This window comes from Hoplias malabaricus, chromosome 17 (assembly GCF_029633855.1).
Source record: "Hoplias malabaricus isolate fHopMal1 chromosome 17, fHopMal1.hap1, whole genome shotgun sequence".
NCBI lineage: Eukaryota > Metazoa > Chordata > Actinopteri > Characiformes > Erythrinidae > Hoplias > Hoplias malabaricus.
The window spans coordinates 33,218,591-33,288,764 of NC_089816.1; the positions used below are offsets into that span (position 1 = coordinate 33,218,591).

A 70,174-nucleotide genomic window follows, 5' to 3' on the forward strand; every position below is an offset into this window, starting at 1 on the left:
GCACTATTTAATATGTGGAAGTCCACAGTTATTTTAATAAAAGATGCCATCAAAACAAGATACTGCTGTTGCTTTGTTTATGTGTTTCAGGAAACGTCGAGTGAGTGTTGGAGGATTTTCTGAAGCTATGGTGGATAAAGAGATGCCACCTGATAAGACCTTACTCTACTCAGCAACCGGAAACCAACTGGAATATAGATGATGACAGAAGGTGCAGCACTTAAAGAATTCATCTCTCCTACCGTCTCAAATGAAATTAACAAATGAACTCAAATGAAAACAATAAGATCTTTCAGAAAGGGAGAGATTTTAGGATTCTATTATTTTTTTTTAGATTTCTTTTATATACTTTCATTTTCACATTTCCAATTTACAACCCTTTGTGAACTGATCTTCAAAGCTGAGGCTGGGGTCTAATGTATAATGTTGTGGTGTGTGTGTGGTTAGTGTTCACGTTACAACTTCCTCAAACACTTCATTTTGGCAGTTCCACTGAATGTGATGGTTGTTGAATGAGACTCCAAGAAACCTTGTTAATGTTTGGTTGTTTACTTGTTATTCTCTCATTCTCTTCTTCCTTGTAGAGGAGCTGTTATGATAGTTTACTATTAGAGCGAGTGGGTACCAGTGTGTTTTGAGGCACTTCTCCAATGACGGGTAAGACTTCTCAAGCCAGTGAGGGGCAACCTAAGGCAGGAGGGTATCGACCACTGGGTACCACTCAGAAAATGTATGTACAGTAAGTAGTTGATGAGATGCTTCAAAAGCATCAAAGGGGGGAACTGTAAGAAATTACAGCATGGACCCAAATGAGACTGGCTTAACTTGCTGCAATCAACAATATTAATATCATAATAAATGTTCCAAACCAGTGTGTGGTTCTAGAGATAGGTTGATCATTTGACATATTTAGCACATGAACAGGCAAAGCAGGAAGAGCCACAACAGCTCTCACTGTGGGACCAGAAGACCTAATCAATATAGAATAGAATAGAATAGAATAGCTTTTATTGTCGCTGAGAAACCAATGTTCAGTTTGGGTAAAGTTTTTACAGTGTTAGAAAATATGTTTTATACATATAATTGTATTTGATTCACCATGTTTTGAAACATCCAAGTAAATAACAACAGTACGATATGATTTTACAATGATTTTAAAATCTTTACCCTCAGGCAGGGGTCTCCTCCTGCTTATACTTCTCTTAGGAGCATATTCTGTTGTGGTGATTTAAGCTTTATAGGCTTTATGGTAGTACATTACAACAAAGTAACAATCACAGCCCGCTGATACATGGACTAACAGCAACGTGGCAGACCGACCAATTTATCCAATCTTCTTTTGTGTTAGAGGAGAATAATGACTGTATCTTGTTGGGGTCTGAAGTGTAAATTGTCTGTAAGTGTTTATTCACTGTTTGAATTCCCACAGAAACTCATGTGTAACTCGAGCTGTTTAGTTTTGTAGCACTTTCGCTTTGTGTTTACTTTCATGCAGTTAGCGCTCTCCTGAATTTAGAGTCAGTTCCACCTTAAGTAATGTAACTGTAACAGCAAAAATAAGTCAGTGTTACCCCCCTATGGAACAGGAACAGAGCAACATCCTCATCTCGGTTGGTGCTTTTCAGCGTTTGGAGTCTCTTCGTTGTCTAAAAACCTCCAGATGGCATTTCTCTGCCGTGAGCAGAGAGAGAGAAAGCCTAGCACCGGACCCAGACACTTTGTTTTTTTACCCATTTACAGACACTGGGGCCTCATAAACACTTTAAATTATAGCCCGCTAATTACTGGGTAAGTACAGAGAAAGTAAGCCGATAAGTAAGATTAAAAAAGTACTGAGTAAGTAAAGGGTATGATAATAGATTAAAGTTGTTGTTGTTGTTATAAATAAAACAACATCGTATATAATCAGTGTTCATCCTCAAATGAAACATTCCTGATGATTCTCGTGGCTGAGTTTCATTCCAAAAATGCTGTTCCCTTTGAAATAATTCTGGAAACAAGAAGTGTTTTTTAAAAGAAGGAAACATTTTTATTTCTCTAACAAATACATTTTAATTATAATAGAGCATGAATGTTTCTGTATGTTAATGTGTTTTGGATCAAAGAAACTTTGTTGTTAAATAAAAAATAAATAAATAAAAAAAATGTCCATAAAAGAACAGTCAGAGACGTTAATTCTGTGTTCAGACGGAGTGTAAACTGTAGAGAGAGAGCGGGAGCTGACGGAGCAACGTGAAGGAGCTGAAGGTGAATGAAGGAGGTTCAGGCCGTTTCTGCTCTGAACCAGTCTGTGATTTCTCTCTGGTTTTCTGAGACCCATTTCATGTTGGCTTTAGTTTTCTCGATGCTCTGATCCAGAGCGGAGCTCGCTGATCCAAACCCCACCGCCGCGTTCTCCTCCTTAAACCGCAGCAGCTTTACAACACAGAGCACACACACACACACACACACACTTTAGTCTCATTGTAAAACCCCACAGCAGTGTTCTCCCCCTCGTTTTCTCATTTTTTACTCAGTGCTCTTATTTCTCTGCGCTCGTTGTGTCTGTTTTGCTGCATTTAACCTCGTCTTTGCGCTCTCACATAAAGGTGGGTTCAGCGCTGTGATTGGACAGACTCAGACGAGGAGGCGGGACCATTCTAAAGTCTCCGTACTTGACGTCAGAAGCGGAGCAGGATCAGGACGCCTCGTTTTATCCCGTGTTTTCAGACTTAGGCTGCGCACAGGGAACTGACTGCGTGGGTCTTGTTTCACAGTGTGTTGGTTGGTGGGCTCCAGATTCACACAGTAATGGGAACATGTAGTGAACAGGGGACAATGGTGGTGCAGCCCAGGCTCTGACAGGACTTGGAGGCACCGATCTGACCTGATCCTTCATCATAAACAGCTGATCAACCAAATACTGTATTTGAAACTGCAGATGTTAATCCAGCTGTGCTCTGGGTGGTGTCACCTGTCTCAGCTGCACTGGTCACTGGAACAGGGGAGAAACAGTGTACATTTTTACAGGATCAAATCACACGCCTGATCGAGCTGCTGCTGAGTGGAGAATGTCTGTGTGACACCGCTTATCAGCTCAGAGAAAGAAAACGACCCGACACCGTACCTAGGAAACACACACACACACACACACACACACTGAGACATTGCGCTTGAAGCATTTCATAATTCTGACTCTCAGCGTCCTTTCCCAGATCAGGTTTAGTAAGTTAAACAAGTCCTAGCTCAGACATTTGATGAGCAGTGTGTGCAGAGGGTCAGTCACAGCGTAACACTGAACACGCAGCACACATCAGTCAGGAACTTACTCAGTGAAAAGGTATTTCCACTCGACTGTGTCCCACGCCAAATCCCGTCCCTCTCTGTTTCCAGCGATCTGAACGATGACAGAGGTGGCGTCTTGTTTCCGGATCTTCGTCGGGTCCAGGGTGTAAAACATCCAGACGAGTGTGTGTGTGTGTGTGTTGTCCATCAATTTCTAACCTCTAGAGCAGGGGTGGGCAATCTTATCTTATCCGCAAAGGGCCGGTGTGGCTGCTGGTTTTTGTTCCAACCAACCAGGAGGTCACATGATCATTTGTTTTACTCAAGCCAACTAATTAAAGGAGTGAAATCAGGTGTGCTTGAGCCTGAATGGACTTAAATCCAGCAGCCACACCGGCCCTTTGCGGATAAGATTGCCCACCCCTGCTCTAGAGGTTTGTCTAACATCTGGCGTATTAAAATTACTTTAACCTTGCATAACCAAGCTGGAGGCCTAGACATCAGGGGAGCTGTACCAAACCCAGCCAAACAGGCCATTCCCATATGGGGAGCCCCCTCCATGGACAATAAACTGGTTCATTTAGATGTCAGAACAGAATTCCACATGTTTCCTCTGCGCTCACCTGCTTAAATGTCCTTTATCTTTGGTGCAGGCCAGAGCTGACATCAGTTAATCTGCCTCACTAGCGATGCTGGCAGTCTGGAGCATCTCCCAGGCGAAGTCCCACTCTTTAGCGCCCCCTGCAGAAACAGCGCTGCAGTACACTGTGGATCTCAGGTTTGGGTGAATTCTAAAAGCCAGAGACAGTTCAGACAGTGGGCCTCTCTCCTGTTGCTACAAACAAATTCAGGACATGTTTGATATCTAAACACACTATTTCAGCCACTTCTAGTAAAAATGACTGCACTGATCATGACAAACTGGACCAGAAGTGGCTCAAACTGTGACCTATGGATCTGTAGTGCATGCAGTTCCTAATGAGCTGTCTGCTGCCCTGCCACTTTTCCACTGCAGGGTTCCTACTCTACTGACCTTTCTGCTCCTCCACCAGGTGAATCAGGTCCTGGTTCTGGAAGCGGGTTCTTGTTTAGTGGCTGTTCTCTCGTGGTTCAGAGCGAGTCAAGTAGGGAATAAACCGTGGCGTGTAAACCTTGCAGAGCACTGATTGTCCAGAGAGAGTCGTCACTCTACGCCACGCAACGCAGACGACCAGCACCAACTCTCCATCTGTAAAATCTCCAGCTGCAGCAGAGATCACGTTAGAATCCAGCAAGAGCTGGACGCTGCAACAAGGAAGAAACAAACTCTACTGATCTGTCTGAACTGATGACGGAGCTGTGTTCAGTCCCAAACAACAACAACACGCCAATACACCATGAGTAGGCTTGGTGGACTATTCTCAGTCCAGCAGTGACACTGAGGGATTTAAAAACTCCAGCAGCACTGCTGTGTCTGATCCACTCCCACCAGCACAACACACACTAACACACCACCACCACGTCGACAGTGTCACTGCAGCGCTGAGAATGATCCACCACCACATCACACCTGCTCTGTGGGGGTCCTGAGTGCTGAGAAACAGGTGGGAAGGGGGGGTAACAAAGTATGCAGAGCAGAACTAGAGTGCTCCTGTGTGGTCAGTGCACTCTTTAGGTGGTACGTACTGATCCATGTGTCCGTCTGGGACTTTGGTCCAGTTCATGGTGATGTTCTCGTAGTGTTCGAAAAGTGGTGCGACTTGCTTCCTCAGATACATCTGCAAACAAGAGTCACTGATTAATAAACACAAACAAGACTTGAGTTCTGGAGTCTGACCACAACCTTATGACCATCACTGTGTGGCCCACAGCTCTTTACCCTGACCATTACCCCAACACGCTCAACAGGGGGTGCTGTAATCAGATATAAATGCACACTCAGATACAATCCTGATATTTAAGTGTGCTCCCTGTAGCTCTCTGTTTTGACAAATCTAAAATAACGTTGACCAGATTTTCTTCTGTTCCCGTTCTTCACCTGAATGCTGTTGTAGAGCGCCGTTTGGTCAAACATCAGGTAGAAATAGTCCAGATTGTCCAGAGCAGCCTTCCAGGGCACGTAGTCTCTCTCCTTCCAGAGGAACCTGGTTGTGTTTAGAGCCAAACTGATGGGAATCATCTTGGCCCTGTAAAGATCCAGAGATTAAACAGGTGAAGCTACATCTATCCACTAAGCTATCTGTAAAAACAACAGAGATGAACAGAACAAGCTGTTTTTATTTTGATAGGTAAATTAGCTTCTCCTTTTTTATGAGTCATGCTTTTTGTTGTTTTGACTCGTGAAGCTCGTACTCTCTAACTTTTATAATAAAAATAAATGGAGAACTAATGCATTAACCGTGGATGGTGAGTTATTATTGGTCTGAATGTTGAGTGAAGCTATAACTGTATTAACTGTATTAGCAGTGCACATTTTCTTCTGCCACAACAACCTGAAATGAGTAACTCTTCATGAACGTTAGTATTTATTCACAATAACTGCTCATTTATCAGGACAGAACCATCACTCTGTCCAAGACTGGACCAAAGTCTCCAGTTTAGTGATGATTTTGTAGGTCACAAATCCTTCATAAATCCTTGATTGGCTCAGTTTGTTTCTGCTCATGATTGAGATGCACTCACTGACTGATTGTGAACTTAGAGTTCATTGTGAGGACAGTTTGCGATGCATTACAAATGTGGCCATAACCAGTGAGGACTATTTTAAATAACAATAACCAACGTTTTAAAAGTGTACTATCCTTTGAACACTGCAGCTGTCCTTCACATGATGATGAATGGACCAATAGAAATGCTTCAAAATTATACATTACATTGAAAGTTAAAGGGTTATTTTCATTCTCTTTGGAAGTTTTTCTCATGAAATGTTTTTAATTGGATAGTAACGATATTCACATTATTTTTAAGGTGTTCACCTGGCCAGATTAAAGGTGTCGTCCAGGATCAGAGCTCTGTTAATGATGGGAACAACCTGAAAAACATTTATCTCCTCTTTTAAAACATTCAGAAACATCTGTGCGTGATATCAACATTAGGGCTTTAAAACACATGTACACTGACAACAGGTTATTTACAGGAATGAAGACACTCCACGGGTGAGTGAGTGAGTGAGAGTGACTGGGTTAAGCACTTACAGGACATGAGTGAATGAGTGAATAATGATGTATATGACTATGTAGACCCTAGTGTTTTTGTCTCTTTATCTGATGGTTGTCCAGGGTTAAGTGTTATATCTCTGACCTGGTGGTGATTGTTGAGCTGTTTAATGATGTTCTCCCAGTTCTCAGAGTCATAGTTAACCCTGTAATACCCAGCTCCTTTAAGTTTCAGCAGCACCCAGTTTCAGAGGTGTCCTCTGTGCGCGTTTTGATTGACTGACCTGAGGATGTTGGTCTGATCCGACTTCTCTAACACGCGCACCACTAACAGATTCACAGAACGGATCAGCTGCTGACCGTCTTCAATGTCCTCCACCCGTGAGTCCAGCATCAGTGTGATGAGGCCGTGCATCAGGTCCTTCAGCACGCCCATCGACGCCTCCCACGCCAGACTCTCCATGGAGAATAACTGAGGAGAGAGAGAGTAGCGTGTGCTTTTTTAACAACCAGATTTGATCGTTCGCCCTTGGAAAAGCCACTAAAACCATTCATTTTAAAATGAGAAAAATCAGTTTACAGCAACGTATCAGTCAAATGTGAAACTAGAACTTGAGATGGATGATCATTGGCCTTGAACAGCTTTACAAAGGCACTCACTGCCCTCGTACTGATTAACAATCAAATCTATAAGCAGTGAAGTAGTCTAGAAACTGGCAAGCAAGACTTTTCACCTTGTAATGAGGTCAGAAACCACCTTCTCTGACAAGAAATGCTTTGACTGCCTTGAGAAAGGGAGGGGTGGCAGCTACCAAAACAATGGCTATCATGCTAATCAGTCACTAAATGTTTACATCAGTCTCCTGAGCAACTTATGAAAGGGGCAAGGCCTTCACCATGTGCACACGGACAGCTGATATAACTCACTACAGAGACACGAGGCTGAGAGACACATACTGAGAGCATGTTGCCGATGATGCAGCTGTACAGCTTGAAGATGTCCTTTTTGTCCAGCCGGTCATCGGCCATGTGTGTGTTGTAGATCAGTCTGAGCTGCATGAAGGTGGCGATAAGGAACTGGTCGATGTGACCCGACATGGCTTCGGCTTTGTCCTCCTGTCGCAACACCTCATCGATCTGCGGAGACGATACAACATCGTGGGAAATTTAAGTCTATGGGATCGCACTGTATAGAACTAAGGAGAGAACTGTGTGGTCTACAATAGAATAATTGAAGTCTGTTTTATAAAGCGAGGAAAAAGCAGTGCCAAATCATCAGATTCAGGAAGTTGACCTGTGCTAAAGCCTGGATACTGGTGTTGATGTCACCGCTGGCCACTTGCGAGATGACAAAGTTGATAGTGGACGCTGTGCTGTTGTGGAGGTCCTCGAAATGAGGGGAGACCGAGCGAATCCTAGAGAAGAGAAAAAGAAACAAGATTAAGACGTGATAATGCTTGGTCCATCTAAAATGTACGATCTCATAATTGTATAATCAATCAGTCCACAGCATTTGCCAAATGTTTGTTTGATTTAACACTAAACTTCAAAACTCCTATCCAGACTAATCCCCAGTTTGTCAAACCGTGGAAGTCTGTGAACTTTCTCACTTGGGTTCAGGGATGGAGACGGGCTCCAACAGCTCGTCCAGTTTGTGCTGCACGAGGTCAGGGAACTCGCTGACCCACGTGTGGTCGTTCTCGATCATGTCCAGGTCCAGTTGAAACTCCTTGGGGATGGAGGGGGCCATGTGCTCGGAGTGAGCGTTCTGAGACCGGGCTTGACTGGAGGGGAAAGGACAGAAAGCTTCACTTTTACGCAGGTCACGTCTGCACCACAAACAGCTTTGAACCATCAAAACACACAGGGAACAGGTGGATGTGCGGGAGGACAAACACCCAAAGGCCCTTGTACACTTGTCCAACAGTGTCCACTGACTCCAAAAATGGGTTTTCCCCACACCTCTGTAGGTTACGACACAGTCAGCTCATCTACACGTCTGGATTTAATCAGACTTTTAAAAAAATTAATATAAAGGAAAAAATAAGAAGAATTTGAGGAAAAAGTTATTTGTTACTGGTCTTCGATAATGTGCTTTTTTTACTGACAGTTCTCTCTGGTTGTTTCTCACCAATCTGTCGGCTGCGGTTACGCTGCCAGCTCTCTCATTTGCGCTGCCTGGTTTTTTCTTTGCAGTTCTGACACAAACTTCTCTCGTGAGTGGGTTTCCTCAAGGATGCATCGCCATTGGTTAATGAGTTTGAGTGACAGCTCAGTGGCACTCCAGGTACTCCATAGAATCTAGTATCCTATCTGATATGGACCGTTGGATTGAAGTGTAAAGGACTCCTGGTGCAGCGCTAGTGATAAATGCTAATACAAACAGGAGGACCGTGACAACTTCTGCAATGGTGCCAGCAGCTGAAATGGATGGGGGGATTTTTTAATTAATTATTTTTCCTTTTACTAATTCAGACTCTTCTATTTGACTACGTCTCTCCGGGTTGGTGCGTGCTTCATGAACAGAAGCTACAGCGATTCGGCAGTACTTACATCCTATACGTGCGATACATTATTCTGTCCAGGAAGAGCAGCGAGAAAGAAAAGGAATCATAAAGGAGAAGAGAGAGAGACAGGCTCAGGTTCAAGAGACATGACATGCAATGAAACAAGAGGACAGAACGAGACCTGGAGGGTTCAATACACAGTTTATAACGTAGTCCATCAGCAGAGACAGAACTGTTTGGTGTCAGAACTGATGCATTTGGAGGAGGAGTATAAATGTGTAAATGTGGTTTTTCATCCAAATGTTCATTTAAGGTAGACCTGAGCTGATGAGCAAGTAAAGGTTCATATCACACATGAGGCTACCTTAACTAGAGCCCCCAGAAATAAACAAACTAAACAAATCTGGCCCCAAAGATTGGAGAATCTAGGAGAAAGACTACCTATAGACATCAGTTAAACAAAAGTAGGGCTTTAATATTATGAAGCTCATTTGCCCTTCCAACTTTCCATTTGATCGCTTCCATAAACTTTATTAGCTTCATTCTCTACCTACTCTCATTTTTTGTGTCTATTCCTGCCACTTCCAGAGCGTTCAAACACAGAACGTACTTCAGTTTGTTGGGCATCTCCTCCTGTGCTGGCTTGCGGAGGAAAGTACTATTGGGGTTGGTCGGGTGCTCTCTCGGTGCCCTCTCCTGTTTGGTTGAGACGTCAGGCGTCTTTTTAGCTGAGCGCTTGATCCGCTCCTCCAACATGCTCATCTCCTTCTCTGACAGCTGGGGAAAACATTCAATGAGTTTGAAGACCTGGTCTCCACAGACATTGTACGCTGCCACTACTGTGTTGGGTGCGGCGTTGCGCACCGTTGTGTCTCGATCACCGATGTGTATAGCGATGTCTTTCAGAGCTTTGGCTGGCGTTGGCTGACAGACATTCGTACCATAATTCTCAATCAGGCACCCCAACTCTTCAAGACATTCTGCAATGAAAGAGACAATAAGACTGAGTGCAACATTAAACACACACAGACAGTTCTTTGTTGTTCTTAATCGGATGGTTATGTGGCGTGTGATCGGATGTGTTTGAATATATATGTTAACACAGAGCTGTCACACGATTAAATTCTTTAAAATAATAAATAAGTACATTCTCTACTCAATAAAGAAAGATTTACTTTTAATATTAGAATTCCTAAACGCCCCAGAACAATTTACAGGTATTAAAACTTTGCCACGGTCTAATACCTCAATCATGGCATTGACGGCCTTGACTTGGTGCTGGAAGTCGTAGTGAAAAAGCTCGTCTAGCAGCCACTTTGCCAGGCAGGTAGCCATCTGTGTCTTAAGCTGTTCCACATACTCATCCCGTGGGGTGATGAAGTTCCACTTTAGGATCTATAAAAACACCACAAACCCATTGCAAATACATCCTGTTTCTCCAGGCTCCTTGAAGCAGAAACGCTGACAGTTGTCCACATGTGTAATGATACAGACTGATACAAATCCAGCGTGGCTACAAATGGACTGTAGCTAAAAAAAAAATCTACGCTAAGCTAAGAAGGGAAACCAAATATTACTCCAGTTTCTTTTGAGATCCGGACCATTCTAGTTCACCCTGCCAATAACTTTCTGTATCATGTCTCAGCAGAACACAGTACCGTTGTTGTTGATCATACTTTAATTTCATGATCACCGGGGGATTGTGGGAAAATGGTTAATTTCATAATTTTATACTTGCTCTGTATGAGGTCCTTGAGCCTCATCGCTGTTTAACACTGGTACATAACCTTAAGGCTTGGAGGGGAAGATTGTTTGGTTTGCTCCCACATACGGTGGGAGAGAGAGACAAAATGGTGACCCTTCTATAGGAACTTCTTCCAATTCACCCAAATCTCTCATGTGACCAGTTCATCTTTTCTCCAGTGAAGATCATTGTACACACAGCAGAAACAAGGCTCGAGAATGTATTTCCCAAAGGGCAACCTACCTTCAGCGACTTCTCCTCCTTCATCCTCTGCTCCTTGCTGTTGGGCACGAGGATAAAGATGAGGCCCGATTTGTCTTCATCATCTTTAGTGGACGCTTTAGTGGAAACTGGAGCTTTCTTACCCACCACTCCCTGAAGGAAGCACAGTATTTACAAGAATTAGAACCACTTTACTGACCACTGCGCTTGCACACACGGGAATTTGTTCTCCGCATTTAACCCAATCCGTGCAGTGAAACAAACACTCACTCGCACTCACACACCCACAAGTGAACACTAGGGGGCAGTGAGCATGTCATGTCAAGTTCTAATGAAAATGATACTAAAATTACAAACCCCTTAGCTATAACGACATATTGGCTATTCTTAAGTAGGCAAATATAAATCTGCACATCTGCAAAATGTATTTCCGGTGTTGTGTGGAACTGTGGGTGATTTCAGAAAGACAGACACAAACGGGGACATGTACCGGAGGCTGATTTTGCCGGGGGAGCGCTCTGGGCAGGTTTAGAAGGAGCAGCTATGGCAGGTGCAGCAGGTTTGGCTGGCATTACTGCCCTGGCCTTCTCAAGCATCCCCACCACCTGGTCCTTTGAGGCCGGCTACAGAGAGATGAAAACATGATGTCAACACGTGTACTTTTTAAAAATATAAACAATCCATATCAATCTCACAGTGTCACACATTCACTTACACACTCACACCTGTGAACAATTTCACACACTCATACCTGTGGACAGTTTCACACACTCACCCAGTCACTCAAACACTCACAACTGTGGACAATTTCACACATTCACCAGACACTCGCACACTCACCCAGTCACTCACACACTCACACCTGTGGACGATTTCACACACTCACCCAATCACTCGCAAACTCCCACCTGTGGACAATTTCACACACTCACCATTATCTCACACACTCACAACTGTGGACAGTTTCACACACTCACCCAGTCACTCAAACACTGACAACTGTGGACAATTTCACACACTCACCAGACACTCCATACTCACACCTGTGGATATTTTCACACACTTATCCATTCACTCACACACTCACACCTGTGGACAGTTTTACACACTCACACCTGTCGACAGTTTTACACAATCACCCAGTCACTCACACACTTACAACTGTGGACAGTTTCACACACTCACCCAGTCACTCACACACTCACCCAGTCACTCACACACTCACACCTGTGGACAATTTCACACACTCACCCAGTCACTCGCAAACTCACACCTGTGGACAATTTCACACACTCACCCAGTCACTCACACACTCACAACTGTGGACAGTTTCACACACTCACCCAGTCACTCAAACACTCACAACTGTGGACAATTTCACACATTCACCAGACACTCGCACACTCACCCAGTCACTCACACACTCACACCTGTGGACGATTTCACACACTCACCCAATCACTCGCAAACTCCCACCTGTGGACAATTTCACACACTCACCATTATCTCACACACTCACAACTGTGGACAGTTTCACACACTCACCCAGTCACTCACACACTCACACCTGTGGACAGTTTCACACACTCACCCAGTCACTCTCACACCATTGTGTTCCTCTGCATGTAGTTATTGTACTGTGACACTGTTTTGTTGTAGATGCACAATCCCATAATCTCGTCTGGATCCATGTTGGAGACAGTGAGGTGAAGCCCACTCTGCCCAAATTTCAACTTTACTAAACATATCAGGTTTAAACATATATTTAAATAATAATAAACTTCTGTGACCTGCATAAAAAATATTGGTGTCTTCTACAGATGTGTATTAAACCTGCAGTTTACATTTTGACCACACGATGCCATATACCAACTATAAGATTACAGCAATTACAGCGTTTCTTTTACTCAACATGGATGGATTCGCTTTATAAGACATGCTGAGGTTTAATAGAAAATAAATCCTTTTAAGTGTTTCAGCACAACACACAGAAGGTTTTATGATCTGGGAAAATTGAGCACTAAATTGGGTTTTGTTCCTACAGCAGTTATAAGTTATTTCCTGTTTTTTTTTTTTAAGGAAACACTTACCTCTGTTCTGAAGCGGGCCTGACTTATGGGGGGGAGCAGTTCTCTTTATTTGGACCGCTGCAACAACCTCCTCAACAGGAGCTGTTGCATTAGTTCCTCCTCTTTCCTCTTCCGTTCTTTAGCCAGTCTTTTGCATTCCCATCGGTGCTGCTGGAACGGGTCGTTCGGATCGTTCTGCCTGCAGAAGTCAGATAGTCTCCTGTAGGTCATCATTACAAATTTTGCCAGTCGACCTTTCACCGTCTCGGGCTGCTCTGCGTCCTCCTTTTGCCTCTTTAGCAGCACCTTGTTCACCAGGGCCTCCTTTGCCTTTCTCTCCTTTTCCTCCTGCTCCTCCTTCATCTTCTTCTTTTCCATTTCTTTTCCATTCCGTGGACCACACACTCTCTGTTCCATTTGTTTTCCCTTCTCCATTATTCTCTTTTCCATCTGTCTACTCTCCTCCTCTTTCTTTCTCTTCTGTAAGGCCCTCTGCTCTTTCTCTCTCTCTTCCCTCAAACGCTCCTCCGCCCTCATCCTTTCATCTCGCTCTTCCTTCAAAGCATCTCTCAGCTTTTCTAACTCCTCTTTTAACTCACTCTCCTCCTCCTCTCTCAGCTCTCGCGCCTTGTCCTGCTCCTCCTGCCGTATCTTTTCCTCTTCCAGTTTATTCCTTCTCTCCTCCTCCTCCTCCTCTTTCTTTCTCTTCTGAAAGGCCCTCTGCGCTCTCTCCTCCCTCAAACTCTCCTCTGCTCTCAGCCTTCTACTTCTCTCTTCTCTCAGAGCTTCTCTCAGATTCTCATTTTTGAGTTTCATCTGGTCTGCCTCTTTCAGAAACTTCTCAGTCGCTGTGATCTGTTTCCTCAGTCTCCTTCTCTCCAGCTGCTCGTCTCCATCTGACCTCCATCGTTCTTCACAGCGGAAGCGCGTGAGAACCTCAGCAGTGAACTCCTTCCTCTCGCTGTCCATCTGCAGCAGGTCATGGAACATGTCTTTCTGGGCTTGTTCCTGCCCGGCCAACTTCTGCTTCAACTCCCTAGCCTTCTGATCTCTATCCTGGCGGATGGTGGTGGTCTCATCCTGCAGTCTCCTACACAGGGCCCTCCTTTGCTCCTCGAACCTGCTGCTCATGATGGAGCTGAGATGCTGCTGGCAGTAACTCGGGTTCATATTCATCAATGACAAAATACAGTTATTCTGCAACAGAAAGCAGTCTATTGTTCTTAGGAGTTCTCCCGTTCAATCACAAAAGATGAATAATAAAACTCCTCATTTTGTATTACTTTTAAAAGAGTGTGTGGTAAGAAACTGTAACATCCGTCCACTCACCTGAAGAGTCTGGTTACAATTACTAGCGTTCCGCAGGAGCACCGTTTACACACACGCCTCGTGCTCTGTGACGTCATAGTCATGTCCTTACGTGGTCGAGGGTCTGGGACCTTGGAATCTTCGCTTTTTTTCTTTTTCTTAAGAGGGTGAATCTAGCGAATATTTGATTTAATTAAATGTACTTTGGATTGAATTTTAATGTTAATATCTAATAATATTAAAATGTCTAATTTATTTTTACTAATCCGTATTTTTACTGCAATAAATATAATTTCCACTAAGCAATGGGAATAAAGGGTATTTTTTAAAATTTGCAGCTCACTTTCAGGCAGTCACATAATGACCCGATTAACCATTAAACGACTGAATAATTGCTGAAAGTATAAATAAATGTATGCGAGAGAGAACCGCAAAACCTCAAACTAACAGCAGAGGGCAGCACGACACTGCCTCACAGATGGTCACAGTTAGTGTGTGTGTGTGTGTGTGTGTGTTTGTATTTCTGAGTGAGTATGTGTGTGTGAGTATTTGTGAGTGAGTATGTGTGTGTGAGTATTTCTGAGTGAGTATGTGTGTGTGAGTATGTGTGTGTGTGTGTGTGTGTGTATTTTTGAGTGAGTGTGTGCATGTGTGAGTGAGTATGTGTGTGTGTGTGTGTGTGTGTGTATTTTTGAGTGAGTGTGTGTGTGTGTATTTGTGAGTGAGTATGTGTGTGTGTGTGTGTGTAAACTGTAAAAATGTTTAGTCAATTTTAAGTAACAGGTTGGTTCCTCCGGGGGCTCCGGTTTCCTCCCACAGTCCAAAAACATGGAGGGTAGGTGAATTGGCTTCTCCAATAACTGTCCTGGTGTGTGAATGAATGTCTGTATGTGTGAGCCCAGATATGGATTGGCGCTCTGTCCTGGGTTAAACCCTAGTGCCCGATGCAGTCCTCCAGGTGGACGGTCGTTTCTGGTCGAGAGTACGCTGTGCGCGTTTGGCTGCCGCTTCTCGCCAGTGTGTGTGAATTGAGCGTTCTGAGCAGTGTAGATTGTAAAGCGTCCTTGGGTGTCTAGAAAGGCGCTATATAAGTGTAATAATAATAATAATAATAATAATTTTCAAGACGTTTCTGTACAAAGAGTGTCCTCAGAATCTGTCCAGCTTTAATCCTCCTCTCAGTGTGGGACAATAGCCTCCTGGTATTTATCAAAACTTTCAAAAGGTTTGTACTTATAGTTGTGAAAAACCTGGTTGTAGCCTTGAATCCTGCTAAGATTTGATTAAAGAATCCAGATTAAAGACTAAAAACTAAATATCTATTTTGAAAAATCCAATTTCCAATCTTAATCCAACTAGACTTTAAATCTGTTCCAATACCTTCATAAAAGCAGCTGCTGAAGAATTAAAGACAGCAATTAAAAAGAAAAGGGCGTCAGTGTGGAGAGAGCACCCCCTGCAGGAGTCTGCTGACTGTGTGTGTTCTCCAGCAGGCGGCGCTGTGTGTCTGATTAATGAAGTCCACCTGAGGCCCATCAGTGCTGCTATTTAACTGCGCTCCTGAGGAAGGTTCTTCAGTGTGTTCCTCCTGCTCTGTGGGTTCTTCAGATTCTCATCATGGTTCAGTGTAAGCTCTTGGTGGTGGCTCTTCTTCTGGCCTTCGTCTCTCACTGTAAGTCCACATCCTTCAGAGCCCATGTCTTTAGAAAAAAAAGGAGAGGGTGGTCCACCCTTCAGTTCCTGTTCTGAGAGAAGCTGGAGGTTCTGAGTAGTTCCACCACAGCTCTCTCTCAGAATCAGAGAAGGTTAGACAATTGTCTCAGCAGCTGGGGGTCTGTCTCTCAGAGCTGGGGGGGCTTCTCTCCTAGTGTTACGCTCCTGTTCTCATGTCTGCCTCTCTCTGCAGTGCTGTGTTTTCCAGCTGAGTCTGAGCAGGTGCGAGCCAAGGGGCTGCAGTTGTCGAGAGTGATCAGGGGCTACAGAGGTGAGTTATTAGATCTTATTGGTTAAAGGGTGTGTCTCTGTGTAAATGCTGCAGCAGAACCACAGTAGGACACTAGGGGGTGCTAAACTGTGCAGCTGTGGCATGTTAAGGATGTCCTGCTGATTCTCAGTGTCTGGTGTTTGTCTGACTCTGCTGACCCTATGTAACGAGAGGTGTGTTGTGTCCAGGAGCCCGTAGTTCTGTGGAGAAGCTGTTGGAGAAAAGGACTGATGCTTCTGGTGCTGGACAGGAACCGGTGACAGGATCTCCAGACTCAGAGGAAGACTTCGTTTTTGGACAAGATGTGACAGGATCTCCAGACTCACAGCAAGACTTTCTTGTTGGACCAGATGTGACAGGATCTCCAGACTCACAGCAAGACTTTGTTGTTGGACCAGATGTGACAGGATCTCCAGACTCACAGCAAGACTTCGTTGTTGGACCAGATGTGAAAGGATCTCCAAACTCACAGCAAGGTTCTGATCCTAATCCTGCTCTGAAACACTGAGGTTCAGGTGAAGGAGAGAGATCTAAGTGGGGGTCACTGCTGGAGGAGAGGGAGTGGAGTGTGGTGGTAATGACCCTCCTCTGAGGGTCTGGTCAGTACTGGGGTGGTCTCCTCCAGCGCTGCTGACCCTCACTTCAGCTCCTCTCTCAGATGGAGGGAATTTGGAGTGATTTCAGTAGGGGGATCTTCCTGAACTGAGCTCTGATCTGTTTCTGAAGGTGGACTTGGTTTCAAGAGGTTCCCCCTGAGATGTTCCAGTCTAGTGGAGGGTACTCCAGGTCTGGGAGGGAGAACCTAATGTAATGTGGAGGTTGTTTTCTGCTGGAGGAGTGGGGTCCTAAAGCTGTGTCTTGTTCTGTTGCAGAGGTCGTCTGAAGAACTGGGGTGTGAAGTTTGTGCATGAGCACATGGACTCCAGGTGCTCCATCTCCCTGCTGTGCTTCTCAATAAACTTTATTTTCCCTGACAGACGTCTCTGTGGTGTCTTTACTGAAGTGTAATAAATCGGGCTAAACTCCTGATCCTGGGAGAGGAGCTATGGCTATTCTACTTCTCCCAGGAGTTCTACACCTGACCTCACTTCTCAAAAGAAGATGCTGACAGTCCTTAATTTCTGTGTGTGTTCAAACCTGGAGTCCTTTAACCAGAGAACTTGAACCCTGCTGAGCATAGTGTAACTGGCTGGCTTGTGGTTAGCTAGATATACTGAGCCCAGTGCAGCATTGTTTGAGTTACTGATGTAGTAAAAATGGTAAGAAATTACAGCATGTACCCAAATGTGACTGGCTTAACTTGCTGCAATCAACAATATTAATATCATAAAGTTCCAAACCAGTGTGTCTTCCTAGAGATAGGTTGACCATTTGGCTTATTTAGTATATAAGCAGGAAGAGCCACAACAGCTCTCACTGTGGGACCAGAAGACCTAATCAATATCAAAGGAAGTTTATTACTGAGTAATCAACAACCACCACAGACAAAGGGAACTAGTCTAAACATGAAGGTGACAGAACTCAATACACATTAAGTTCCTCACAGATGACAGGGTTCCATGTGTACTGTGTTCCTCAGGAGGAGCTGAGATGGAAGGCGGTATTGTCAAACTATAATCTGTGTTTTTCTATTACTCAATGTTTAGTCCAGCTCCGCTGAACCCATGGTACATCTTTGTATCTTGCTACTGCTTGCTGTAATAAAGGTTTTCCATTTTTCATCAATTTTTGAGAGACATCCCATTTTTTTCCTACAACTGGAGAGCCATCCACTCGAGGGATTTTCCAAAACAAAAAGTGGGGAAGACAAGTTGGTAAGTAAAATAAATTCTGTGTTTAGACTACTGGTTTTAGGTTATCACCTTGTTTAAAAAATCTAGAAAATTTAAGGACAGGGGTAATTCTGGGTTAATCTTTTATTCAGTCATAGCAGGAGTCGTCGTGTACCAAATTTCTGATAAATCTGTAAAGATTCTAAAGTAAGTGAATCCTCCCGACGTAGTGTGGTAAACAGAATAGTATCAGTATTAGATATTAAAGTTTCTAAAGTAACTGAAACTCGTGTTGTAAAGTTTCTAAATTAACCGGAACTCGTGTTGTAAAGTTTCTAAAGTAACCGAAACTCGTGTTGTAAAGTTTCTAAAGTAACTGAAACGGGGGTAGGTTTCTGTGTGGTGAATACATACAATTGTTTGACCCTAAGCAGCCTGATTGGTGGAAGTACTGAGATAGTTTTTATTTTATTTTATTTCTTCCTTTCTATTACACTGAATAAAAGTCTTAGAATGGAGGAATTAGTCATTGCATACATTTCTAAACATGGTTCAAATGAACTGTTTAATGGGATTGAGAATATTGTGGACGAACCCTATAAGTGGGCTATGTCCCGATTCGAAAACGATCCTAAAATGCCCAAGAATAAGAAAAAGAAAATTGCAAATTCTCTTCATGCCATCTTTGCCTCATATAAACGAACCAGGAAAAGGTTAAAGGAAGCAGAGACACAGAGAGATGCACTTGAGATGGAAAACAGTGCTTCACGCTCAAGTTAGTGAAAACATAATGTCTATGAAAAATTACCAAGACAATTCTGAAGGAGGAAATAGTCAGACTAAAACAAGAAATCTCTAATTATAAGATGGACAATAACAGACTTGTATCATCTGTGGAAAGGCTATCAAGCGATCTACAGCAGACTAGATCAGCATGTCAGTTCATGTTAAAAAATATGTCTGCCCCATTGGCTGAAGGATTAGATAATGAGGGAACAATAGATTCCAAAACACTTTTGGATCAAATTAGAAATCAAACACATTTTCAGAGCACGTATGAAACAAACCCAAATTGGAAGGAAGCTTCTCTTCCACAAGACAACCATTATCACTACTCTGATCGTACTATAAGGTTTCCTATGGCACCACTGCATTCTTCCACCATGGTTCGCCCCGGAGAGGAAGAAAGTAGTGCTGTCACAACTACTACTGTCCGTGCTCTGAATCCCACTAAACTGGAATCATGAATCAAAAATGTGGGAAAATTTGATCCAGTAAAACACGATCCTTTACATTTCTTAGACAAATTGGAACAGCACTCTTGATGTGTTGAAAGAAGTGTGGAGTCAGCTGATCATAGAGTTGGTTTCTAGGTGTTTCCGTGGATAGTAATATGAGAATATATAGCTTACACTTAATAAAGATACTTAAAAACTTAAAAAATGTAACAACTGTTTACAATGATGATTATAGAATGATGCAATCTAATCTGTGTAAATGTATTAAAATCTCAGATGTTTTGTTTTTTCTTGACTTTAGGGCTATGGGGTGTATCAGGTAGGGACAGGTCCATTGGAAGGTCCGATGGGTCGATGAGCCTGAATTTGGACATTAGTTTGATTTTATTTTCTGAGGTTTCTATATACATTTACTTAAGTCCCTACACATATAGTAATAATTTAAATTAGACAGGAGTACCTTTAAGTGATCGCTTGGGCAGAAGGATCGTTAGAGAATTTTTCCTGTCTAGAATGTTTGAAGGATATTTCAAGAAAGATGGCTGGTCAAGAAAGAGGCAGGTTTTTTCGCTCTCACACTCCATAAAAATCTATAATATTGTGTAGGGTTTAATATTAAATTGCTACAACTATGTACATTATTCTTGACAACATATATTATTCTTAAATTTCAGTCTATGTATATATATATAGTCTCGAAGGGGGGAATGGAGTATATTAAAATGTAGTAGAATTTAATGTCTTACATATGCATATGTTATTAAGTGAAACACTGAAAATAAACAACAAGTATTAAAGAACAGTTTCAATAAAAGTGACAATTCTCACAGCACAGTGGAGCATTACAATGGTTTTGAGGCTGTAATTTTAAGGAAAAAATATGATCTAGTGTAGCTTTAACAGATGTGCACTGGCTGTTTCCATGCAGTCTAGAGAGAGACAGACAGTTTAAACCATCCGTGTTGTTGTGTGCTGCTGGTGGAATAAGGAAGCTGTAATATTTCAGTACAGTTCCCATAGGCACTGCACCTGCTGTCTGTGTGAACAGTGCCATGATTCAGTGTAAAGTGCTGTGAATGTGTAACAGAACTGAAAACCCCTAAACTGTTCCAGTGATCAGGAAGATATTTACGAACACAAGATGATGCAAATCTAAGTTTATTTTGTAAGATTTAATTCAGTTTGATTAAAGTTTTAATGTGTTAACCAGTTAACGACTGGTTCACAAGCCCACATCCGCACACTGTATTGGGCCTCTGTTACAAAAGAAATCTGGCTAAAAAATAAATACATTTTTGCAAAAAGTAATTTCCATTTCCAAAGTGATAGAGTTATTATTGTTGTATTAAAGTTGTTGTTGTTGTTGTTGTTGTTATAAATAAAACAACATCGTATATAATCAGTGTTCATCCTCAAATGAAACATTCCTGATGATTCTCGTGGCTGAGTTTTCTTCCAAAAATGCTGTTCCCTTTGAAATAATTCTGGAAACAACGTGTTTGAAAAGAAGGAAACATTTTTATTTCTCTAACAAATACATTTTAATTATAATAGAGCATGAATGTTTCTGTATGTTAATGTATTTTGGATCAAAGAAACTTTTGGATATATTTTGGAACAAAAAATCATAGAACAATGAAGCATAGATCTGTTTCTATAAATGAATTATATATTTACATTGTTTTCTAAATTGTTTTCCTTTAATGAAGCAAATATAGTGTTTATTTTACTTTGTGACAGAATCAGGTTGAAAAAAGCACTGAGCAAAAACATTTTACAATTTAAAAAATTCATGAAAAAATGTCCATAAAAGAACAGTCAGAGACGTTAATTCTGTGTTCAGACGGAGTGTAAACTGTAGAGAAAGAGCGGGAGCTGACGGAGCAACGTGAAGGAGCTGAAGGTGAATGAAGGAGGTTCAGGCCGTTTCTGCTCTGAACCAGTCTGTGATTTCTCTCTGGTTTTCTGAGACCCATTTCATGTTGGCTTTAGTTTTCTCGATGCTCTGATCCAGAGCGGAGCTCGCTGATCCAAACCCCACCGCCGCGTTCTCCTCCTTAAACCGCAGCAGCTTTACAACACAGAGCACACACACACACACACACACACATTGGTCTCATTGTAAAACCCCACAGCAGTGTTCTCCCCCTGTGTAAACAGCCCTGTTCAGAACGTCCTCTTTCAGCACCTGTTCCTTTAAATGATAATGAGCCGCTCGCTGTTCACCCCGACCCCGAGCGCACAGCAGTGAGGAGCGAGGAGCAGAAGCTCTGGTTTTTAGCCGTTTTCGCTCTGTTCTCTTTCTTCTCCGTTTTTATTCAGTGCTCTTATTTCTCCGCACTCGTTGTGTCTGTTTTGCTGCATTTAACCTCGTCTTTGCGCTCTCACATAAACGTGGGTTCAGCGCTGTGATTGGACAGACTCAGACGAGGAGGCGGGGCCATTCTAAAGTGTCCGTACTTGACGTCAGAAGCGGAGCAGAATCAGAACGCTTCGTTTTATCCCGTGTTTTCAGACTTAGGCTGCGCACGGGGGACTGACTGCGTGGGTCTAGTTTCACAGTGTGTTGGTTGGTGGGCTCCAGATTCACACAGTAATGGGAACATGTAGTGAACAGGGGACAATGGTGGTGCAGTCCAGGCTCTGAAAGGACTTGGAGGCACCGATCTGACCTGATCCTTCATCATAAACAGCTGATCAACCAAAGACTATATTTGAAACTGCAGATGTTAATCCAGCTGTGCTCTGGGTGGTGTCACCTGTCTCAGCTGCACTGGCCACTGGAACAGGGGAGAAACAATGTACATTTTTTTACAGGATCAAATCACACACCTGATCGAGCTGCTGCTGAGTGGAGAATGTCTGTGTGACACCGCTTATCAGCTCAGAGAAAGAAAACGACCCGACACCGTACCTAGGAAACACACACACACACACGCACAAAATGAAACATTGCTCTTCAAAAAGGTCCTCACAAATATAGCAAAACAAACATACAAACATTTGATAGGTAGTGTATGTATATGTGTCTGTGAGGTCAACCTGCTAAGAAGCCTCCTGCCACCAGAGGGAGCCACAGGCCTCCTCTCCCTCCTAATCAGGACGAACGGCCTCCACCTGTTCCTCCACTATTTACCCAGACTGCACTGTGCTGTCGGTGTAAGGTCTAGAGCAGAGTTCTGGTCAGTAGACCTTGCTGGTAATATCCGGGTAGAGGTTCTAGAAGTTCTTTCTCGACCTCTTACTCTCTCTCTCTTTTTTTTTTTTTCTCTCAAAGTGCTGTTCTTTCTCCTTGAGTGTCTCAAGCTCCCTGTGGAGTGTTTGAAAAATGAGGGAAAGAGTACAGAACCCTTCCCCATCCACTGTCAGACCACTCTTTCAGCTTCTACTTGAGTGTTTGAGGCTCATACTGTTGTCACTGTTTCTCTTTTCTTCCTCTCACTGTTGGTATGATGAGACAGAGGGAGCTCCTTAAAGCTGCACTGCTGTCTGTGCACAGCAGGTGGAGCTCCGTCAGTGAAGAGGCTTTACAGAGTCACCTCTGCCCCATCTCTGGGGCCTTGGGCTACACACAGGCCACTGTCTTTAAGAAGGGAGCATGAGTGTGAGACGAGCTGAGAGCCCCCCACTGAGGCTCCACAGAATAAACACACAATAAACAAAAAGTATGTGTGTCATTTTTCCTCTTTATCACGAGGTAAATGCCAAAGATGCTGAAGCAATTTTTATTTTTTTTATTTTATTTTTTTAAACGGATGCACTCTCACCCCCCAAACCCTTCCACCACCATTTATCAAAATTAAACTACACCATGGATTTATTGATTTATTGTATTTTTTATTTTATTGATCTCTTGGGGAAAGTGCTTCTCTGCTTTTGACTCACCCCCACGCACTAGTGAGCCATTCTTCACACACTCACACACACACACACACACACTAGGGGCAGTGAACACACACACAGCCAGAGCAGGGGGCTGTGACCACCTCGGCGCTCAGGGAGGGGGCAGTTTGGAGGTTAGTGGCCTTACTCAAGGTCACTTCAGCCGTGAATGAATGTTCTCTTGCAGGTCCCAGGAACTGAAGCAGTGACCCTCCGGCCTCAAGCTCGTTTCTCGGACCTCAAGACCACAGCTCCCTCCAGAAATGTCTCTGCCTGGTACAGTGTCAGACCAAGTTTAAAGGTTTGAATCTCACCTGGTGCTTCCCAACACTGGGAGTAGTGCTGGGCGATATGAGCGCAAATCAATATCAAGATTAATTGTACATATTACCATGATTATGTAGTGTTTTTATTTATGACCCTCACAGTTCAGTGTCCGATTTCAGCCGAGGGTCAGTCACAGCGTAACACTGTGAACACGCAGCACACATCAGTCAGGAACTTACTCAGTGAAAAGGTATTTCCACTCGACTGTGACGAAGTTCCACGCCAAATCCCGTCCCTCTCTGTTTCCAGCGATCTGAACGATGACAGAGGTGGCGTCTTGTTTCCGGATCTTCGTCGGGTCCAGGGTGTATCTGATGTACCTGCGTTTAAAACAAAACATCCAGACGAGTGTGTGTGTGTTGTCCATCAATTTCTAACCTCTAGAGGTTTGTCTAACATTTGGCGTATTAAAATTACTTTAACGTAGCATAACCAAGCTGGAGGCCTGGACATCAGGGGAGCCGTACCAAACCCAGCCAAACAGGCCATTCCCATATGGGGAGCCCCCTCCATGGACAATAAACTGGTTCATTTAGACGTCAGAACTGAATTCCATATGTTTCCTCTGTGCTCACCTGCTTAAAAGTCCTTTATCTTTGGTGCAGGCCAGAGCTGACATCAGTTTATCTGCCTCACTAGCAATGCTGGCAGTCTGGAGCATCTCCCAGGCGAAGTCCCACTCTTTAGCTCCCCCTGCAGCAACAGCGCTGCAGTACACTGTGGATCTCAGGTTTGGGTGAATTCTAAAAACAAGAGACAGTTCAGACAGTGAGTCTGGGCCTCTCTCCTGTTCCTACAAACAAATTCAGGACATGTTTGATATCTAAACACACTATTTCAGCCACTTCTAGTAAAAATGACTGCACTGATCATGACAAACTGGACCAGAAGTGGCTCAAACAATGACCTATGGATCTGTAGTGTATGCAGTTCCTAATGAGCTGTTGCCACTTTTCCACTGCAGGGTTCCTACTCTACTCATCTTTACTGCTCCTCCACCAGGTGAATCAGGTCCTGGTTCTGGAAGCGGGTTGTTGTTTAGTGGCTGTTCTCTCGTGGTTCAGAGCGAGTCGAGTAGGGACTAAACCGTGGCGTGTAAACCTTGCAGAGCGCTGATTGTCCAGAGAGAGTCGTCACTCTACGCCACGCAACGCAGACGACCAGCACCAACTCTCCATCTGTAAAATCTCCAGCTGCAGCAGAGATCACGTTTGTTTGTTTTTTCCGACTCACGACGGCAGCTCGTAAAATTATGCCGTGGTCTTTTGAAGAGGTTCAAACGCTCCTTGGGTCGGATGGCCGACGAAAGAATTCATTGAGAGCTGGACGCTGCAACAAGGAAGGAACAAACTCTACTGATCTGTCTGAACTGATGACGGAGCTGTGTTCAGTCCCAAACAACAACAACACGCCAATACACCATGAGTAACACCGCTTAACGTTACCACCGCCGTTGTTGTGGTTTCCAAAGCCCACTGTTCCCCTTAGAGATATTTCAGGTAACAGTGGGAGCGGAAAACCAACCAGGGACCAGAGTGGAGTAGAGTAGGAACCATGTTGTGGAAAAGCACTGTAAGTGAATAGTGTAAAGGAACAGGGAATGAAGCAGAGCTGGTTTCACTCACGGATTCTGCTCTGGATTCTGAATCCACTCTGTGAACCAGGCTGTGGTCAAATTCTGACAGCTGGGCACTCCAGTGTTGCAGGCCACTCTGATCGCATTCACCTGATTATACCTGGGTATACACACACACACACACACACACACACACACACACGCCTCAGCACATCAACCAGGAACATCAACGCTCCAACACCGAAGTTATAAAACAACAGGTCATCTTTTGCTGCACAGATGGTCGTCCTCAAGGCCTTCATCACTGGACACAGGACGCTGCCCCCTGTAGGCTTGGTGGACTATTCTCAGTCCAGCAGTGACATTGAGGGGTTTAAAAACTCCAGCAGCACTGCTGTGTCTGATCCACTCTACACCAGCACAACACACACTAACACACCACCACCACATCAGTGTCACTGCAGCGCTGAGAATGATCCACCACCACATCACACCTGCTCTGTGGAGGTCCTGAGTGCTGAAGAACAGGGGGGAAGGGGGGTAACAAAGTATGCAGAGCAGAACTAGAGTGCTCCTGTATGGTCAGTGCACTCTTTAAGTGGTACGTACTGATCCATGTGTCCGTCTGGGACTTTGGTCCAGTTCATGGTGATGTTCTGGTAGTGTTCGAAAAGTGGTGTGACTTGCTTCCTCAGATACATCTGCAACCAAGAGTCACTGATTAATAAACACAAACAAGACTTGAGTTCTGGAGTCTGACCACAACCTTATGACCATCACTGTGTGGCCCACAGCTCTTTACCCTGACCATTACCCCAACACGCTCAACAGGGGGCGCTGTAATCAGATATAAATGCACACTCAGATACAATCCTGATATTTAAGTGTGCTCCCTGTAGCTCTCTGTTTTGACAAATCTAAAATAACGTTGACCAGATTTTCTTCTGTTCCCGTTCTTCACCTGAATGCTGTTGTAGAGCGCCGTTTGGTCAAACATCAGGTAGAAATAGTCCAGATTGTCCAGAGCAGCCTTCCAGGGCACGTAGTCTCTCTCCTTCCAGAGGAACCTGGTTGTGTTTAGAGCCAAACTGATGGGAATCATCTTGGCCCTGTAAAGATCCAGAGATTAAACAAGTGAAGCTACATCTATCCACTAAGCTATCTGTAAAAACAACAGAGATGAACAGAACAAGCTGTTTTTATTTTGATAGGTAAATTAGCTTCTCCTTTTTTATGAGTCGTGCTTTTTTTTGTTTTGACTCGTGAAGCTCGTACTCTCTAACTTTTATAATAAAAATAAATGGAGAACTAATGCATTAACCGTGGATGGTGAGTTATTATTGGTCTGAATGTTGAGTGAAACTATAACTGTATTAACTGTATTAGCAGTGCACATTTTCTTCTGCCACAACAACCTGAATTGAGTAACTCTTTATGGACGTTAGTATTTATTTACAATAACTGCTCAGTTATCGGGACAGAACCATCACTCTGTCCAAGACTGGACCAAAGTCTCCAATTTAGTGATGATCTTGTAGCTCACAAATTCTTCCTAAGTCCTTGCTTGTGTAGCATGGTGGAGTTCTGCCATTGGTTTTATCTCCTATACTTCCCAGTTTCAGGATTTTGGGGTGGGACTTTAATTTAATGGGGGGGCGGGCCTTCCTGGTGCTATATGTATCGGCAGTGGTGGGCTGCTTGCCAAGGCATTTCCTGTTTCTCTTCCGATGTCTGGTCCCTGTTTTGGCAGCATTCCGCATTGCTGAAGTTTGTGCCTCGTGGTGGCTTGCTCTGTGACGATCGTAAACCGTTGGCTTGTACTTGGATTGCAGGTGTCGAAGGGTTGGGTTCCTGTGTTTGCATCATAGCGAGGTAGCAACCATGCTGCATGGTTGCGTCGTTACCGCTGCTGTATCCTCTCTGATTTTGACCGCAGTGGGGAACGCTGTGCTACTGTCTCCTGGTTCCTGAGCCTGGGTGGTCCTGGCTTATGTCCAGTTCCTGCGGTGCTGCTGTTTTGTTTTAGTTAGGAAGGATTTGTTTTGTTTCAAAGACTACATTGTTTTGCTTTAGTTTTTGTCTTGTTTTTGTGATTTCTTTTGTATTTATTTCATTTGAATTTGTAAAAGTTATAATCACCACCAGCAAAGCGTTGTGTGTGAGTTTGATGTGGAGTGGTGTCATTTTGGAGTGAATGTTGATTTCTTTTTCTTTTATTATTTTTTACTCTTTTTGTGCTCTTCTTTTTTGCTCTCTTTCTCCCTCTCTCCCCTGTCTAGACAGGAGCTGTGGGTCACGGCAGGAGGTTATAGGGTTGGTTTGTGGAGTCCCAGTCACTCGTCCTGCAGTGTAGAGCACTGGGTGTGTAACCTGTGTGGTGTGATTACATATGGTGGTGGTATAGGGGACTCCCTTTGAGCTCAGTCTCTGCCGTGGTAAGCCTGGCCCTGTTCTACTACTTGGTCTTGTTATGTTGCGCCTGCTGCTTTAAGCAGCAGCACACAATATATTGATATCCGATTCGTTTTTTTTTTTTAATTATTCCACGTTTCCTTGTCCGCTTAACTAGTCCCGCAGTTTTCGAGCTATCGAATCTGATCCACGTGGAAATCGTGCGTCCTATAGCGACGATGTGGGCTTGTATACAGCTTTCTGATACCCACACTCGTTCGTCCGCTACACTCGTTTTTCTCTGTTTTTCCCCAGTCATCTCTATGGAATAAATTTTCAAAGCGCTCTAACTCTGTCATTTTTCAAGCTACGGACACAGGATTTCAGACGGTCGGACCCAGGCATACCGGGTCCCATCACGTCTGTTTTTGGACCTCTTGCACTCATCCTTCTCTTTCTATCCCTCCATTCATTTCAATGGGAGGCTCTTAGAGTGGGGTGATGTTATACACTCTAGGTTCACTAGCCAAAAGCCATTGTTTCACTTTTCAGCCGAATAATTCACCATAACTTCCTCATACTTTCACCTAGAAACATTTAAATTTTAAATGGTAGAGAAACTTGTCCTTTCTAGCTCCTGTAAATTTGAACATTATTGAAAATACAGTTTTTGAGTTATAAATTTTTGTTCGGCACTAGGGACGGTTTCGGCTCCCATAGAGTTCAATGTATTTTTAGAGCGGCTCAGAGTGCGGTTTCTAAATTTTTCTCCTGTTTTTAACTCATCATAACATGCTCAATTCTCACTTAATCTGCATATTTTTTATACCATATCGATCCCCCGACTCTCCTTGTCACAACAGTATATACGGTTAAGTTATGTGGGGAAATCTTTTCGAGCTATAAGCATTTGTTCAGAGGCTGGGTACGCTCCCATAGGAATGGGGAGGGGCAGAGGCAAAAACTGAGGGGGAGAGGTGTGAAGGACATAGGCAGTCTCTAACACTTTAAAGGTCATTTTTAAGGGGGCTTCTTAATTATCCAGGGTTTTTTAAGGTGGAAATTTTTAGAATACCTCATTCACAATATACTGGCTGTCTTTTCAACATTTTAAGCTTTATTTCAAGTGGTCATTTTTAAAGGTGGATGTCTCAATACAACTGTGGGTTTCTTAAGGTGGGATTTTTCTTAAGGTGTTATTTAAAAGGTATTGGCCATCTTTTTTTTTTTTTTTGCTTTTAAGACTCTTTTGGCCTGCGATGTGGACATCTCACTACAATTCTGGGTTTCTTAAGGTGGAATTGTTTTTAAAGGTGGAATTCAAAATGTTTCGTTTTCCATTCACGGCCTACGGAGCTCCATAGAGTCCAATGCAAACTGCTGTGGAAGAGTGCTCTCTTAACATCCCACTACCAACAGCTTAGCAGTCAACACCTTCACCATAGCATCGCCTAGTGACCCACGCGGGTTTTCCGTACTGACGACCTCGCTTTAAGCAGGAAAGACGCGGATCGGGGGACGGGGGTTTCAGCGGCGCAACATCTCGCGTTTCCTCCTGGAAATGCAGACCTCTAGTTTTACTGCTGATATTCATCCCAGTCCTGTTGGTTACATGAAACTTTGTTTTAAAATCTATTGTTAATAAATTTGGAAGTGTTGGAAATACGTCTCTGGCCTCTTGGTGTGAACAAACCTGAGTGTCTTTCTTATTTCAGTTTTTTCCTCCGGGTCTTAACGCCCCCTTTTTATTTCCTAGGGGTGAAAGTCCCTTAGGTGGCGTAGTCATGCTACATCACTTTATTGTATATTCCTCCTGACCACTACCACCTCGCCATACTTGGCTCAGTTTGTTTCTGCTCATGATTGAGATGTACTCACTGACTGATTGTGAACTTACAGTTCATCGTGATGACAGTTTGCGATGCATTACAAATGTGGCCATAACCAGTGAGGACTATTTTAAATAACAATAACCAACGTTTTAAAAGTGTACTATCCTTTGAACACTGCAGCTGTCCTTCACATGATGATGAATGGACCAATAGAAATGCTTCAAAATTATACATTACATTGAAAGTTAAAGGGTTATTTTCATTGTCTTTGGAAGTTTTTCTCATGAAATGTTTTTAATTGGATAGAAACGATATTCACATTATTTTTAAGGTGTTCACCTGGCCAGATTAAAGGTGTCGTCCAGGATCAGAGCTCTGTTAATGATGGGAACAATCTGAAAAACATTTATCTCCTCTTTTTAAAACATGCAGAAACATCTGTGCGTGATATCAACATTAGGGCTTTAAAACACATGTACACTGACAACAGGTTATTTACAGGAATGAAGACACTCCACGGGTGAGTGAGTGAGTGAGAGTGACTGGGTTTAGCGCTTACAGGACATGAGTGAATAATGATGTATATGACTATGTAGACCCTAGTGTTTTTGTCTCTTTATCTGGTGGTTGTCCAGGGTTAAGTGTTATATCTCTGACCTGGTGGTGAATGTTGAGCTGTTTAATGATGTTCTCCCAGTTCTCAGAGTCATAGTTAACCCTGTAATATCCGGCCCCTTTAAGATTCAGCAGCACCCAGTCGTCCCCCGCCATCTTCATCCCACTGTGAAACACTGAAAACACAACACAACCATCACAATCCACCGCGCTGAGAGTGCTCTAACAAAGGGGTCAGTTTCATCCACCAGGACTTCGTTACAGGGCCGCAGGAGCTCGAAAAACTAGAACACTACGAGACAATTACTAACAGAGGGCTCATACGGGTTTAAACAAGCTGCCGTCGTGAGTTGGATAAAAACAAACGTGATCTCTGCTGCAACTGGAGATTTTACAGATGGAGAGTTGATGCTGGTCATCTGCGTTGCGTGGCATAGAGTGACGACTCTCTCTGGACAATCAGAGCTCTGCAAGGTTTACACACCATGGTTTAGTCCCTACTCGACTCGCTCTGAACCACGAGAGAACAGCCACTAAACAAGAACCCGCTTCCAGAACCAGGACCTGATTCACCTGGTAGAGGAGCAGAAAAGACGTGTCGAGTCGAGTAGAGACCCTGCAGTGGAAAATTACCAATAGTCTGCTAGTGCGAGCCCTAGACCCGGACCTTTGTGGATAAGACAGGACACCTCTAGTTAAATATTTCCAGTACAGAGGCTAATCGTGCTCCCTGTGTGTTCAGTGTTATTGTGGTGTAAGTGACTGTGGTGGAGGGTGGTGTTTAATCTCACTGCTTTCCTCCATGAGCCACACCAGCACCTGCTCCACCCCCGACTTCATCCACCTAATGGGCACCATCCACTCATAGCTGCAACAGGAGAGAACCACAGAGCTTCAGTGAATTCAGGCACTATAAACTATCAAGTGAGCAGTAGATACAACCAAGTGAACAAGAGAAACTATCATGTGGGCACCAGATACTATCTTATGAACACGGGAATCTATCTGGTAAACACCAGACACTATTAAGTGAGCACTAGGAACTAATATATTGAGAACTGAAAACTTTCCAAGCACCCCACACTAAAGTAAGTAACAAATATACTGCTATCAGGTGAACAATAGATAACATATATCTAGTGGCAACATGAAATGTCAAGTGAGCAGCGGTGTTCACCTCATAATATCTGGTGGGCACATGATAGTAAGTATCCCTGTGCTTAAGGGCCTCCATAGACACCCTGCAAACCAGGTATGAGCCCCTCTCCCACCCCCTTGTGGACAGAACTTAGCTACTTGAACTGAGATGGTGTATCCACGACAGACTCTGGGTCCAGGAGGAAGTGTTTCTGAGACAGGCGTCCAGTTCTGGTGTTGACCGTGACCACTGGAAATCCCATCTGAAGAACCCAGCGATCCATGATATCACGAATAGCCACTGGGAGAACTGTTCCATTAGCATCAGCTGCCTGGAAGGAACCACAGAACACAGCTAAGGTTTGTCTGAGGAGATAGAGCTCCAGCTTTAATAACTGTTCTCAAAGTTGTCTCATTCATTTAGGGACCTCTCCACAAGGGGGAGCCCTTAAATGTCAGTACTGTGTAATAGCTTGTGTCATTTCACATTAGTCACGAAACTCTTGTATGACATGGAAACGAGCAGAAACTGAGAGCAGTTGATGAATCAGTTGCCTGAAATCAAGCTCCACCCACCTGAATCTTATTTAAATTTTATTTGTATTAAGTATGTCCTCAGTCCTGCAGATATTTTAAAGTGAGGGAATGAAAAGATAATGATTCAATCAGATGCTCATGAGCCAATGGTTGTACTCACGGCTGGAGCGGCGAGTGCACTGCACCCATTACTGGACAGATTATACAGAGTAAAACTGAGAGTGGAGGAAATATACAGGGGACTAAGGGAACATGCTGCTCTGCTTTATTTGTGTTCTGATGACATACTGGGGTCAGACCAATCACAAGGGGGCAGCACTGCAGTACGGAGATTACCCTGGACTGAGTAATTAAACACAGAGGAGCTGTGTATGTTACTCACTGCTTGGAGATGATTCCACAGATCAGAGCCCACCGTGTTGTTATATGCAAATGTGTTCAGATACGTCTGTAAAAAATGTAAAATATACAAGCTTACACCAGTCAGCCAAAACATTACAAACAATGTCCACTTTAATGGTTCCTTTTCCCTGTTCCTCCACACTCGGGACCCCCACAGAGCAGGTGTGATGTGGTGGTGGATCATTCTCAGCGCTACAGTGACACTGAGGTGGTGGTGGTGTGTTAGTGTGTGTTGTGCTGGTGTAGAGTGGATCAGACACAGCAGTGCTGCTGGAGTTTTTAAACCCTGTGTCCACTCTCTGTCCACTCTGTGAGACACTCCTCCCTCGTTGGTCCACCTTGTAGATGTAAAGTCAGAGACAGTAGCTCATCTGTCGCTGCACAGTGTGTGTTGCTCGTCCTCTAGTCCTTCATCAGTGACACAGGACGCTGTCGGCTGGATGTTTTTGGTCGGTGGACTGTTCTCAGTCCAGACACTGAGGGGTTTAAGAACTCCAGCAGCACTGCTGTGTCTGATCCACTCTACACCAGCACAACACACACTAACACACCACCACCACGTCAGTGTCACTGCAGCACCATTGAAGAACAGTTACAATAGCCTTAGGACAGTTATGCAGACTTGTGAAATTCATTAATGAAAGACCCTCACCTTTAGGCCTTCAAGGAAGACAGACTCAGTCAGGAAGTCTGAGAGCATCCTCAACACTGACGCCCCCTACAGACAGACACATTATATCAGGCCCTACACCATTGTGTGTTTAGATTTCTGCATCAGTGTGTCTGCAGTTACATCACCAAACCACTAGGGCTCTCCAATATCTTCCTCCACCCTATGTAGTGCACAATGTAGGTGATAAATTACAGTTTTTGCACTTAGAAAATGCATTGTATGTGTGATAAAACATTTATACAGGGCTTCAAGCTTCAGCTCTGCTTTTCTAACATTGTGTAGTAGTATTAGCTCCTCTTTAATCATTCTGTGACTAACCCAATGTCAGGGGACATCTTTCTCTGTGAATTTGCTGCTGTCTGCCCTCTCTGTCATGTGGAGAAGAGCAGCCGATATTAACAGAGGAAGAGTAGAGTGTAGGTCTTTTTGGGAGTGCACGTTCAGGTTCGACAGGGTGTGAGGTGTTCCCTCGTTTAAGGGCAAGGCCGCCTTGTTACTCCAGGTTGGAGTTGCCCCTCGCCAAATGTGTCTTTTTGGTCTCATAAGTGACTCCTGTCTTGTTTCAGAGGTCTCTGGACTCTAATCCTGTGTCACTCTGTGGAAGGTTATCTACTAAACCCTAAATATAAATGATATCTGAGGATTATAAAGAAAAGATACTCTAGGCATGCCCCCTCACCTTGCTGTAGGAGATGGCATCAAACACTTCACTGATCTGCTCCGGTCTCAGAATTTCCTCTTCTTTAGACGACAGGGGGCGGGACGAGGCCAGAGCGTCCACAGCAAAGACTCTGTGATCCTCCAGCACTGACAGGTCTCTCTGTGGTAAAACAAGAAACACACGAGTGATCCCTGGTTGCTTTGTACCGTGCCTGTGCACAATTGTCCCCACTCCCCCTGCTGGCCTGCGCTCACACTGCATTTAATGTTCACGTCTTCAGACTGTGTCTGTGTCTGAAATGACTCCCCCTGAATCCTAAAGTATAATTTGAGCATGATTTGAGGGCACCACAATCTCCCACAATGCACTTGTAACTTTGTAACTAGTAAACCTCATGGACCAGGAAGCACTGAGTTTCTTTGTTACTGATGACAGTGGAAGAGGAACTAAATGGTGCCTCATTATATAGAACAATACCAACGAGGGATTATTAAGGAGCCATTTCCATCACGGGATGTGACTTTTATTTTGAATAAAGTTGGCTCCTCACGCAGCACAGTGGAGTTCAGGACTGTTCTTTGTGGCTTATTTGGATTCATGTTGTCAGCAGTGACTCAACACTCACACACCTTAGATCAATAGATTTATTGATTATGCAGCTTTGGGATTTCCCATTAATCACACTGCACCTATAGGGCTGAGCATGGCGTGTAATTGTTCAGTGGGGACTGGGGTTTTCTCTGTTTAGCTGAACTCATGGTAAAATTGTGAATTTTACTGAAACATGGGGAGAGTTGCTCTGAGCTTCACCTTCAACAGAGAGCACTGACTTCATGAAGTTACTGTCTCTACTACCTCTTAAATCAATGAACAATGTTCACTCACACTAAAAGGATGTAGCATTGTGTGTGTGTGTGTGTGTGTGTGTGTGTGTGTGTGTGTGTGTGTGTGTGTTAGTTACCAGATTCCATGTGGGTTCAGCATAATCTGCCCCAAGGTAAGACACATATGTCGCAAATCCTTCATTCAGCCAAACCTCATTCCACCATTTCAGAGTCACAAGGTTTCCAAACCACTGATAAAATAAATCACAGTGAGACCAGAGAGAGGGAGACAATGAGACCAGAGACGCTCATGCCAGAGAGAGTGAGACCAGGGAGAGTCAGGCCAGAGAGAGTCAGGCCAGGGAGAGTGAGACCAGGGAGAGTCAGGCCATGGAGAGCGAGACCAGGGAGAGTGAGACCAGGGAGAGTCAGGCCATGGAGAGTGAGACCAGAGTGAGTAAGACACCAAAGGACAAAGGTAGAGTGAGACATTTGGTCTGTCCCAAAACTTAGTGAGCTGTCTCGATAGGCACTGACACCGTAGACAGCGGTTCTAAGTAGACAGAGCTCTAACGGTCTTCTCTCCTCATGAGGCAGATTGCTGAGAGGCTGTAGTTGGAGAGCGATTGTGTAACGGCTTTTTACCGCCCTCCGCACGCAACTGGGGTTTTTTGGCCCCAGTAGTTTTAGCGCTGTGGAGTCTACTCTTTCTGTTTTTATCACAATATAATTTTTTTTTTCTCTGGGAGAAGAGTGAAATGGACGGAAGTTGTTCTGGCGTTGCATCCTGGAATTGCCTTCATGGCTGCCGAAGGTTTCAATGCTGCCTTAAAATTCGGCCAGATTAAGGTCAGTAGGCAGCGTATTTAAAGTGTCTAAGAATTAGGACGCCCTACATGTCGGGGGCTCACACACTGTGATGTAAAATGCTCTCTGTGTCGACAGCTCACTAAGTTTTGGGACAGAGACAGTGACACCAATGACACTCAGAACAGATACAGTCACTCCAGAGACGGCCAATCAGAATCACAGTAGAGACAGTGAGACGGGGGGCAGGTCAGACAGAGGCAGCTACACAGAGGCGTTGCTGTGGGAGTGTGAGACAGGTCTGTACCATGTGAGCGAGCTCGTGGGCGATGATTGTGGCCGTCTTCTCTTTGTTTCCATTGGAAGAGATGAGTGGGTCAAAGAGGAGCTTTGTCTCTCTGTAAGTGACCAGTCCCCAGTTCTCCATCGCCCCGAAGTAGAAATCGGGCAGAGCTATCTGGTCTTTAGGGTGGACAGGGTCAGAAATTATAGACTTTTCTCAAACAGGGAAAAGATCTGGTGGTACTGGGATTACAGGCGTTTATAGAAACTGCTAAACAATTAGATATAATAATTATACTTTTAGAACTGTACATTTTAACTGAACGTGTGCCACAGTAACAGATCACAATAATGTCCCTGCTCTGATTTTAAAGTTCTGTACAGTATGTTTGTACCTGATTTTGAGAGAGGGTAAGGGACCTGATAATAATCCTCAAAGAACTTCAGGACTGGACCGGTGAGGTTGAGGGCGTAGTCACAGTGTCCATCAGCGACCGCTTTCCTCCGAGCCCAAATACGAATCTGCACAGAGAACACACTCAGGGCACTCTGCACCGTCTAAAGGATTATATTTCATTGTGTTATAACTGCATCCATAAATAAAGGCTAACCATAAGGTGGTTAACCCAATGTAAACAGAACTAAATCAAGAATGTAATTAGAATTAGAATGTAAATGCAGTACTGTTCGACTGTATACATTTCCAGCCAAAAGTCTGGACCCATCTGACTGAATTTAATTCACTCATTGTCTGTCTTATCCAGTTCAGGGCGGCGGTGGGTCCAGAGTCTACCCGGATTCACTGGGTACAAAGTAGGAACACACCCTGGAGGGGGCGCCACTCCTCTAGACACTTTTGAGTCTGAGAACACACCACACTCCTCACAGACAGTCACCCGGAGGAAACCCATGCAGACACAGGGAAAACACGCCACACTCCTCACAGACAGTCACCTGGAGCAGGACTCGATCCCTGGAGCTGTGACAGAGACACTACCTGCTGCTCCACCGTGCCGCCCAGAATCTATGTAAGATGTGTTTGTTAACCAGAGGAAACATCTCAGCTACAGCACAGCATCTTTCTGCTGCTGAGAGTCACTCTGTAAATCGTAAAATAGTCCGTCAGAGCTGTCAGGGTGGGTTCAACAGGGTTTTCTGGACCATGTCAGACATCTTTATGAATTAATGTCTCACACACAGCCTCAGAGAATAATAAAAAAGTTAAATAAAAAAAATGATTTTATTTCACTTGGTGTTTAAAAAATGACGTTCAATTCCTTTTCTCCAAATCTAACCCCATAACACAGAAGACATTTGCGGCACTTCTAATCCAGTCCTCCTCAAACACTCCTTCACTGTGAATGTGCTCACAGTCCTCACGTGTTATTTCAAAGGTTTGATGTTCATTGGTTCCTTGTTTTATTCTAAATATAAAACAGGACACTTTGATGAGGTGTTGACTGTGAAATAAAACAATGAACATTGTTCCTACCAAAGTGCTTTGGTTCGACTGGACGTTAGTGTAGTCGCTGACAACCAGCGCGAGGAGATACGAGGACATCCTCGGGGTGGGTCTGAACTTGGTGATGGTGACCTCGGTTCCGCTGACCGTGGTGTTCACGTGTTCTGGAGAAAACACAGAGAACCTTAGAACTGTGAATTACACACGGAAGTGAATCATTTACAGCTACTTCACCAAAAGAACACGGGTGACTGTAGATAAGAGCACTTTCTTCCTGTCTCCTGACAACTGTGTCTGTCTCTGTTTTTGATGTGTCTGTCTCTGATATGTCTGTCTTTGATGTGTCTGACACTGTGGCATGTGTCTCTCTCTGGCATGTCTGTCTCTGATGTGTCTGTTTTTGATGTGTCTGACTCTGGAATATCTGTCTGATGTGTCTCCTTCTGGCGTGTCTGTCTGATGTGTTTCTCTCTGGCATGTCTGCCTGACGTGTCTCTTTCTGGAATGTCTGTCTGACGTGTCTCTTTCTGGAATGTCTGTCTGACGTGTCTCTTTCCGGAATGTCTGTCTGACGTGTCTCCCTCTGGCATGTCTGCCTGACGTGTCTCCCTCTGGCATGTCTGCCTGACGTGTCTCCCTCTGGCATGTCTGCCTGTCTGACGTGTCTCCCTCTGGCATGTCTGCCTGTCTGACGTGTCTCTTTCTGGAATGTCTGTCTGACGTCTCTCTTTCCGGAATGTCTGTCTGACGTGTCTCTCTCTGGAATGTCTGTCTGACGTGTCTCCCTCTGGAATGTCTGCCTGACGTGTCTCTCTCTGGCATGCCTGTCTGACGTGTCTCTCTCTGGCATGCCTGTCTGACGTGTCTCCCTCTGGCATGTCTGTCTGACGTGTCTCTCTCTGGAATGTCTGTCTGACGTGTCTCTCTCTGGAATGTCTGTCTGACGTGTTTCTCTCTGGAATGTCTGTCTGACGTGTTTCCCTCTGGAATGTCTGTCTGACGTGTTTCCCTCTGGCATGTCTGTCTGACGTGTCTCTCTCTGGAATGTCTGTCTGGCGTGTCTGTCTGACGTGTCTTTCTCTGGAATGTCTATCTGATGTGTCTCTTTCTGGCGTGTCTGTCTGACGTCTTTCTTTCTGGAATGTCTGTTTGATGTGTCTCCCTCTGGCATGTCTGTCTGGCATGTCTGCCTGACGTGTCTCTTTCTGGAATGTCTGTCTGACGTGTCTCTTTCCAGAATGTCTGTCTGATGTGTCTCCCTCTGGAATGTCTGTCTGACGTGTCTCCGTCTGGCATGTCTGCCTGACGTGTCTCCCTCTGGCATGTCTGCCTGACGTGTCTCCCTCTGGCATGTCTGTCTGACGTGTCTCCCTCTGGCATGTCTGTCTGACGTGTCTCTCTCTGGCGTGTCTGTCTGACGTGTCTTTCTCTGGAATGTCTATCTGATGTGTCTCTTTCTGGCGTGTCTGTCTGACGTCTTTCTTTCTGAATTGTCTGTTTGATGTGTCTCCCTCTGGCATGTCTGTCTGACGTGTCTCCCTCTGGCATGTCTGCCTGACGTGTCTCTTTCTGGAATGTCTGTCTGACGTGTCTATTTCTGGAATGTCTGTCTGACGTGTCTCCCTCTGGCATGTCTGCCTGACGTGTCTCCCTCTGGCATGTCTGTCTGACGTGTCTCCCTCTGGCATGTCTGCCTGACGTGTCTCTTTCCGGAATGTCTGTCTGACGTGTCTCTTTCCAGAATGTCTGTCTGACGTGTCTCCCTCTGGCATGTCTGCCTGACGTGTCTCCCTCTGGCATGTCTGTCTGACGTGTCTCCCTCTGGCATGTCTGCCTGACGTGTCTCTTTCCGGAATGTCTGTCTGACGTGTCTCTTTCCAGAATGTCTGTCTGACGTGTCTCCGTCTGGCATGTCTGCCTGACGTGTCTCCCTCTGGCATGTCTGTCTGACGTGTCTCCCTCTGGCATGTCTGTCTGACGTGTCTCCCTCTGGCATGTCTGTCTGACGTGTCTCTCTCTGGCGTGTCTGTCTGACGTGTCTTTCTCTGGAATGTCTATCTGATGTGTCTCTTTCTGGCGTGTCTGTCTGACGTCTTTCTTTCTGGAATGTCTGTTTGATGTGTCTCCCTCTGGCATGTCTGTCTGACGTGTCTCCCTCTGGCATGTCTGCCTGACGTGTCTCTTTCTGGAATGTCTGTCTGACGTGTCTATTTCTGGAATGTCTGTCTGACGTGTCTCCCTCTGGAATGTCTGTCTGACGTGTCTCCCTCTGGAATGTCTGCCTGACGTGTCTCCCTCTGGCATGTCTGTCTGACGTGTCTCCCTCTGGCATGTCTGCCTGACGTGTCTCTTTCCGGAATGTCTGTCTGACGTGTCTCTTTCCAGAATGTCTGTCTGACGTGTCTCCCTCTGGAATGTCTGTCTGACGTGTCTCTCTCTGGCATGCCTGTCTGACGTGTCTCTCTCTGGCATGCCTGTCTGACGTGTCTCCCTCTGGCATGTATGTCTGACGTGTCTCTCTCTGGAATGTCTGTCTGACGTGTTTCCCTCTGGCATGTCTGTCTGACGTGTTTCTCTCTGGAATGTCTGTCTGACGTGTCTCCCTCTGGCGTGTCTGTCTGACGTGTCTTTCTCTGGAATGTCTGTCTGACGTGTCTTTCTCTGGAATGTCTGTCTGACGTGTCTCCCTCTGGTGTGTCTGTCTGATGTGTCTCTTTCTGGCGTGTCTGTCTGACGTCTCTCTTTCTGGAATGTCTGTTTGATGTGTCTCTCTCTGGCGTGTCTGTCTGACGTGTCTCTCTCTGGCGTGTCTGTCTGACGTGTCTCTCTCTGGAATGCCTGTCTGACGTGTCTCCCTCTGGCATGCCTGTCTGACGTGTCTCCCTCTGGCATGTCTGTCTGACGTGTCTCCCTCTGGCATGTCTGTCTGACGTGTCTCCCTCTGGCATGCCTGTCTGACGTGTCTCCCTCTGGCGTGTCTGTCTGACGTGTCTTTCTCTGGAATGTCTGTCTGACGTGTCTTTCTCTGGAATGTCTGTCTGACGTGTCTTTCTCTGGAATGTCTGTCTGACGTGTCTCCCTCTGGTGTGTTTGTCTGATGTGTCTCTTTCTGGCATGTCTGTCTGACGTGTCTCTCTCTGGAATGTCTGTCTGATTTGTCTCCCTCTGGCGTGTCTGTCTGACGTGTCTCCCTCTGGCGTGTCTGTCTGACGTGTCTTTCTCTGAAATGTCTGTCTGACGTGTCAATCTCTGGAATGTCTGTCTGACGTGTCTTTGTCTGATGTGTCTCTTTCTGGCGTGTCTGTCTGACGTCTCTCTTTCTGGAATGTTTGTTTGATGTGTCTCTCTCTGGCGTGTCTGTCTGACGTGTCTCTCTCTGACGTGTCTGTCTGACGTGTCTCTCTCTGGAATGCCTGTCTGACGTGTCTCCATCTGGCATGTCTGTCTGACGTGTCTCCCTCTGGCATGTCTGCCTGACGTGTCTCTTTCTGGAATGTCTGTCTGACGTGTCTCTTTCCAGAATGTCTGTCTGACGTGTCTCCCTCTGGAATGTCTGTCTGACGTGTCTCCCTCTGGCATGTGTGTCTGATGTGTCTCCCTCTGGTGTTTGTCTGTCCTTGGTGTGACTGTCTGATGCGTCTATGCCACTTCTGACCGATTTCCATCTCATTGGACAGGGCGACAGTTCCTCGCTGATGCAGGACAGTGATGTGGAAGACAGCTTTCATGGCCGGTTCGTCGAAGCAGGGGAAGGTTTTGCGGGCATGAGTGGGGTGCATTTGACTGGTGGCTACAACCCTGTCAGAATAAATAAATAAAAACAGATTATTCTTTAACACATGAAGAAGTGTAATGATATTTCTGAATGGTATAAAGAAGGACTTTTATTAATTTTTTCCAGACGTAAAACTGCTACTGTAAAGTTGTGTTTATGAAAACTTGACATTTTTAAAGATGATTTAACACCTTCATCCTGTGACACTGACTTTTTTATCTGTGCACCTCAGACTTTTGTTCTCAGTGTGTGTCAGTGATACACACAGCTGATAATGTGATATTACACAAAATCAGATCTCTCTTATCATTTATGATATTTAAACTGTCATGCTTTGAGTGTTTATGCGTCTTATATGACAGCAGTTTGTAATTTACAAGTATATTGGAGTAAATATTACACAATGCATGAACCTGCCTATGAAACATATCAGCTTCTCTGTGAGAAGAGACTTTTAACATATAATATCTTTACCTGGCATGGTCTCTGTGGAGCTAAGGATAAGATCTAGTTATCTGGACTGTGACTACGGCTGGGAAAATTCTACATAAACCTCCACTATGTCACGGAGGGGTTGGGTCGAGGGACAAGGAACAGAGATGGAGGTAGGTGCGGGAGAATAATTTAATAAACAAAACACAAAGAAACACCAGTTACAAGGCACAAGAAATCCGAGACAGACAAGATGGACAAAACAGAGAAGTGTAGTTTAGAACGGAGACAAAGAGAGAGCGAGCGAAAGATAGTAAAACTAAAACATGAAGCAGGGCGACAGAAAGCAAAGCTTTATTTTCTGAGAGAGTTTGGGCTGAAGCCTTTTTGTTTTCTGAGGCCGTTTGCTCTGATGTCTTTTATTCGGAGGGAGTTTGGGCTGAGGCCGTTTGATGTGAAGCCTGGCGTTTAATTTCACAAGATCTGAGACGTGACATGAGACATGGTTTTCCCGAGAATCAAAGTCGTTTCGTACGAAGAATGATGCCGTTCTGTCCAATGCCTGAGTCCTGACGCTGAGGTCTGAGGATGTCCTAAAATGTATACCGTACTTAACACTGGACAGGGGCTAAATACTGAACAAAGGGCTAAACACTAGACACAGAGTCTAAAGACTAAACAGATGCTAGACAAGGACATGAGAAAATAAACAGAACAAACAGAAACCTTGTGACGGAACCATGAACCACGGACAGAAGACTGACAATGACCCACAAAACAGGAAACACAGACATAAGAGAACATGAGGGCAAGAAGATCACATAACAGGGGGACAATCTGGAACCGACGAAGGGAGCACAATACAAAGTATACAACACAGAACACAACCCTGTGTTTGTGGTTCATCAGTCCAGCAGCATGAGGAAAGACCATCAAACTCCAGTCTGGATGGGTACCTCAGGGACGCGTTCATTTATATCGTACTTACGATGGTTTTTAACCCTTTTATCATTGTACTCTTATTTTAAAGTGGTTCTGATGAATTAATGTAGATTCCATGTTGCCATTTTACTAAATTTGTTGTATGTAATTGAAGTTAATCTGCCTCAGCGCTGGAATTCTCCCACTGCAGGAAATTGATGTTCTCCCTTCATTGAGTGAAAGTTACACACAGAAACCACACTCACAAAAAAACAAGTGGATTGCTCTTGCGACCTTGAGCTCAGCGGTTCCTGTTTTTGGAACCGCAATCAATCAAACACACACCACACACAGGTCTAGAGCCCAGCTGTGGTGCGAGTGCGCAATGTGGGAGCTACAGAGCCTCAGTCTGATCGTGAAATCCAGGACTGGAATCTGAAGTGTTTGTTCAAACCTGGAAAAAGTTCTACACACTTTAAAAAGCTGTGATCTTTTGGCATCATTTGTAACAGTGTACGGGTGAAGGCAGTGTTTTGTAGCTAGACTTACTTCTTTACTCCATCCTCGATGTACTCGCTCCTGTAGAAACCTTCCAGGTCGTCTGCGAGCTCCCCCTCAAACTCGGTGAAGAGTTCATAGGACTCGCCAGCTTTTAATCTGCCGTTAAGTTGAATCATGAGATACTGAGTGTTCACCTGCATCCTGGTGGACTTTATATCCGGCGCAGGTGAGCCGCCGAGTGAAGTCAGTGTAGCAGGATGTCCACCAGGTGTGGTCAGGTTGAGCTTGTTGCAGTGAATGACTATCAGATCTGTTTCTTTCACACACCTGAAGACCACGCTGGAGTTCCCCGTGAAGACGTAGAGCCCACGGTGGTCGGGTTGGAGCCGAGGCCACAGGGTGATGCTGTACACATCTGGAAGAAGGTTACCAGGGAGACGGTAGCTTTCCCACACAACAGTTGGCGTTTCTGAGAGCTTAAGGAGCTGGAAAGTCCAGATCCCCACCAGGATGGCCACAGAAACCACAGACACCACTGTGCAGACGACGCACATTACACTGACGCCGCATTTCGCCATCTTCTTCAACACGTTCCCTCAGCTCCACACACCCAGGGTCCACGGCTCTGGAGTCTTAATGCTCTCCTCCCAGCGCCTCGCGGCAGTAAATACGCAAGCACATGCTCTCAGAGAAAACCTTATTACACTGTATTTATTCAGGGTCCTGTCTGTGATGACATGTTTACACAGCTTTAAATCTGAGCTGGACACTAGTGTGGGAACACAGCTTTCTCTGCCAAAGATAAGCATGGCACATTAATCACTGTAAACTGTCGTACACTCAGAAACCAACCTGTCCTTTATTTCACTTCCCCTCAAACACAATCCATCTATTTAAAGGGAACATATCATGAAATAAATCACTTTTTGAATGAATTTATTAATTAATGTGTGAATCTGGAGCTCTAGACACCAGTCAGTTTTCTGTGCGCTGCCTGAGTCTGAAAACACAGGATAAAACGAGGCGTTCTGATTCTACTGTTTTTGACATCAAGTAGAGAGACTTTAAAATGGCCCCGCCCTCTCGTCTGAGTCTGTCCAATCACAGCGCTGGACCCGTGTTTATGTGAGAGCACAAAGACGAGGTTAAACTCAGCAAAACAGACACAACGAGCGCGGAGAAATAAGAGCACTGAGTAAAAACAGAGAAGAAAGAGAACAGAGTGAAAACGGCTAAAAACCAGAGCTTCTGCTCCTCGCTCCTCACTGCTGTGCGCTCGGGGTCGGGGTGAACAGCGAGCGGCTCATTATCATTTAAAGGAACAGGTGCTGAAAGCGGGCGTTCTGAACAGGGCTGTTTACACAGGGGGAGAACACTGCTGTGGGGCTCGTGGGGTTTGGACCAAAGCAGGTCTCAGACGTTTCACTAAGAAACAGAATTGTGTTCCACTGTGGAGACGAGGGGGAGTATGTCCCCTTTAAGCAGACATGTTTGGATGCTGTTTATTGATTACAGTCATGTCCTTAAAACCATGTGGAGTTGGAGACTCTCTCTCTCTCTCTGTGTGTGAGTTCTGGACTTTTTATGGTATAGACTAGACAATGCAGTATAGACAATATGCAGATGACACCTCAGTAATTGGTCTTATTACATCAGAGATGAGAATAAAACCAGGCAAGAGACAGACAGGTTCCTTCAATGGTGTGAAATACACATTGTTATAAGTGTGAACAAAATGAAGATTAATTTTATTTACAGGAAATACAGTGAAACGTGGATGTATTCCTCGGGTAGAGATGTCACAGCTGGCCCACTGTCTCTTCACCCAGCTTGAATGTTCACTCACCGGGACTCCTCTATCAGTACGTAGCTAACATTGCCGGTCGATTTCCATCTCTCTCACGAGGAGAGAAGATAACTGACTAAGTTTTAGTCTGGATTATTTGCTGTGTTTTTAGTTCAGTTTTCATTGTAAATTTGCTTGTCATTGCTTGTTAACCCTCGCAACAAATTCACAAACAAATATGTTCAAGAAAAACAGAATTTATTTTTTTTTTCACAAAGCAGAATACTTTGGTCATAAAAAAATCATATGAAAAGTTTATTCTTTTATGATATTTTATAAAATCACACAAATGCCATTCTGCAAAAATAATCACTAATAAAAACGTAATACAGATGTGGCCACAAGGACACAACCATCACTGATGAGAAGCACAGCAGCTCCCCTGGTGGCCTAAAATGGGAGTGACTATGTGAAAAACAGCACCCCTTGTGGTGCAATACCATACCATGAGTGTGTGAATAAGTGAGTATGTGGTCAGAGGAATTAATAACATTTAAACATAACACATGTTTGTACAGAAAAACAAATTATATACAACGTTTTGAGCAAATGAAAAGACTTCTGGGAAATATTACAATTTAGAATATCATTAAACATAAATAACAGTCTTTGTCTTAAACCAACACTAGGTAAGATTCAAACAGGACGAGGGACGAGGGGTTTCCTACCCTCCTTCAAAAGTTACATAGTATGGTTTCTGCAGTGCTGAGCCTGGATTAGCAACCACAGAGGCTCTATTTTCCTGTTGTAGCTCAGTGGAGCATCACAATGATTTTAAAGCAGTAATTTTAGTGTAAAAATACTACCTAACGATGCTTTAAATACAGCCGTCTTAATAAAATACATCTTCCCAGAGACATCTATTTCTTTATGGCCCCTTCCAGCCACTTCATCACTTCCACCTTGTTCTGTGAAAGCCACTTGATGTTGGCGGAGGTCCTCTCGATGGACTGCTGAATGGCCAAGGTGCCCGAGCCGAAGCCCACCCCACTGTTATCATCTCTGAACTGTTCCAGCTGTAACAAAAGAGCAGAGGTGACCTTGTTAGATGACCTTGGTTGTGTCAGTATCAGTGAGCATCAGGACAGATCATATTGTAGTCACGGCCCTCATTCTTAGAACCAGGATTCCTAACCTCAGCATGAAGCAGAGTACAGAATGAATACATGGCTTCACTCTAGATGTCAACTACAGGGCCCAGCGGGTCCAGGGATGCCCATTTTAACCCTTAGTAAAGCAGCGTGGGCCCCTTGCGTCACTGTACTTCTTACAAAACACATTAATATTTCAAGGCAACCGTCATTTTCCAAAGTCCGCGAGGGTATAAAAGCTTTTATAGCACTTTTCGGTACGCACATGTTTGACTTGCTGGTCATTTCCCTTGCTCTCGTGGTTGCCAGATTTGCACTTTTCACCCCTGACTGGTTCTACTTAGATGCAGCCAGGATGTGGAAAATATAAAGTCTCTCAGCTTTGGTCATAAACATAACGCTGCATTTAAATTTATGTAATAACATAATTTTCTGCCCCTCAGCCCTGTATCTACCCTGCGAACTCACGTCATTTCCATCTCGGACAAACTCGCCTCAACTCCTTTTTTGTGTTCATCTCACCAACAGAGGCAGGGTTTGGCTTTACACACACTCTGAAGCCGCCCTGAACTCCTCCTGAAAAACATTTGACTTCACCTCCCTGTTTCAGACTTTATGGGCGTGGTTTGTAGTAGAATAATGTGTTTCTTTCACGCTTATAAGCAATTCAAGAAACCCACGCAGACACAGAGAGAACACACCACACTCCTCACAGACAGTCACCCGGAGGAAAACCACGCAGACACAGGGAGAACCTCCAGGACCCTGAAACTGTGACAGAGACACTACCTGCTGCTCCACTGTGACGCCCGCAACGTAATAATATAAATAGCTAAATACATATATAAAGAGACTGTACCTGTTTAAGTTCAAACTGAGTGGAGAATCGTTTGGTGACACCATTAATCAGATTGGAGAATGAAAAGGATCCTCCGCCGTACCTGAAAAAGAAGAAGAAGAAGACAGGCGTTTACTACAGAGCACACTTTAAGAAGAACTGCTGTTATATTAATGGACACAGATGGGGAGAAAGTTGAAAGGGATTTCTGAATTAGCTGCAGCCAAAAACTTAATTTAAATCCCATTAACTACAGGGCACTGTTTTGGGGTTGAGGCATCTGTAAATCCAGGGCTGTGGTCTCAGTCTCTCCTTCTCAGACCCAACGAGGTGAACGAGTGTGTTTTCCTGATGCATCATTTCGCTCTGTAAGAGGTGGACTTGGTATGAAAACGCAGAGCAGGACTCACTCGTTAAAGATGTACTCCCAGTTGGCTCTGACGAAGTCCCAGGCCAGAGGCTGCCCCACGACGTTGTTGGCGATGTAGATGATGGTGGAGGTAGCGTCCTGCTTCCGGATCAGTTTTGGATTTAAGGTGAATTCCAGATATCTAGAACAAACACAGCACATTCAGTCTCTCGGGATCTATATAGAGTTATCTTTTTCTATGTATTTTATTTATTTTATTGTATTTTGGAGTCTTTCTGATTCATTGTGTTTCATTGTGATTTTTGAGCACCTCACTCTTGAAATGACATTGTTGCCCTAATTGTTCATGAAGAGGCACTTATAGAGGCTAAAGCAGTTAGTAGTTTGAACTGATTTGCATGGGTGAATCATACAAATCTATTGATATAGTGGGGTGTGTGTGAGTGGGGTGTGTGTGTGTGGGGTGGGGGGGGGGGGGGGGGACCAATTAAAAATTGTAGCAGTGTGTCTCACCTGAGCACCCAAAACAGACCAGATAAGCTAAGATAAGTAGGGTTTTGTTTTTTTGTTTTTTAAAATGATGCTTTTAGGAAATTTATGGTGAGTGTTTGTGGATGTAGAGTCATAAATTCTTTGGATTATCATTTAAATTTAAAACATAACAATTGGTGAAATGCCTATAAATCCCATACACATCTCTGTGAACATCAACACAACATCCAGGTAGAATTACACAACTTTGAGAACTTTATAAAATGACTACATGTTTCATCACAATGGCGACAAAGATTTATTCTCATAAAACATCTAAATTTTAAATATTCGTTTTAATATAACAAAATAAAGGACAGCTGTCCCTCAGCTCACCGGTTCAGCACCCACGGTGTGGTGGAACAGGCCAGAGCAGCTCGTAGTTTTTCAGCTTCGCTTGCTATGTTGGCATTTTGGAACATTTGCCAGGCAAAGTTCCACTCTTTAGTGCCCCCTGCAGCAATGGCACTGCAGTACACGGTGGACCTCAGGTTGGGGTGAATCCTGAAGGAGAGATTAAATAAACAGTCACTATATATGCAAAGTCATCTATACACACAGCAGTCCCACATGGGCTTCATAAATTTGGTTTGGTTGAACTAGATCAAATATATGAAACTCACGGGTTGATGGCGGGGTTGTCCATCCACTGATCAAACCAGCCTTTAACCAGCGTGGTGCACTCCTCCAGCCCGGTGCTGCAGGCCATGCGGATCGCAGTCACCTGGTTATACCTGTGGAGACAAACCCAGCTCTGAGTGTACCCTGCTGTCAGGAGATTAAAGACAGAAACATATAGTTTGGACAAAAAATGACTTGCTAATGTGTTTTAAATATGCTTTAGTCTATGTTAATAAACAACAGTGAATCCTACAAAGTCAGAAAGCACATGATTAAGTCCATGAGAGCTTAATAAACAACTCTACACAGTTTGAGGGGAGTGTGAGATACAGTTAGCACCATGCTAATTGGTGGGTTTTAAGCTGCTCTTGCTTGTTAGCTACATTAGCTCGAGTGTGAAATAAAAAAGTGCAAACTTCCAACACTGAAAATGTAAATTTGATCATATACAAAGTAAACTGGGTCAATTGTGGCCAAAAAAGAGCTAAATCACTGATTTAGTGGCTACCAGCAGGATGGAGATTGACTGGCACCATTAGCTTTTCCCCCTGGTGTAACTCTGGTGATAGGGAAGTCCCAGCGTGCGCATGTTCACACAGTGCAGAGTGAAATATATCAGAGCTCTCTGTGTGCTCCATGTCTCCCATCACTGTAGAAACTATGCACATTATGTTCTGTCCTATTGAGTGTGTGTGAGACCTAATTTAGAGCGGAGTTTGGAGTGGTCAGTGCTGCCCCCTGGTGTGTTTATTAAGAGGAGTGATAAATGCAGTCGGTATGGTTATTATTCCTGTTAATGTGTCATGTATACAGTCACAGTTTCTGACCTCAACAGAATAAACATGTAGGAATGTCCGGCTTGGTTTGACTTCAGACATTACACATTAAACACAACATCAGCAAAACACAACGCTGTTAACAGAGGCCACAGCAGGAATGCCAGATGCCCAGGACTCTGCAAAAATAAAGTGTGTGCGCGTTGCTTCTAAAATTTAAGACTTACTGATCAAGGTGTCCTTCGATTTCTTTTGTCCAGTTGCCTGTCAGGTTCTTAAAGTGGTAGAACAGATTTTCCACCTGTTGCCCAATATAAGCCTACAGGAAAAAACACATCCCGTTAGAACAAACACACACAGACGGCTGTGATTTCACAGAGTAACATCCACAGCTGTGATAGTGCTGACCTGCAGGGAGCCATAGACCTCACTGCGGTCAAACATCAGGTAAAAGTAATCCAGGTTGTCAAGAGCAGACTTCCAGGGCATGTACTCAGTTTCATTAGAAAGGTACTGCGTGGTCCTCAGGGCCAGAGTCGTGGGGATGATTTGTGCCCTGTTAACAGCAAAGAGACCTTTCAGACTCAGAGAGAGAGAGAGAGAGAGAGAAATTACTGTGCTTTTCCACTGCAGGGTTCCTACTCTACTCTACTAGACTTGTCTTTTCTCCTCCTCCACCAGGTGAATCAGGTCCTGGTTCTGGAAGCGGGTTCTTGTTTAGTGGCTGTTCTCTCGTAGTTCAGAGCGAGCCAAGTAGGGACTAAACCGTGGCGTGTAAACCTTGCATTGGACCGAGGGATCAAATGAGGGAGCGATAAAAGGAATTACAGAGGGAGCAAAGGAGTGATAGTGTGAGCGAGGGTGTGACTGAAGGAGCGAGGAGGGAGAGAGGGATTAAGTGTGCGAGTAACTGATTGAAGGGTTGAGCGAGTGCCGAGGGGAGTCTGTGACTGAAGGAGTGAGGGAATGTTAGAGTCAGTAAGGCAGTGAGGATGAGACCAAGGGAATGACTAAGGGAGTAGGGATTGAGGGAGAGTGTATTGGCTCTTTTCCACTGCAGGGTCCCTACTCAACTCGCCTGAACTCTGCTCCTCCACCAGGTGAATCAGGTCCTGGTTCTGGAAGCGGGTTCTTGTTTAGTGGCTGTTCTCTTGTGGTTCAGAGCGAGTCGAGTAGGGACTAAACCGTGGCGTGTAAACCTTGCAGAGCGCTGATTGTCCAGAGAGAGTCGTCACTCTACGCCACGAAATGCAGACGACCAGCACCAACTCTCCATCTGTAAAATCTCCAGCTGCAGCAGAGATCACGTTTGTTTTTATCCGACTCACGATGGCAGCTCGTAAAATTACGCCGTGGTCTTTTGAAGAGGTTCAAACGCTCCTTGGATCGGTGGCTGACGAAAGAATCCAGCGAGAGCTGGATGCTGCAACAAGGAAGGAACAGACTCTACTGATCTGTCTGAACTGATGACGGAGCTGTGTTCAGTCCCAAACAACAACAACACGCCAATACACCATGAGTAAACACCGCTTAACGTTACCACCGCCGTTGTTGTGGTTTCCAAAGCCCACTGTTACCCTTAGAGACGGGGTTAGAGACAACACCCGATACATTTCAGGGGGGAGCTGTGGGAGTGCGAAACTAACCAGGGGTCAATCAGATAGTAGAGTCCAGTAGAGTAGGTAGTATGCAGTGGAAAAGCATGAGTAGTGTAATCACAGAGAGAGAGCGAGAGAGAGAGAGAGAATGTTTTATCTCACATAATCATCACTTAGGTTTTAAAATCCCACCTTGCGAGATTGAAGGCGTCGTCGATGAGCTGCACCCGGTTCAGGACTGGAATGCTCTGCAGGAAAAAACCAAAGGGTGTCAATCCACCTACCAACGTGTGTTTTAGAGAACACTCCACACTCCTCACAGACAGACACCCGGAGTGGAACTTGAACCCACAACCTCCAGGACCCTGGAGCTGTGACAGAGACACTACCTGCTGCAGCACCGTGTTGCCATTAATTCTATCAAACTAACCACTACCATTCTGCACCGGACATCATCATCCTTCATCAAAGACTAACATTCTCTACCCAACGCTACAATTTTCTTCCAAAGCCCAGCTCTCTCTAGTAAACGCCTCCCTTTCTGAGGCACAGACCATATCTAGTCTGATGAATAAAAGTAAGACTTGGTTTAAGCTCTGAAATGCACACTAATGCCTGGTCCGTGATGTTGCCGGCTGTGATAATCGAGACTGGTCATCTTGTTCAGGTGTGGGTACCTCAGGAGTCGTCTGGAGGGTTTTCAGAAGCCGCTCCCAGTTGTCTGTGTCATAGTTCACTCTGTAGTATCCGGAGACATTGAGGTTGGCCAATACCCAGTTATCTCCAGTGGTCTTCCACATATCGTTTTGATCTGTACATAAAGACATACACCAGTCCATTCACCACTGACCATACAGGACAGTTGTGTACTTCTAAACATACTGTTTTAGACTGCTTTTAAATACTGCAGAGCTATAAAGGTCTACTACAGATACAGTAGCTTATCACTTACATTCTTTGTTCTCCAGCCAGAAGAGAGGCTGCTGCCCACTGTTCTTCATCCACTGAATGGGTATGATCCACTCGTAACTACAGAAAACACATGCACTTGGTTAGGGCAGAGAGATGGAGTATATATATATATATATATACATATAGGGTTGTTATACAGGGTTGTTTCCTGCCCCCCCCCCCCCCCCCTCCAAAAGTTACATAGTGCAGTTTCTGCAGTGCTGAGCCTGAAGCAGCAGAGGCTCTGTTATCCCAATTACAGCTCAGTAGAGCATCTCAATGATTTGCAGGCTGTAATTTTAAAGTAAAAATACTCCATAGTGTTCCTTAAATACTACACAACAGTTACTTTAAAATGACATGACATGAGTCATGACAGTCTGAGCTCAGATGAACCTACTTGAACTGGGACGGTCTCTCTACAACAGACTCCGGGTCCAGGAGGAAGTGTTTCTGAGACAATTGTCCAGTTATGGTGTTGATGGTGACCACTGGGAATCCCATCTGAAGAACCCAGCGATCCATGATATCACTGACACTCATGGGAAGGACTGTCCCAGAGGAATTTACAGCCTAAAGGAGTTTAAACACCATAGCGTCACAAACTACCATCACTCACCCATCACCTCACATCAGTCATCCTTCACCTCCCATTATTAATCCATCACCTCACATTTTTCATCAATCACCTCACATCATTCATCCATCACCTCACATCACTTGTCCATCACCTCACATCACTCGTCCATCACCTCGCATCACTCATTCATAACCTCGCCTCACTCATCCAACACTCATTCATCACCTCACATCACTCATCCATCACCTCACATCACTCGTTCATCACCTCACATCACTCGTCCATCACCTCACATCACTCGTCCATCACCTCACATCACTCGTCCATCACCTCCCATCACTCATTCATCACCTCACATCACTCGTCCATCACCCCCCATCACTCGTCCATCACCTCACATCACTCGTCCATCACCTCACATCATTCATCCATACGTGTTTATGAGCTGGCTCCATATCAGACAGAACTAAAGGCCATGGCCTTATGGAATAACTCACCATCTCGAGGTGGTCCCAAAGGTCTGTGTACACTGTGTTGTTGAACGAAAAGTGATTGAGGTAGGTCTGAGAGGCACAACATAACAAACAATGTAAATGTGAGACAAGTAAAGAAACTTCAAGGAAGACTTAAAATAAACAAGGAGAGAAGGAGGTAAAAATGGAACTTACACTGAGTCCTTGCACAAAGACGGGCTCAGTGAGGAAATCTGAGAGCATCCTCAATACAGACGCCCCCTAGAGGTAAGAATACCACATATTACTCCTACAGACACTACAACCAAGATTAGTGACATGGCACCAGTATACAGTCAGGTCCAGGCAGATTCAGAAAGAGAATATGTCCTGAGTAAAACATGCAAACAACTTACTGAGACATAAGAATGGTCTGTTAATGTGAGGTAATGACTTAATAAGTTATGGGAATTATTTAATAATGTAGGGCGGCACGGTGGCGCAGCAGGTAGTGTCGCAGTCACACAGCTCCAGGGGCCTGGAGGTTGTGGGTTCGATTCCCGCTCCGGGTGACTGTCTGTGAGGAGTTGGTGTGTTCTCCCCGTGTCCGCGTGGGTTTCCTCTGGGTGCTCCGGTTTCCTCCCACAGTCCAAAAACACACGTTGCAGGTGGATTGGTGACTCGAAAGTGTCCGTAGGTGTGAGTGTGTGAGTGAATGTGTGTGTGTCTGTGTTGCCCTGTGAAGGACTGGCGCCCCCTCCAGGGTGTATTCCCGCCTTGCGCCCAATGATTCCAGGTAGGCTCTGGACCCCCCGCGACCCTAAAATGGATAAGCGGTTACAGATAATGGATGGATGGATTTAATAATGTATGGGAATTACTTAGTAATTGTTGAAATGATTTAATAATGTGAGGGAAAAACTTACGTATGAGAATTACGTAATAATATGTAGGAATTGCTTAATAAATTATTAAATAATGCATGGGAACATCTTAATATCCCATTCCCCAGTTTCAGTAATTTCTCCTATGTATCGTTAAGTATTTAACGCAACACACTCACATGCATTATTCCATTTTGTTTGCCTAAAGAATAGGTTACGTTGCTTTGGTTGTTTTGTGTCATTATCCATTCTTTCTGTGAGCTCCATCTTATCAGTTTTACAGCGTTTGACGGAGTGCGATTTAGCACATTGTGTGCTAAGCTAATTAGCCTGCTTTATTAGCAGTGCAGCTCCCGAAAGCGTGAACGTCAGACACCAACTGAATCCTGGCTGACTGCTTGTCTTTAGGGTAAGTCAAAGGGATAACTATAAGGTAAATTTCGCTTGCCTACTGCTATGACTTTTTTTGCTGAACCCACCTTGCTGTAAGAGATGGAATCAAACACTTCACTGATCTGCTCCGGCTTCATGACGTCCTCTTCTTTAGATGACAGAGGGTGAGACGAGGTCAGAGCGTCCACAGCAAAAACTCGGTGGATGTCCCCCAGCACTATCAGGTCTTTCTGTGGAAGAGAAAATGAGTTGAGCTAAACCATATATCCCAGAACGGTCTTAGCCAAACATAAACCAAAACAGAACTATGCCTAGGGGACAATGGTATAATATGCTAGGCTAAATGTAATTGGGAGTATAGGCTAATAGGCATGGGAACAGACCGAGAGTGAAACTAAATCAGTTAAACTCCTTATGAAAGCAGAGCTTTGTGAATGACATGAAGCAAGTCCTGCGAGAGCTATAGGTGTCTCTTACACCAAGCTTTCGCATGATAGCCAACATTCAGAGGAGGCGTTTTCTTGCTAATGGATTGCAGCATAGAATATTGCAGTAATCCATCACCAAAGAAGGTGAAGTGGATAATTTTGAAGAAAACAGCATGTGTACAGTAGTTTGTAAAATATTCAACTAAACCTATCCCCTGCTTTCCAGCACTCTTTCCAATGCTATCCCCCAAAACACATGAACACCTACTGCCGGACTACAGCTAGAGGAGTCTTACAGAGATCTACAGAGGTGGGCAATGGCTTTATTTACTTTGTCTTATTTGTGTACGCATTTTAGATTTGGACTAAGGACTAAACAAATATTATTGCTATTATTATTGCTATATTGTCTTATTTTTATTTATAATTATTTATTATATTATTATTATTATTATTATTATTATTATTATTATTATTACTGTTACATAAGAAAAATAAAATAAATTTCTTTGAGAGTATCTCCCCATGACAGTTTAGTACCAACTCTGAGAGTGCAGACTATAGATGAATAATAACATACGTATACGTAGCTTTAGCATTTAGCACTTACAATATTCCATGTTGGTTCGGCATGATCCGCTCCAAGGTATTCAACGTAAGAGGCAAAACCTTCATTCAGCCACAGATCATTCCACCATTTTATAGTCACCAGATTACCAAACCACTAAGAGAGACAGAGAGAGAGAGAGAGAGGATTCAAGACTGCTCTGCTATTCTTTAAACGTGCTACAGAGGTCCTGAAGGCCCAATCTGTACCATGTGAGCGAGCTCGTGAGCGATGATTGTGGCGATTCTCTCCTTGTTTCCATTGGAGGAGAAGGCAGGGTCGTAGAGCAGCGCCGTCTCTCTGTAGGTGATCAGGCCCCAGTTCTCCATCGCTCCGGCGTTAAAATCTGGCAGAGCTACCTGATCTGCAATAAGATAGAAAACATAGAAAATAGCATGCTAGCAGCAACAGCAACATGGCATTGTGGGTTATCTGAAATTTACTAAGAACAGAATAAATTAGATCACACAGTTTTCTTTTTAGAATAAATCTAGCTGATAAGCTGAGACAGTTTGTTTCTTTTATTTCTTTATGATTGGAACTGGAGCTACGTGGCTAATGCAGCTAATATGTATTGGAAGCTTGTGCCTAAAACAATTAGCATTTTTCATCCTACTGTAGGATGCTGTATCCACCCATCAGATGTAGGAGGTTGTGGTCCTCACCTGACTTGGAGAGAGGGTATTTGGCCTTGTAATAGTCCTCGAAGAACTTCAGGATTGGTCCAGTCTTGTTGAGAGCATACTGTCCCTGACCAGCATCAATAGCCTCTTTACGAGCAAAGATGCGAATCTGTAAGAAGACAGAGGGACACAGTGAACAGTGATTTTCTGCTCATATCTACTGCAGTCTCACAATCTGTGGACACTACAATGGAGTGGACAACACAGCTGAACCTCTCTGCATGAAAGAAAATGCTGTCCAATATTCTAATCTAATCGACTCTACTTTACTCGTCTTTTCCACTCCTCCACCAGGTGAATCAGGTCCTGGTTCTGGAAGTGGGTTCTTGTTTAGTGGCTGTTCTCTCGTGGTTCAGAGCGAGTCGGGTAGGGACTAAACCGTGGCGTGTAAACCTTGCAGAGCGCTGATTGTCCAGAGAGAGTCGTCACTCTACGCCACGCAACGCAGACGACCAGCACCAACTCTCCATCTGTAAAATCTCCAGCTGCAGCAGAGATCACGTTTGTTTTTATCCAACTCACGATGGCAGCTTGTTTAAACTCGTATGAGCCCTCTGTTAGTAATTGTCTCGTAGTGTTCTAGTTTTTCGAGCTCCTGCGGCCCTGTAACGAAGTCCTGGTGGATGAAACTGACCCCTTTTGTTAGAGCACTCTCAGCGCGGTGGATTGTGATGGTTGTGTTGTGTTTTCAGTGTTTCACAGTGGGATGAAGATGGCGGGGGACGACTGGGTGCTGCTGAATCTTAAAGGGGCCGGGTATTACAGGGTTAACAATGACTCTGAGAACTGGGAGAACATCATTAAACAGCTCAACAATCACCACCAGGTCAGAGATATAACACTTAACCCTGGACAACCATCAGATAAAGAGACAAAAACACTAGGGTCTACATAGTCATATACACCATTATTCACTCATGTCCTGTAAGCGCTTAACCCAGTCACTCTCATTCACTCACTCACCCGTGGAGTGTTTCCAAAGCCCACTGTTCCCTTTAGAGACGGGGTTAGAGACAACACCCGATACATTTTGGGGGGGAGCTAACCAGGGACCAATCAGAGAGTAGAGACCAGTAGAGTCAGGACCATACTGTGCAATAGTGCCATTGGTAAATTAACCATTGACATAATCATGAGCACACAGCTAGACAAAGTCATAATGCTCAATGCCAAATTTCTGTCAGAGGGCAATAACCCCCTCTAAAATCAGTGGAACCATGTTCTCATGAGTGATTCAACAAATGCGGAATGAGCTGGAGTGGGGTTAATGATCCAGATCTAATCTTCCGCCATCAGCACCACACCTCACTAAAGTTCTCGTGGCTAAATGCAATCAAATCCTCCACACAGCAATGTTCCTACATGTAAAAAGTCTAAAGTAAGACACACTTACATTAACGTCTCCCGTCATTTCCTCGATAAAAGTAAACTCACTGACGATGAACGCCAGCAGGTACGTGGACATTCTCTTGGTCTGTTCAAATCGAGTCCTCTTCAGGAGGATGCCATTTATCTCCACATCCACCGACTCTGAAATGGAGAACAGGAGCATCAGTTCGTTCGTTCGTTCATTCATTCATTCATTCATTCTTTCCTTCATCTTCTGGAAGCACTTCATCATGATTCTAGTTGAGGTGCGTCTAGAGTCTAGCTGGAGTCATAGGGTGTAAGACAGGAACACACACTGGACAGAGACTCAACCTGTCACACACTCACCCTGTCACACGGTCACATACACGGTCACATGCACACACACACACACCTGTGGAGACTTTCACACACTCACCCTGTCACTCACACACTTACGCACACACACCTGTGAAGAGTTTCACACACTCACCCTGTCACTCACACACACACATCTGTAAAGAGTTTAACACACTCAACCTGTCACTCACACACTTGCACACACACACTCACACACACACCTATGGAGTTTCACACACACACCCTGTCACTCACACACACACACACACACACCTGTGAAGAGTTTCACACACTCACCCTGTCACTCACACACACACACACACACTCACACACACACACTTGTGAAGAGTTTCACACACTCACCCTGTCACTCATACACTTGCACGGTCAGATGCACACGTACACACACTCACACCTGTGGAGTTTCACACGCTCACTCAGTCACTCACTCACAGCTGGGGACAATTTCACACATTCACCCAGCCACACTTATACACACACACACACTCACTCACTCTGAACCAGACCCGGGCTGGAGCGGTTGTGCTGCAGTTCTCTTACCGATTTCCTTGCCGTTGGAGATTGCGGTGGTGGAGCGGTCGTGCAGCACAGTGATGTTGAAAAAGGCTTTCATGGCAGGCTCATCGAAACAGGGGAAGGCCTTTCTGGCGTCCGTCGGCTGCATCTGCGTTGTGGCCAACACCCTGAAATGTACAGGTCGGTTACACACAAGATTAAAACATCTGACGTGAGTAACGCTGATGGTCTGGTCACAGCGCACCCTGTCCTTAAAGGTGATGTTGGAGCAGGTGAAATGGTCCGCGAAAGGATCTGAGGGCCACACTGTGAAGGTCAGTCTCCAGACCGACCCAAAGTGATCAGAAGATGGCAACAGTGTCCTGGGGCCCGAATCTCAATGATGGTCCCTCTGGTCTGATCCCACCCTACCTTTCCCTCATGATTCAGTGAGCCTTTGGAGCCCAGGACACCGATGTCTCAAAGTTGAGAACCTTGTTTAATCATTAAAGAACCACCACATAATGTAAAAAACAGAGGGGAACCTACAAGAACCCTTGGGACATTGAAGAACCATCATTTCTTAGTATTTAAAGCTAGTCAAACTTACTTTGTTTGGTTATTCTCTGTGTACTCGCTCCGGTAGAATCCTCCGAGGTCATCTGCGAGCTCCCCCCTAAACTCCGTGAAGAGTGAGTAGGACTCTCCTGCTTTTAAAGCGCTGTTCAGTTGAATGACGAGGTACTGAGTGGTCACTTGCATCCACCACTTCTTGATGGTGGGCACCGGAGTGCTGCCCAGCGATATCAGAGCTGGATCTGCCGTCAGGTTGAGCTTGTTGGAGTGAATGAGGATCAGATCTGTCTCCTTCACACACCTAAAGACCACGCTGGAGTTCCCAGTGAAGATGTAGATGCCGTTACTGGGAGTGAGTTGAGGCCACAGGGTGATGTCGTAGGTCTCTGGAAGAAGGGAATCGGGGAGACGGTATCTGTCCCAAGGCTCGTTGGAGGGCGCAGTGGTAGGGACTGTCGTCTTGGTGGAGGGACTGACCGTGGTAGTGGCTGGGGTGCCTGTTGTGGTGGTGGTGGTGCCTGGTGCCTCGGTTGCTATCACTTCATCGTTTCTTGCTTTCTCCTGAGAGTAGACCACGGACAGAGCGATGATGGTGGCCACTGCTCCAGCCCCAAGCACAACCGCCACCACTCCCACAGTCTTGCTGATGTAGAAACCTTTCCCCATGCTCTCTGCTTTCCTCTGGACAGGGACAGCAGCTTCGCAAAGTGTCTGCTCTGCTTCTTATTCAGGCCCAGAGCCTCTCCACCCACCGTTTTAATAACTCATCCATTAACACACCCTGACCTTGCGTAAACACCAGTAGAAAAAAAGGCACAGGTTCATTCCTATATCATACACTTTCAGCTGAAAAGGTACTGTACAGGTATGTTACAAAGTGTAGTGTATCTTTAAATGTACAGCAGTGGTGTTAAAGTCCAGTGGTGTTCCCTTAAGGTTCATTACATTCTCTTCTCCAGAAGGAGAGGGGGGTCTCTGTAATCTTTCATTAATCAACTGTGTACAATAGGCACCACTTCAGAATAAGAATGCACTTGAAAAAGTTTTAGTAGTTATTAATTAGGTTATTAATACATTGATAGTCATTAATAATCTGTTATAACACGGTATATTTGGTGTTTGCCAAATAGTGAACCCACCTCCATCTCCAGTTAACCCTCAGATCTCGCCGAATACTGACCTCACCGTCATATCAGTCGAGATTAACGTCAGCTCCAGCACAGATTTGTTTAACCCTGTAATGAACTCCCCACCGACAGAGTGTCTTTTATACAGCGACGATAACGTGTTGTGGACATTAACAAGTGAAACGACTAAACTCACCTCAGCTCTGAGCTCATTCTTTATCTCCTTCAGAATCAGACCAACAGCAAGTCACTGTCAAACTTCCCTTCTCTGTGTGACAAAGGATTATTACTGACTTTTAAAGTGTTCACAAACACATCAACAACCTTGTAATAAACAGGCTTTTAAACCATTTATAAAGCTTTATAAGCCTAGTCTTATTTTAAAGTGGGACCCTGAAATAAAACAACAGTGAAACTGAAAAATCTACAAATAAAAAAGAATATGGTACAATTTATGTTTCTTCAAATAAATTACTGCATATATTCCACAGAGGGTAAAACCACAGTGTGAGTTTTTTTCGGAGAGTGTACAGGTGTAGACATGGTCGTAAGAAGGGAAGTTTATATTTATATTGAGGCCGTTCTTATCCACAGTGTCTTACTGAAGTGCCATATGTTTAGAGTCTGTATTCCACTGAGTTCAAGGCTAGAGTCTGAAATACCCTTGAGCTCAGACGCAGTAAGAACAGAAGCCAGTGCTGAAGCCTGGAAAGAATAATAGAGAATTAAGCACCAAGCAAGAGCTAATCAGTGTTCACACCTAGAACGAAGATGGAGTTAAATTCAGAAAAATTACAAACACACGGTCTGAAAAATGGTACAGTCCAGAACCTTTCTGAAAACTTGAGCAGCTTGTGACTTCATTCAGCGCTGGTTTACTTCATTTTTGCACAGAGAAATGGACACGCGACAGACAGGTAATGAGACTCGTGGCTGTGTTATATTTATAGCTGCTAATAAGAGTATAATCTAACAAAGATACAAAATAAAGCACTAAATCAAACACTCAGACATTCGCTGCTCTCAGAAATAAAGGTAAACACAGGAAACACCATCCAGCATCAACTCAAATGAAATCAAACTTTATTTGTCACATAAATAGTTGTGGGTGGCACAGCATGTAGTGTCACAGTCACACAGCTCCAGGGACCTGGAGGTTGTGGGTTCGATTCCCCTTCTGAGTGACTGTCTGTGAGGAGTGTGGTGTGTTCTCCCTGTGTCTGCGTAGGTTTCCTCCAGGTGCTCCGGTTTCCTCCCACAGTCCAAAAACACACGTTGGTAGGTGGATTGGCGACTCAAAAGTGTCCTTAGGTGTGAATGTGTGTCTGTGTTGCCCTGTGAAGGACTGGCGCCCCCTCCAGGGTGTATTCCCGCCTTGTGCCCAATGATTCCAGGTAGGCTCTGGACCCACCGCGACCCTGAACTGGATAAGGGTTACAGATAATGAATGAATGAATGAATAAATAGTTGTATACGGTACTTTCAGTGAAATGCTTTGACGACTGTCCACTCACGTCAACTAAAATAGTAGTTAAGAAAATAGAAGATAGAATAAAAATAAAATATATAGACATTAAATAATACTAAACTAAAACTGCACAACTATAAAAATGATGACGATTAAAGTGCAGTTCCTCTGAATGTGTAACTTAATGCAGTGCAATTTATGCAGTGACAAGTGAAAAGGTCTGAGGGAAGAGCAGTTAACCGTCCTGTGTGTGGTGTAAAGTGTGAGCTGGATGAAGTCTGGGATTAGACCTGGTTCAGAGTTTGAACAGCCATTGGGAAGAAGCTCCTCCTCATCCTGTCTGTGTTTGTTTTCAGTGGATGTGGATGGATATCTCAGCATGAGGAAAATGGCGGCATGGTTCGACTGAGCTCTGTAACTGTCCTAAACGTAAATATACATTTTAAAGCCGGTTGTTTATGAACCTTTCATTTCTAGAAAATGTCGTATTAAATATCAGAATACAACTAATTTCACAATGTGTGTTTCAGAGGAAACACTGGTGCAACACTGAGGAGATGAATACTGTTGATATGCACGCTCTTAAAAAATTTGTTCTTCCTTTTCTCATCTAAATCGCTTACACTGTTTAGTGTTTAAAAGGAGTTTTATTAGATGCACATCTCTGCCTCTGCGACTGACTGGAGAACAGAAGGGCGCAGAAGTGTATCTCTAAACTCTGTGTGTGCCCCAGTACATCAAGTCGTCTAGTGCAGTGGTTTTCAAGTTGTGGTACGTGAAGGAGCAAGAAGCACTATACCAAATGACCTCGAAAAATGTGTAAATTACATAATATTTCACATTTTCCAAAAAATGTGTTTGTGTTTATTAAAAACATACAACGTGTTTTATTACACAAAGGGGAAAGTGGAAACAAGACAAACAAGCTGAGACCAAGCCTGAGAAATACTCTGGAGCCTACAATGACTAAATGCAGAGGCAAAAACCAAGAAAGACTCCTTCACCTACTGCTACAAGCGCCGAGAGCGGCTTAGACCTGCTCCCAGAGCTGCCCTGTTTTCACCTGTAGCCTGTTAAACACATAACTGATATTACATTGACTTCTTCACATTTTTATTATTTCCAAATGCTTGTTTCCTTTCCTTGTGATCTCATAAAAATATAATTGTGTTTAAAACATTCAGTTTAGGCTTTTAGCAACAGAGGAAGAAACAAGGGCCACATGTTTCTGTGGTGAGATTTGGTTTGATAGCAGGTGGTGCTTGGTCTAAAAAGTATGTGAAGCACTGCACTAGAGCACAACTGACCCGACGATCAGCTCATTATCAGCTCGTTATTGAGTGGCAAGGTGTCTCCAGGACCCCTTTTGAGAAGCACTGATCTAGACAGGTGCACTGCACTAACAGTAATGTCTGCTCCATTCCCTCTGTGTCTGGTCTCTGCCTCTAAAGCCTCACGCATCTCTGTCTGTCAGGTCTAAGCTGGAGCGGCAGAAGCCTGATTTTAAGTGAAACCTTTAAGCAGGTAAACGCTGGTAAACATTCATTGTATTAAATTAAAATGGTCATTAAAGTGGAAAAGACAAAGTGTAATGAATAAAGTAACACAACATCAAACAGTAACTCTTACATACACTTCAGTAACAACAAAAGCAAAGTGAATTTAAAGCACTGAATAGCGCCCACCTGTGGAGCAGTTTCTAAATGTGAATCTAAGCAGCAAGTCTCAGTGAATAATAGAATCTATCTCTGAGTGAGTGAGTGAGTGAGTGTGTGAGTGTGTGTGTGTGTGTGGTAAGATGGTAATACCAGTTCCATGAGGATTTTGCATCTAATGAAATATCTTTAAAAGAATAAAAGTCTGTTGAAATTGTAGAAGTTAAAGGGGAATGCCAAAGTTTTTTTTACATTTTCTGCTGAATAAAATGTTTAAAAATGAAGAAAGAAAATGGTGTGTTGTGAAATGTTCCGAGGTGTCAGAGGTGTTCACACTGATAGGAGCTGATAGGAACCAGACGTCAGAGTTTAACACCTCCCAGAAAGTCATTAATAAACACACTGCTGATGTGTTTTGAGAAGATTTCGAGGCTAAAATAAATCTATCTTGAGAGGTGCATGTAGAGCACTGTAAAGACTTCAGAGACCGTTTCTGCTAAATCAACCACATCCCGTCAAAACACACACTGGCTTTGTTTAAACCTCAACGACTGAATTATTTAGACATTTTTAAAAATAGGTGTGAGTCCCCTTTCTAGATTAAATAACTTCAGAGTCAAGTCTGAATTCGCCTTTCACAGAAAGAGCCAATAATGTTGTTGACTGTTCCCTATCTCAGGACACCTAGCACATATCTGCTGATCGATTATCACCTTTTACAGTGACTCAGTGTGAGCTGTAAATAAGACAAGCTCATAAAACCTCAGCTTTATCTCTCAGCTCTGGGCTTATCTCAGTTTGTACTACTGAGATACAGAGCTCAAGGCACTGGCCAGAGAGGGCTGTAGAGAGAGAGAGAGAGTGAGAGTGAGTGCGGGATTGCCAGTAAATCATTAGTATCCGGATATTTCTTCATTATCTTGTAATCAGTTTAATGTCTTACGCATTAACTCACCCTGTGATGCTGTTCATTCATTATTATTATATACACTTACATTCTCCTCCTTCTCCACAGTGGAACACAGTTCTGTTTCTTAATGAAACGTCTGTGACCTGCTTTGGTCCAAACCCCACGAGCCCCACAGCAGTGTTCTCCCCCTGTGTAAACAGCCCCTGTTCAGAACGCCCGCTTTCAGCACCTGTTCCTTTAAATGATAATGAGCCGCTCGCTGTTCACCCCGACCCCGAGCGCACAGCAGTGAGGAGCGAGGAGCAGAAGCTCTGTTTTTTAGCCGTTTTCACTCAGTTCCCTTTCTTCTCCGTTCTCGTTTTCTCTGTTTTGCTGTGTTTAACCTTGTCTTGGTGCTTTCACATGAACACGGGTCCAGCGCTGTGATTGGACAGACTCAGAGGGTCAGGGGGCCGGGGCCATACTAAACTCTCTGCACCTGACGTCAGAAGCGGAGCAGAAACAGAGCAACTCGTTTTATCCCGTGTTTTCTGACTTAGGCAGTGCACAGAAAACTGACTGGGGTCTTGTTTCATAGTGTGTGGGTTGGTGGGCCCCAGATTCACACTTTAATGTGAACATAGTGGGGCAGCAGGTAGTGTGTGTCACAGCTCCAGGGTCCAGGAGGTTGGGGGTTTGAGTCCCGCTCGGGTGACTGTCTATGAGGAGTGTGATGTGTTCGCCCTGTGTCTGCGTGGGTTTCCTCCGGGTGACTGTCTATGAGGAGCGTGGTGTGTTCTCCCTGTGTCTGCGTGGGTTTCCTCCGGGTGACTGTCTGTGAGGAGTGTGGTGTGTTCTCCCTGTGTCTGCGTGGGCTTCCTCTAGGTGACTGTCTGTGAGGAGTGTGGTGTGTTCTCCCTGTGTCTGCGTGGGTTTCCTCCGGGTGACTGTCTGTGAGGAGTGTGGTGTGTTCTACCTGTGTCTGCGTGGGTTTCCTCCGGGTGACTGTCTGTGAGGAGTGTGGTGTGTTCTCCCTGTGTCTGCGTGGGTTTCCTCCAGGTGACTGTCTGTGAGGAGTGTGGTGTGTTCTCCCTGTGTCTGCGTGGGTTTCCTCCGAGTGACTGTCTGTGAGGAGTGTGGTGTTTTCTTCCTGTGTCTGCATGGGTTTCCTCCAGGTGACTGTCTGTGAGGAGTGTGGTGTGTTCTCTCTGTGTCTGCGTGGGTTTCCTCTGGGTGACTGTCTGTGAGGAGTGTGGTGTGTTCTCCCTGTTTCTGTGTGGGTTTCCTCTGGGTGATTGTCTGTGGTGGTCCAGTTTCCTCCCACGCTCCAAAAACACACGAATGTCTGAATCAAACTGGCTTTGACCCTCATGTGGCAAGTGGGCCAGACCTGGGCTTCTTTTATTACAACATCCATTAGTTTGTTAGGCCGTTAGTTAAACACCCAAAACACTTCTGTTTTGTTCTGGACATTAATTTATTGGCGCTTTTCAAACGCTCCTTGGATCGGTGGCCGACGAAAGAATCCAGCGAGAGCTGGACGCTGCAACAAGGAAGGAACAAACTCTACTGATCTGTCTGAACTGATGACGGAGCTGTGTTCAGTCCCAAACAACAACAACACGCCAATACACCATGAGTAAACACCGCTTAACGTTACCGCCGCCGTTGTTGTGGTTTCCAAAGCCCGCTGTTCCCCTTAGAGATGGAGGTTAGAGACGACACCCGATACATTTCAGGGGGGAGCTGTGGGAGTGGAAAACCAACCAGAGACCAACAGAGAGTCCAGTAGAGTCAGTACTATACCGTACTAAAACGAAACTGACCTCTTTGGGTGTGAGCACGGTGGTATTTCACTTATGAAATGGTTTCTATGGTCATTTTTTAACCTGACCACTTAGTGTTGTAATGAGTGACAGGGTTATTTCTGACATTAAGGGATTAGAGGGAGCAGAAGTCAGAAGAGAATCTGTAACTACAGCTAAACACACTGACTGACTGAGGCTATTACAACTTACATGTGATTTAGTATTACACCAAGGTCACAGTCAAGTTCATTCAGTGAAATAGGGACAATTTCACACATTCACCCAGTCATTCACACACTCAAACCTGTGGGAGGAAACCCACACAGACACAGGGAGAAGACACCACACTCCTCACAGAGAGAGACCCCACTCATTTCTGAGAATTGTGACCATGAAACATCTGATTTTTATCTTTGTTCTCAGCCTCCTTTTCTTTTCAAATTTCACACTCAAGCCGTTTATAATGTGATGTGGAATATTTTAAATGAGGAAATGTGTTTCACCTGCATCCCTTCAGTTAACGAGCTGTGAACTGGGACGAACGCTGACTTTGAAGTTTAGAGAAAGTGCGAAGAAAACACTCATTTAACAGATCGCTACTGAATGTGATGCACAATTTATTTAGAGTATTTTAACACATTTGCTCCTGTAACCCTTATCCAGTTCATGGTCACGGTGGGTTCCCGAGGCACCCAGAGGAAACCCATGTGGACACTGGGAGAACACACCGAACTCCTTCAAAAAATAAAGGTAAAATGAAGCATATAACGTTCCAAACATTCCGGTTGTTTGCAGAAGCCAGTGAAACATCTGCTCAGCTGCAGAAGGCCATTTCCCTTTGTTCTCTTCCCAGAAGTGCGTGGGGAGGGGAAAGTGCAGCGCTGGCTGTTTGGAGAGCGGTTTATGAGCAGGTTTATGAATGTTGTGACAGTGACTGCGCAGATTTATTCAGATAACTCCTGACCTTTGAGAGGACCTTATCTGTAAAGTCACAGTCATAAGATCTCGGAGATGGTCAGATAACGTATGATCTCTCGTCGTCCATTAGCTCAGTCTCCCACATCTCTGTGCTTCCAGAGGCAGTGATACAGACAGTAATGGCCTGAAGCGTGGATGTTTCCTCCCACCGTCTAAATACATACATTAGTAGATGGAGTGAGTGTGTGAAACTGTCCACAGGTGTGTGTGTGTTTGTGAGTGACTGGGTGAGAGAGTGAAACTGTCTACAGGTGTGTGTGTGTGTGTGTTAGTGAGTGATTGCGAGTGATTGGGTGAGTGTGTGAAACTGTCCACAGGTGTGTGTGTGTGTGTGTTAGTGAGTGACTGTGAGTGACTGGGTGAGTGTGTGAAACTGTCCACAGGTGTGAGTGTGTGAGTGACTGGATGAGTGTGTGAAACTGTCCACAGGTGTGTGTGTGTGTGTGTGTGTGTGTTAGTGAGTGACTGTGAGTGACTGGGTGAGTGTGTGAAACTGTCCACAGGTGTGAGTGTGTGAGTGACTGGATGAGTGTGTGAAACTGTCCACAGGTGTGTGTGTGAGTGACTGGATGAGTGTGTGAAACTGTCCACAGGTGTGTGTGTGTGTGTGTGTGTGTGTGTGTGTGAATGAGTGACTAAGGGTGTGTGTGTGTGTGTGTGTGAATGAGTGACTAAGGGTGTGTGTGTGTGTTTGGAGTCTCTCCGTTGTCTAAAAACCTCCAGATGGCGTTTCTCTGCCGTGAGCAGAGAGAGAGAAAGCCTAGCACCGGACCCAGACACTTTGTTTTTTTACCCATTTACAGACACTGGGGCTTCGTAAACACATTAGAGCGGTTTCCAGAGCAAACCGACTGCAGAGCAGCACATGGAGAGGACACACACTCAGAGCTTTATACACAGGGTTTTAGATTAAAATCATGAACGTCACCTTCACGTCTGTATAATTCTAAAGGATGAGGAGTCCTTTAGAATAATCCTAATGTAAAAATTGAAAAGGCTTTTTAATGAGTGAAGGTCCTGAACATTGTGTCCTGCTCTTTCCACCTCAGATCTGCCATCAGCGCGGGTCGTAAAACCCAGCAGGTCTGTTTCCCACTACAGCAATTAAATCTGAGCTTTGCTCCTTCATATGAATTTGAGGAATTGTAATTAAGTCATAAACACAGAGATACGTACGGCTGATTTACTGCGGGTAATAAGACGAAATAAAGATGGCGCTGGGAGATGAAAGATGATCTTGAAGATATGAGTTGAGTTCTTAAAGGCGAGCTGTTGTGAAGAATCCTTGGGCCAGAGCGGTTATTACTCTGCTGTGCCAAAAAGAATTGAGGAAATATTATATTTCAGCAGTCTATCGTTCTGGAGCGTGTCTATCCTATGGAGGCAATACTTGTGTTGGAAAATAGGATAAAGGTGGCAACGGTGACATGGTTTAGACCCCGGTGATTTCAGAAAGGTTGCGTTGACGTCTTTAATGATGAAATCATTTGGGAAATTGATTAGGAAGGAGATACCGGGAAGACTGAGAAATACTTAGACCGACTTATAGGGGGCAAAGAGAGAGGTGGAAGATGACACAGCAACTCTGGCAAAAATACAGTCATGTAAAAATGCCTTTTATTTCAGTACTAGCCACATTTATTGGGAAAAGGGTCTGGTAAATAATCTCCCACTGGACTTTAGCTTGGTCGGGTGGATCCTTTTTTTTTTAAGAAAAACAGCACATAGAGTAGCACCGTGGAAGTCCGTGTGAGGAGAGGTTTATTTTAACTCTGTGACTCCCCAGGATCTTCTGCTGTGCCCCACTCCGGCACACGGTAAAACATGCCTCATTTAATGGCCTTGCGGTGCCCACCCTGCAATAGCTGGTTTCAGAACCCTACTGTGAGGTGCACTCTACAGACTCCCACACATACGCTGTAGTAGATTTGAAAACATATCCTCAGTGAAGTCATGCTGCTGAAAAAGTGGGGTGAATTAATGTAATGTCAGTGACAGTTGTGTTCAAAACTATAGCAGTCAAATATGACTAACCAGATAATCACTGTTTTTGGTATAAATTATATTACCACACGACAAACAATGTAACAGTTGGTTCAGTAGATTCTTAGAAATCCAGACTCAGCGTTCATCATCTGCACGCCCTTGAGACTGTGTATTTGCATAATTAATTGAAAGGTGTGTGTTCAAAATAATAGCAGCGTGGAGTTCAATTAGTGAGGTCATTCTGTGAGGAAACAGGTGTCCCTTATTTAAGGGTGAAGTCAGCACATGCTCTACATGCATTTCTCCTTGAAAGCCTGAGAAAAATGGGTTGATCGAGACATTGTTCAGAAGAACAGCGAGCTTTAAAAAGTTGAATGGAGAGGGAAGACAATAATAGGCTGTTCAGCCAAAATGATCTCCAATGCTTTAAAATGGAGAGGAAAACCAGAGAGATGTGGAAGAAAATGGAAGACTACCATTCGAATGGATCGAAGAATAGTCAGAATGGCAAAGGCTCAGCCAATGATCAGCTCCAGGATGATCAAAGACAGTCTCAGGTTACCTGTGAGTACTGTGACAGTTAGAAGACGCCTGTGTGAAGCTAAACTATTAGCAAGAAGTCCCCGCAAAGTCCCACTGTTAAAAAAAAGACATGTACTGAAGCGGATACAATTTGCCAAAGAACACATCAACTGCCCCAAAGAGAAATGGAGAAACATATTGTGGACTGATGAAAGTAAAATTGTTCTTTTTGGGTCCAATAGCCGCAGCCAGTTCCTCAGACGACCCCCGAATTCTGAATTCAGGCCACAGTACACTCTGAAGACAGTGAAGCATGGTGGTGCAAGCATCATGAGATGGGCATGTTTCTCGTACTGGTGCTGGGCCTATTTACCGCATACTAGGGATCATGGACCAGTTTGCATGTATCAGAATACTTGAACAGGTCGTGTTGCCTTACGCTGAAGAGGAAATGCCCTTGAAATGGGTGTTTTAACAAGACAACGACCCTAAACACACTAGTAAACGAGCAAAATCTTGGTTCCAGTCCAACAAAATTGGGGTTACGGAGTGGCCAGCCCAATCCCCTGACCTTAATCCAATAGAAAACTTGTGGGGTGACATCAAAGATGCAGTTTCTGAGGCAAAACCAAGAAATGCAAATGAATTGTGGGATGTAGTCAAAGCATCAGGCCAGACGTTGGTTGACTCTAGAACTGCTTCACATCTGTGTTGCATAAAAAACTGTGGTTATTCAAATAAATATTAGACTAGTGATTCACAGCAATGTTAATCCTAAAAGAAGAGTACATATTTTGAGTTGGTGAAGACAAATGCAGATACTGCTATTTTTGTGAACAGCCCAGTGTTAATTTTTTGGTATTTTCGGTAAAGTAGTTAAAAATTATATACATTTCTCTTAATGTTTTGATTTGGAAAACAGTGTGCAATGTTCCCAATGCATGGAAATAAAAACTACTATTAAGATTTTGTGCTTAACTAATGTTTTTAAACATACTGCTATTATTTTGAACACAACTGTAGATGTAAGAATGATTGCTGCAAATCAGTTTTCCCCGAGTGATGAACACTGAAATGAGGTCTGAACTGTGCACATTGTGTGAATCTGGAGCCCACCAACCCACACACTGTGAAACAAGACCCCAGTCAGGTTTCTGTGCGCCGCCTGAGTCAGAAAACACGGGACAAAACGAGCCGTTCTGATTCCGCTCCAATTCTGACGTCAAGTGCAAAGACTTTAGAATGGCCCCGCCCCTCGTCTGAGTCTGTCCAATCACAGCGCTGGACCCGCGTTTACGTGAGTGCACAAAGGCGAGGTTAAACTCAGCAAGTCAGGAGAGAATCTGCATTAGAGAACCATCTACAGCCAATCCGACACAAACCACCCACAGACCTCTCCCACAACGTCCATCAGTTTAATGAAATATAACCGATACAGATTGATCCACACAAACCCTGAGAGGACTATGCATTGGGACCCTTCATGGAGCCGCAGTCAGCTTTGGAAGACTTTACAAGTGAAAAGACTCAACAAACACAACTTGAAGAAAAAAAAAATATTTTAATTGGAGAACATAAAGCATTTAGTATAAATAACACATGATTGACGGTGGTCATTGGTGAATTTAGTGGTCAGAAAGGAGGCAGGAATGTTGCTACATTGATAATCAACAAAATTAATAAAACAGCTTTGTAAACAAAATTATGGCAAAACTTTCTCACAAACAAGTTTGAAATGAACGACACGTAACGTTTATTTATTGTGACCTTCGGACAGTGTTGCTGTCTAGTGTAACAGGTTATGGTCAGTGGTCAGACAAAGGTCATTAAAAGGTCAATGTATCTGTGGAATTTTACAGCTGTGTGCAGATGTTTTAGGACGCCTGGTCAAATCAAGTTTAGTTGATGTTCACAGATCCCATGTAAAATCCCACTCAGCCTAAAGGGAATCTCCTCCACTGCAGGGTCCCTACTCGACTCGACTCGACTCATCTTTACTGCTCCTCCACCAGGT

General features: G+C 44.4%; 5 protein-coding genes and 1 pseudogene across 8 annotated transcripts in view; all 6 read right to left on the minus strand.

Moving 5' to 3' along the window:
* Positions 1-1,074: 1,074 nt before the first annotated feature.
* On the minus strand, positions 1,075-5,422 carry LOC136673327 (aminopeptidase N-like; annotated as a pseudogene).
* On the minus strand, positions 4,413-12,562 carry LOC136673328 (cytoskeleton-associated protein 5-like). Its single transcript, XM_066648730.1, has 13 exons — positions 12,479-12,562; positions 11,378-11,494; positions 10,893-11,024; positions 10,138-10,300; positions 9,516-9,885; positions 8,009-8,182; positions 7,693-7,813; positions 7,356-7,535; positions 6,683-6,870; positions 6,219-6,274; positions 5,282-5,429; positions 4,930-5,021; positions 4,413-4,548 (listed from the first exon to the last, which is right to left on the minus strand). The coding sequence occupies exons 1-10, from the start codon at positions 12,560-12,562 to the stop codon at positions 6,247-6,249; spliced, it is 1,557 nt and encodes a 518-aa protein (XP_066504827.1). The 3' UTR covers positions 4,413-4,548; positions 4,930-5,021; positions 5,282-5,429; positions 6,219-6,246.
* Positions 10,898-14,110, minus strand: LOC136673329 (trichohyalin-like). The gene is made up of 3 exons (XM_066648731.1): positions 12,962-14,110; positions 11,362-11,494; positions 10,898-11,024 (listed from the first exon to the last, which is right to left on the minus strand). The coding sequence occupies exon 1, from the start codon at positions 14,108-14,110 to the stop codon at positions 13,007-13,009; it is 1,104 nt and encodes a 367-aa protein (XP_066504828.1). The 3' UTR covers positions 10,898-11,024; positions 11,362-11,494; positions 12,962-13,006.
* A 6,991-nt stretch (positions 14,111-21,101) lies between these two features.
* On the minus strand, positions 21,102-42,857 carry LOC136673377 (aminopeptidase N-like). The gene is made up of 20 exons (XM_066648799.1): positions 42,328-42,857; positions 40,306-40,448; positions 36,681-36,814; positions 35,584-35,710; positions 35,214-35,368; positions 34,237-34,350; positions 33,294-33,434; positions 32,594-32,659; positions 31,922-31,987; positions 31,162-31,334; positions 30,657-30,733; positions 29,908-30,041; positions 29,590-29,645; positions 25,989-26,136; positions 25,637-25,728; positions 25,077-25,187; positions 24,027-24,194; positions 23,631-23,771; positions 22,075-22,156; positions 21,102-21,313 (listed from the first exon to the last, which is right to left on the minus strand). The coding sequence occupies exons 1-20, from the start codon at positions 42,855-42,857 to the stop codon at positions 21,161-21,163; spliced, it is 2,811 nt and encodes a 936-aa protein (XP_066504896.1). The 3' UTR covers positions 21,102-21,160.
* Positions 42,858-44,347: 1,490 nt separating this feature from the next.
* anpepb.1 (alanyl (membrane) aminopeptidase b, tandem duplicate 1) lies at positions 44,348-58,995 on the minus strand. Of its 3 annotated transcripts, none has more exons than XM_066648581.1 (21): positions 58,867-58,995; positions 57,762-58,508; positions 57,197-57,339; positions 56,322-56,458; positions 54,911-55,037; positions 54,455-54,609; positions 54,249-54,362; positions 53,297-53,440; positions 52,150-52,215; positions 51,979-52,044; positions 51,302-51,474; positions 50,903-50,979; positions 50,628-50,761; positions 50,143-50,198; positions 48,761-48,908; positions 48,580-48,671; positions 47,579-47,689; positions 47,292-47,459; positions 46,465-46,605; positions 46,076-46,157; positions 44,348-45,141 (listed from the first exon to the last, which is right to left on the minus strand). In XM_066648581.1, the coding sequence occupies exons 2-21, from the start codon at positions 58,391-58,393 to the stop codon at positions 44,986-44,988; spliced, it is 2,922 nt and encodes a 973-aa protein (XP_066504678.1). In that variant the 5' UTR covers positions 58,394-58,508; positions 58,867-58,995; the 3' UTR covers positions 44,348-44,985. The 3 variants fall into 3 exon arrangements, with proteins under 3 accessions (XP_066504678.1, XP_066504677.1, XP_066504679.1); XM_066648580.1 differs by having other exon boundaries at positions 57,762-58,513; positions 58,867-58,974; XM_066648582.1 differs by lacking the exon at positions 57,762-58,508 and having other exon boundaries at positions 58,908-58,965.
* Positions 58,996-69,729: 10,734 nt separating this feature from the next.
* ap3s2 (adaptor related protein complex 3 subunit sigma 2) overlaps positions 69,730-70,174 on the minus strand; it is a 9,661-nt gene continuing 9,216 nt past the window's right edge. For both annotated transcript variants that reach the window (XM_066649176.1, XM_066649175.1), the window contains exon 6: positions 69,730-70,174. This exon is cut by the window's right edge. The gene's annotated coding sequence lies outside the window, so the exon portion shown is untranslated.

Coding starts and splice junctions, on each gene's coding strand:
- anpepb.1 (XM_066648581.1), bottom strand. CDS start 58,393: ATGGGGAAAGGTTTCTACATCAGCAAGACTGTGGGAGTGGTGGCGGTT. Junction 48,909..50,142: donor GACGCCTTCAATCTCGCAAG/GTGGGATTTTAA, acceptor TGCTGTTAACAG/GGCACAAATCATCCCCACGA. Junction 47,460..47,578: donor GACAACCCCGCCATCAACCC/GTGAGTTTCATA, acceptor TCTCTCCTTCAG/GATTCACCCCAACCTGAGGT.
- LOC136673329 (XM_066648731.1), bottom strand. CDS start 14,110: ATGAACCCGAGTTACTGCCAGCAGCATCTCAGCTCCATCATGAGCAGC.
- LOC136673377 (XM_066648799.1), bottom strand. CDS start 42,857: ATGGCGAAATGCGGCGTCAGTGTAATGTGCGTCGTCTGCACAGTGGTG. Junction 30,042..30,656: donor GTGGCTCATGGAGGAAAGCA/GTGAGATTAAAC, acceptor TTGTGTTTTCAG/TGTTTCACAGTGGGATGAAG. Junction 24,195..25,076: donor CAGAATCCAGAGCAGAATCC/GTGAGTGAAACC, acceptor TCTTGTTTTTAG/AATTCACCCAAACCTGAGAT.
- LOC136673328 (XM_066648730.1), bottom strand. CDS start 12,562: ATGGATCCAGACGAGATTATGGGATTGTGCATCTACAACAAAACAGTG. Junction 9,886..10,137: donor GATTGAGGTATTAGACCGTG/GCAAAGTTTTAA, acceptor CTTTCATTGCAG/AATGTCTTGAAGAGTTGGGG. Junction 8,183..9,515: donor GAGATGCCCAACAAACTGAA/GTACGTTCTGTG, acceptor TTTCCCCTCCAG/TCAAGCCCGGTCTCAGAACG.